A 72089-nucleotide genomic window follows, 5' to 3' on the forward strand; every position below is an offset into this window, starting at 1 on the left:
CCACCCTCAGACCTGGATCCCCTGTACCTTGGTAATACAGTCCTCAAGCGCGAACAAAATACTAAATTCCTTGGAATTGTTGTTGATGAGAAACTTAACTGGAAAAACCACATACAAGCCATTCACAGTAAAGTCAATAAACAGTGCGGTATCACACTCGACAGTCACTCACTCTCACAGCAATGAAAGAAATCTATCATGATCTTGTTTACCAACACCTGATACACTGTCACACACCATTGGGGGCCTCTGGCTCTTCAAAAACACAATCCCTAGTTACTGCACAAAAGAGAGTTGTACGGGCAATGACCTACACCGTGCCCTCTTTGTTTACAAATCTATCAATCACTTGCTTAACAATAATTATTTCCAGTTCCAGAATAATCAGAGATACAACTTAGGCACCCAGAGCTACTAAGACCACCCCCTATGCGTTCCTCTCAGTCCCAGACCTCCATAAAATATCACGGTGTGAAGGTGTGGAACAACTTACCCCCACACATCCAAGCAAAGACTACGCTCCCTTCCTTTAAATCATCTCTTAAAAAATATCTATTGTCTAAGTATTAATATATCTTGTAATACCTACTATATTTACAGTACCTGCTTTTACTGTACCATCAAAACCGTTTTATCGGAAATTATCATGTAGGTAGATAAGAAATTACCATTGCAATAAACATATTTGCCAACTAGACATAATCCTGACCGTTCTGTCCTCTTGTTCAACTTTAATACTGTACAGCCCAGGTTGTACTGCTCCCCCATTATACTTATGTTTTTCAATTCTACTGTAATTTATGTATATACTTTTAATAAAAATAAATAAAAATAAATAAATAATAAACAAAATACTGAAGTGATAACCGTGGTAACATTATAACATGTTCTTATTACCACCATGCTATTGTACTATTCTAGATGTTACTAAATGTTACATAATACTTCCTTGAGATAAATGTATAGTATATATCAGGTGCCTAAAAGAGAGCTCAGGTTCTCAACTGGCTCAGCCATGTTAATATTGTTATTATTATCCACTCTGTATCTGTGGTTTTTTTCTCTAAATAATCTGCTTCAATTCAATTCTTAAGTTACGACACAAAGATAAAATTTCAAAACATTCTTACGGTAAATTTCACTCTTAGCGGATTTACTTAAGTTACGACACAAAAAATGGATTCTTAGAGATTCTCATGTCAAATTTTATTATCATAGCCGATTCATTTTGAAGTTGCGACACAAAAATGGATTCACAAATATTCGTAAGTTAAATTTCACTCTTAACGGATTTTTTTTAAGTTACGACACACAAAAATATTCTTAGAGATTCTTAAATTAAATTTCACTCTTAACTGGAAAATATAAGACTGTATCTAACTGGCTCACTTAAGTTACAACACAGTCTAAACCCTTAACTAAACAATCTAACTGGACCAATTAACCCACACAGGGTGATTTATTCTCAGAGGTTCTTACGTTAAAAATGGTAAAAGACTAAATCGAAAAAAAATAAACACCGGATGAATGAAGTAAAATTGACTGAGGTTCAGAATTAGTCGGTTAGGTTAGGTTAGGATTAGGTTAGGTTAGGTTAGGTTAGGTTAGGTTAGGTTAGGTTAGGATTCATTAATCAGTGTCGTGTGTGGGACTTTCTGGACGACGAATATATGACTATGCATTATTTTTAACGTGTAATATATTTAAGGTGTAAGGGGGGATGGGGAGAGGGAGGGGGTAGGAGGAGAAGGAAGAGAAATAAAAAGGAGGAAGAAGAAAAATAAGGAAGAGGAAAAAGAGGAGGAGTAGGAGAAGATGAAGGAGGAGGAGGAGGAGATGAAGGAGGAGGAGATGAAGGAGGAGGAGGAGAAAATGACTGAAAAAAAAATAACAAGGGCAAAACAAAAACGAAAAGAAGAAGTAAAAGGAAGAAGAAAATAAAAGAAGCAAAATGAAAAGATGAAGAAAGGAGAAGAAAGAAGGAAGACCCCGAAAACTACAAACAGAGTAATTAACATATCACAACACTAGAGCCCTCCACATAACCAGCAGAAGACCCAACACCCTACGACCATGTTCTACTGCACACACACACACACACACACACCTCGCTGAGTACTCCGTCGGTGTTAATATTTCTCAGGTGATACGGATGATTAACTGGTCAAGGAGGACGCTGTCAGTTTCAAGTAATAGCGCTACAACGCCTGCCAAGATCCGCTCGTGATACTCCCAAGAACCAGGAAAGTCAGAGTGTGGGTCTGGCGTGGGCTGTGGGTCTGGCGTGGGCTGTGGATCTGGTGTGGGCTGTGGGTCTGGCGTGGGCTGTGGGTCTGGCGTGGGCTGTGGGTCTGGCCCTGGGCTGTGGGTCTGGCGTGGGCTGTGGGTCTGGTGTGGGCTGTGGGTGTGCCCCTGGGCTGTGGGTCTGGCGTGGGCTGTGTGGGTCTGGTGTGTGCTGTGGGTGTGGCCCTGGGCTGTGGGGTCCTGGTGTGGGCTGTGGGTCTGGTGTGGGCTGTGGGTCTGGTGTGGGCTGTGGGTGTGGCGTGGGCTGTGGGTCTGGCGTGGGTTGTGGGCACCAGAACTGAACAGCATAGTCGAGGTGCGTCCTGACTAGCGCAAGATATAATTGCAATGTGACCTCCACACTCTTATTACTGGGGTGGAACAGGACATCGAGGACACCCTGTATAAGACATGTGGTGGAACAGGACATTGTGGACACCCTGCATAAGACATGTGGTGGAACAGGACATCGTGGACACCCTGTATAAGACATGGGGTGGAACAGGACATCGAGGACACCCTGTATAAGACATGGGGTGGAACAGGACATCGGGACACCCTGTATAAGACATGTGGTGGACAGGACATCGAGACACCTGTATAAGACATGTGGAACAGGACATCGAGACACCCTGTATAAGACATGGGGTGGAACAGGACATCGAGGACACCCTGTATAAGACATGGGGTGGAACAGGACATCGAGGACACCCTGTATAAGACATGTGGTGGGACAGGACATCGAGGACACCCTGTATAAGACATGGGGTGGAACAGGACATCGAGGACACCCTGTATAAGACATGGGGTGGAACAGGACATCGAGGACACCCTGTATAAGACATGGGGTGGAACAGGACATTGTGGACACCCTGTATAAGACATGTGGTGGAACAGGACATTGGGGACACCTTGTATATTGAAAAACCTGTCCATACCCACTGACGGTTCAAGCTGTTTTAAACAGTGACATTTCTTCAGGTATATTTAAGAGCACCTGAGACATACCAATCAAAACCCGGCCTGTTACCTGCGTGGTTACATCGGCTAAGAAGTCTTAAATCGGTTGTGAGGTCAATAACGAGAAGACTAATATGGGTTCTTGGGTATGGAATGTCAGGATCAATTCTAAAAAATACAAGAAAATATTTCAAACAAATGCAAATATTAGTCAACGATTTACTTCACTCAGCCAGTATTAAGAAATTCTGAACAACAAATTAGATTATTCCTGTATTCCTGTCGTCATATTTCATCAAACTCGCTGGACCTCAAACGTTTATTTTCCTTTACTTTTCACTCATAAAAAATTAAAAAATAAACTTGATCACAAAGACAAGTTATATTAAATTTCTGACAAATCATTGACCGCCAGACCTTGACCACTGCTGCCGTGGGTATCTCCTTACCAGCGCCCGGAGGTCAGAGAATGCATCTGGCTAATGGTAGAGTATCGGTGTAATTTCGACTCACTTTAGGCCAGCATTTTTAGTTTAAACAACCCATTAGAACCGGGGCCCATTAGATTTGTGGTCCATTAGTATCAATACCCATTAGAACTAGGGGCCCATTAGTATCGGGGTCCATTAGAATTGGGACCCATTAGAACTGGGACCCATTAGTACCAGGATCCATTAGAACTGGGATTCATTAGAACTGGTGCCCATTAATACTCGTGCCCTTTAGTACCGGGGTCCATTACAACTAGAACTCACTAGTACCAGGGCCCATTATATCTCTAACCCACTAGAACGTAGACCTATTACCACCAGGGCCAATCAGAACCATTACCACCAGGGCCAATCAGAACCTATTGCCACCAGGGCCAATCAGAACCATTACCACCAGGGCGTACTAACACTTTGACCTATGACCACAATGAACCTATTTACGATGAAACCCACCTGGCCCACCCATACCTTACCGTGTACCCCAAAAGGCGTTCCCCCTACTCAGGAATTATGGGTTCTTTAATCTTGATCTAAATGAACCATCAAACACCTTACCGACTCCCCCGAAACCAGACTCGGGTTCGGCTGACTCGGGTTCGGGAAAAAATCAATTAAAAAAACAATTCGTAGATTCTGTCATGTAAAGTTTAATTTTCCACCTAAATGAAGATAATATGAACGCATCTAAAAACTGAACTCCCTTGAACATAAGATATATACTGTACACACTTGGCGTTCAATATGGCCTCAGAGTTATAGAGTGACTCGAGTGTAAGTGTATGGTGGTATGCCCTATATTGAAAACAAACTTGAACGTTAAGATCTGTCAAGAATTCGGATTTTGGGGACGTCCTTTATGATCAAGGTGGACAGGTAGACGGGAAGAGAGGTGTACAGGTTGAAAGGTTGGACAGGTGAGAGCTGACTGTCAACCGTTTTAAGATAAGGTGTGAAAATTGGCCTTCCCAAGACTGTTTTAAGACTTTTTACGTCTTTTAAGACTTAAAAAAAATCCAAGACTTTTACAAATTTTCTAAGACTTTTCAAGATTTTCCAAGTATTCAAAAAAAAAATCCAAGACACTGAAAGATTGTCATGTAAAAAAATCAATCTCACAATATTTTGCTCTATGTGTGTGTGTGTGTGTGTGTGTGTGTGTGTGTGTGTGTGTCGTAACGTGAGACAAAACGGACACACGAACAAACTAACAACACAGACAGACAGAGAAAGTGGACGATCACAATAGACCTTCACATCTTTAACTTAACAAATATTTAAGAACAAAGGTTCACATCTCAGAAGCACTGACCACAACACAAGCAACGAAGATACTATCACTTATCAACAATTTACATTAAATATGTTTCTTGACACGAGATGATATGGAATTTATGTTAATTTAAAGTGAATAAGCACGCGAGGCTGGCAAAGAATGTGTGTGTGTGTGTGTGAAATTTCAGGTTCTCAGTTCAAATAGGACCGTTTACACTTCAACAAATCGTAATTCTAGTTAAACTCGTTCAGAAAATCCTACTGTAATTTACCATTATTGTTCCTTAAAGGTAAAAATGTACATAACCGGTCATATTATCATATTTTGGTCATTTGGTTACACAAAAAAAACAGTAGAGTTAAATTATGATTGAATATGTACACTTTATTATTTTTCGTTCACGATTATAAATCATTTTAATTTCCTCATCCCAGAAGCTTAATTAATATTCCTTTTGAATTTTGTTCCTCAGGAGAAATATTAACAAATACTTAATAAATCAAACAGCAAAGCGAATACGAAATTACAATATATATAAATAAAAAAATATAGAATTTCTCGCTAATTGTACTTCAAATACATCATGTTTACACAACTAGACTACTGATAAGATACGACTCAAGAGGAAAATCAAGCGGACTTTGATAATGACGAACGCAACTTATGGGTGAAAATTGGACAGCGAAGATCCGTGTGAATAATTGTTAGTGACCTCCCTAATTCCCGGTCACGTGGGAACTCAGGACGTGCCCTCCTGAGGTCACAGAGGTTGGGACCCGACTGCACAACTTGGAATGGGGAGAATTGGGTCCTAAGCGGGGTAGAGTGACGTCGCGCGTCTTTCCGTCCCCTGATTGGTTGATTAGGACAACTGCCAGATGTCGTCAACTAGCGTCGATATTTCACACGATTCTACTCTTTCTTTAATTTCTAATATAATTTTCGTTCTCTGTGGTTAATTTCGAGCTTAAGATGGATGAAATAATGGGGAAATCCTAACGAAATTGTGGAAATATGAGTGAAAATTGTGTAGATGCCCATGGTTGGGGGGGCGGCAGCACTACCCAGGGAGCCTCGCTAGTATCGCGCGGGAGACAGCAGCAACCCAGCCGTATTTCCTCAGATAAACTCAAAGTGAAGAGACGTGTGTGGACTGTCCAAAGTGCTCGACACCCGCCAGTGGATACCCACAGGAATAACTACCGTGTGTACCCGGCTAAAATAATCCCCGAAAATTAATAACACAATCTCGCCAGCTGCAGAAGAGTTTGTTTTAACACCTGTTAACGTGTTAATGAGTGGTGCTACCTGAGAATTTTAACCGATTGAGTCTTAGGAAACCTAGTAATGCCTATCACCCTACCTCACACAACAGTAATAACACGAGAAAAACAAAGAATGTGTGAAAGCTAGTAATATGCTATTAAACATCAATTAAAACAGTAAAATAAAAGAAAAAAAAAAGAAAAAAAAGGGGGTTTTGTTTTTGTGAAAATTAAATTCAAAATCAGGAGATCAGATGCGAGGTCTCCAAGTGGTGGTCAACTCGGGGCTTCGTGGCGCCGCGATTGAGCGCCTCTAAAACCAGACGACGTGGAAAGAATGAAGTTACTGGAAGTGCCAAGCGATTCTTGCTTTAGTGCACTCCGGCTAAGTGTTGGTGGTCAAGTGCCCTTCAGAACAGCGAGTGTCTATCTTGGTTCATCGCGTGTGTCAGGGAGAAAGACACACTTGCGAACTAAATGTGGGAGCCCGTGAGTTAAATGATCTTTATTAGGTAAGTCAAAAACACAAGCATGTAATTTTTTTTTGGGGGGTGGGGGTGTTGTGAAGCCAAGATAGTGTGATTTTCTTTACTATCTTTTAAGTCTTGCTGCCTTATGTACACTATACCACTAGATCCCCCTCACTGAGTTCCTGGCTCTGATTTCCACCTTATTTCATAGTCGTATCTCTGATGTCGCCGTAATTTTTAGTTGATTTATCTGATTTCCCTCCCATTTAAATTCCTGCGTTAAGATACGCTGAAAGAACGGCGGTGTGTAGTGTCTATCGTGAGAGACTGGTTAAGTAAACCAGTGAAGTGGTTGTATTTAAAGCCAGTCAGGTGATTGCGGTTTGGTTTAAGCCAGTCCGATGGTTCTGGTTTAAGGCAGCCAGGTGCTTGTAGTTAAACCCAGCCATATGGTTGTGGCTTATGCCAGTCAGATGGTTGACTTAAACCAGCTAGTCATCCGCGGCGCAGGAAAGGCATGTCAGTCATGTTATAAGCCAGCCAGATGGTGGTGGTGTACGTCAATCAGTTAAGTCATGTCTTAAGCTGGCCAGGTGGTGATGGCCGGGAAGGACCACTCACAAGACAGCGGCTTACCTAGCTACTGTGTGTGTGTGTGTCGGGCCAGGCTGACGCGAGACATATTGACACACTTCTTGCTTCCCTTTTCCTGGGTTAAATATATAATCAAGAAAATTCATCTCCCAAAACAAGACGATTGGAAGCTTCAAAAGAGTCAGGTGTTAAGCAGCCGCCATAACTCTGAAGCTTTCACTGACTCGGGAACGCTAACACTTACTCGAGACCCGTGGAGTAAAGTTGTTTGCACTCATATGTTATGTCTGCAACCCTCCTCCTCCGCCTCGTCATTAAAAATCTGCGAGCTTTATAACACGGTGTTTGATAGAGTCGGACGCTGTGAACATAACTTAGTGTGTAAGTCGCCTTGGAACAGAGCGGAGTGATGGTTGGCATTGTTGTGAAGGTTGGCCGGCTGTCTGTACGGGGATTGGGTGAAGGTTATAGCCGTGTGTTTGCTTCTGCCTGTAGAGGATAAAGTGGATGAAAAGTCCTTGGTATTCCCGCGTTAATGAGAATGTTAAATAAATTTCACACAAACATTTATTTACGTGGTGGAACATCATAAGGGTGAGAGTTGAACCCTGAGGCACTCCAGCATGTAACGGGGATGTAGGCAGATAAATTTCATGGGATCGTTTATGTAAGATGTGAAAACTTGACCTCAATACGACTGGGGTTATAGAGCTTTGATGTTCCCTAACCTTTGTGAGATTAAATAAACTTAGCATTTAGTAAACTCTGAAGGATCAAGGTAAGTGATTATAGTATACAGCAACAGTAAGAATATAAACGAACACGAGTAACATTGTACAACACATGAGAAATTAGTTACGGTAAATCTGAATGAAGTTAATTACACTACAGTATTTAAGCGCTAAGAATACAATGGGAGCCCTGTTGCCTCCCTGAGAAAGAAGAAAAATCATATACAACCAAGTTTACTTAGTGCTCAGAATACAGTAAGGTTAAGAACATACCCTTGGGGAACTCCTAACCTCAATGGGCTTGTAGTTAAGACACACTTCAAGTTGGTGAAATGTGTGGGCCAGCCATGGGTCATCAGGGGAGGGGAGAGCTGCCGTGTGAGTTAACTTATCCACCCCAGGTGTTGGCGCGACGGAGATAGAATCGAAACTTGTTTCAGAGTCTCGTGTGGGGAATCAATTAAACGTCTGTCTTTTATTTTGTTTTTTTACCGCAGCGGCAGACGTCGACTAACTAATGAATTACTTTATCCCACCTCAACCCCTTACCCCTCTCTGCCGAACCTCACCTCAACCCCTTACCCCTCTCTGCCGAACCTCACCTCAACCCCTTACCCCTCTCTGCCGAACCTCACCTCAACCCCTTACCCCTCTCTGCCGAACCTCACCTCCACCCCCTCTCTTTCTCTCTCCACCCTTCCCCACCTCGTGATAGAGATTAATTATCTTCTACATCAACCGTTGATAGATGATGCTATCGGCAGGCTGGTCAGAGAGAGAGAGAAAGAGAGAGAGGAGGGGGAGGGAGAGAGGGAGAGAGAGGAGAGGGAGGGAGGGAGGGAGAGAGAGGGGGGAAGGGGAGAGGAGAGGAGAGGAGAGGGAGGGAGGGAGAGAGAGAGGGAAGTATATCGCCACTATGTCTATTACAGTATATATCCCACACTCTGCGGTAATTTATCGTAACAGCTGAACGGAAGCATAAAGTATGGCTGTTTCCCTTGACCCGAGCCACGAATTATTCTCTACGATAATTGGTGACACAAGGAATGTTTTTGAGAGAGGGTAAAGGAGGGGCAGATGCAGGCCGGATCCTTGGCCAGGTCGTCCTCCTGACAGACTCGTGGTGGCCGTCACTGACACCACCACTACAGTACCATCCACCACCTATCCCCCCTCCTCCTCGTCCTCCACCACTGTCGGTTTAGTAATCAAAAGGTGGATCACTCGTCTGTAATAATACTATCAATTCAATTTACACCATTAGTGATACACTGTGCATTTTACAGCACCAACCAGACGTTGTACAGCTTGCAAGGCACTGTACAGTTTACAGCAGTAATCAGACGCTGTACGGTTTTGTAACAGCATCAGCCAGAGGCTGTTCAACTTGTCAGCAGCACTAACCAGACGATGAAGTCCGAACCAGCTACTCAACCAGACAGTCGACCTTCACAACGTACTCTCGCCCTGCTGATGTGGCTGACTCGCTCTCTTGACACAGCAGGAGGGAGAAAGCAGGCAGAGAAGCACGGGGTGTTTCTAAAGCGGTTCTGCTAGTGGGTGATGGAGGCGGGAAGCAGTGAGACGACCAGCTGCGTTTAAGACTTAAGGCCACACTTGGAGGACACAAAGTTGACAAAACGTCGATATGAGATAAACCACTCGAGGGTAACAAATGTCTCAGGTTTAGAGTGGCACTTGAGATCGTGCTTGAGGGTGAGGTTAAGAGTGGCACTTGAGAACGTGCTTGAGGGTGAGGTTAAGAGTGGCACTTGAGATCGTGTTTGAGGGTGAGGTTAAGAGTGGCACTTGAGAACGTGCTTGAGGGTGAGGTTAAGAGTGGCACTTCAGAACGTGTTTGAGGGTGAGGTTAAGAGTGGCACTTGAGAACGTGCTTGAGGGTGAGGTTAAGAGTGGCACGAGAACGTGTTTGAGGGTGAGATTAAGAGTGGCACGAGAACGTGCTTGAGGGTGAGGTTAAGAGTGGCACTTGAGAACGTGTTTGAGGTGAGGTTAAGAGTGGCACTGAGAACGTGCTTGAGGGTGAGGTTAAGAGTGGCACTTGAGAACGTGTTTGAGGGTGAGGTTAAGAGTGGCACTTGAGAACGTGTTTGAGGGTGAGGTTAAGAGTGGCACTTGAGAACGTGCTTGAGGGTGAGGTTACGAGTGTGGGTTAGTCATGGCTAAATATGGACGTACCATAACTATACGCCCGCCACCCATGTCTAAAACACGTACCATAACTAACGCCCGCCACCCATGTAAAACACGTACCATAACTATACGCCGCCACCCATGTCTAAAACACGTACCATAACTATACGCCCGCCACCCATGTCTAAACACGTACCATTACTATACGCCCGGCACCCATGTCTAAAACACGTACCATTACTATACGCCTGGCACCCATGTCTAAAACACGCACCATTACCATACGCCCTGCACCCATGTCTAAAACACGTACCATAACTATACGCCCGCCACCCATGTCTAAAACATTACCATAACTATACGCCTGGCACCCATGTCTAAAACACGTACCATAACTATACGCCGCCACCCATGTCTAAAACACGTACCATTACTATACGCCTGGCACCCATGTCTAAAACACGCACCATTACCATACGCCCTGCACCCATGTCTAAAACACGTACCATAACTATACGCCCGCCACCCATGTCTAAAACACGTACCATAACTAAGCCCGCCACCCATGTCTAAAACACGTACCTTAACTATACGCCGCCACCATGTCTAAAACACGTACCATAACTATACGCCCGCCACCCATGTCTAAAACACGTACCATAACTAACGCCACCACCGTTCAAAACACGTACCATAACTATACGCCCGCCACCCATGTCTAAAACACGTACCATAACTATACGCCCGCCACCCATGTCTAAAACACGTACCATAACTATACGCCCGCCACCCATGTCTAAAACACGTACCATAACTATACGCCTGCCACCCATGTCTAAAACACGTACCATAACTATACGCCTGCCACCCATGTCTAAAACACGTACCATAACTATACATGCCCGCCACCCACCCATGTCTAAAAACACGTACCATAACTATACGCCCGCCACCCATGTCTAAAACACGTACCATTACTATACGCCCGCCACCCATGTCTAAAACACGTACCATAACTATACGCCTGCCACCCATGTCTAAAACACGTACGATAACTATACGCCCGCCACCCATGTCTAAAACACGTACCATAACTATACGCCCGCCACCCATGTCTAAAACACGTACCATAACTATACGGCCGGCACCCATGTCTAAAACACGTACGATAACTATACGCCTGCCACCCATGTCTAAAACACGTACCATAACTATACGGCCGGCACTTAATGCGTAGTCATAAGAGTTACCTGAAAACAAACTTATCTCTTGATAGTTACGTGGATGGTGATAACCTAGTCAGCCAAGACACATTCAGTCAGTCAGTCAGTCAGTCCTCCAGTTAACCAGCAAGCCAACCAATCAGTCCCCGGCCTCACAATTACCAGACCCGTGTGGTTCTACACTGCTAAAAGATACACAGTGTTACCAGACCCGCGTGGCTGTACACTCTTTCATGGTATACAGGTACAATTTTATTTAAACCCCTTCAATTTTTCACTGTTACCAGATCTACAGTGTTACTTGACCCACTAATATTCACATTGTTACCAGATCTACACTATACAACTAAGATCCTTTAAACTGTTACCAAAATATACAGTTACTTGACCCATTAGGTTTTACACTATCGCCAGACGAGTTACACTGTTACCAAATGAGGCGTAGCACTTAAAATGTTACTAGCTGTATAGGCTATTTATCAGTTCAACACGATTACCATACCATGTATTAAACTGTACATTATTGATATTATTATTATTATTACCGTTATTATTATTATTATTATTATTATTATTATTATTATTATTATAGTGTGAACAGAATCTTGGAAACACGTCCCTGTGCAGTGTATCCAGAGAGTGTTATGTTGTTTATCACAGTCTTTCTCTCCGGGTTATACTGTATATTATATTTTATCTCCGGATTATGAAGACCTTATCTCCGGGTCACAGTTCATCGTAACTATATCCCCAGGCAGTCTATCTCTAGGTTACTTAATAGAGCCACGTCGCCTATTTCCGGGTTGAATAGACGTGCCTCGCTGTTTATATCCGAGTTGAATAGACGTGTAGTACTACCTATGTACTACCTATGACAATCTCTCGAGCAGGTGAATTGAATGATGTCACAAAAAAAAAACATTTGTATTTAATAGTTAAGAAAATATGATTGATAAAGAGCCTTAGAAGACTCGGCTGCAGACTTAACAATAGACGCGAGAGCTTAATCAATATGTAGTTTATTTTACATATAGACTCTACCTAAACGTCTACCACTATCTGAGAATAAAATTACCGATGGGGAGAAATATACACTGAGACTCGACCCGTATTCGGACCTATTGTGTGTGAGAGAGAGAGAGAGAGAGAGAGAGAGAGAGAGAGAGAAGGATTAAGGTTGAAGGAAGGGGAGAGGGAAGGACGCTGGAGGGAGAGAGGGGGGAAAGGGAGAGAGGGGGAATGAAGGGAGAGGGAGGGGCAAGTGAGAGCCATAGATCAGTTTATAACTTTGACTTATCTAATCATATCACAACCTTATCTATCTTGTTTTTCTGTTATTAGCCGCTGTGTCCAGTACAAGCACAAGGTGGATTGGTGGTGGAACACGAGGTGGATTGATGGTGGAACACGAGGTGGATTGATGGTGGAACACGAAGTGGATTGATGGTGGAACACGAGGAGGATTGGTGGTGGGGAAGAAGGTGGTTGATGGTGGAACACGAGGTGGATTGACGAAACAAGAGTGTTGGATTGATGGATGGTTGATGATGCACAAGGCGGATGGATGAATAGAAGGATTGATGGATGGTTGATGATGTACAAGGCGGATGGATGAATAGAAGGATTGATGGATAACATGACTGTGGATGGATTAATGGTAAACCACAAGGTGAATAGATGGAGTGGTAGCGTTTGCTTGAATTAGATTGAATGATGTTGACTTGATAGAATGTGGTTGACGTCTGATTGAGATTGATTCATTGTGTTTCACTTTTATCTCGCTGGTGTATTGTTGAGGGCAATTGATGGGTTGATGGGGTCTAGAGAGAGAGAGAGAGAGAGAGAGAGAGAGAGAGAGATACACAAGTACAACATCCTCATAACACAATGACTGACAGAAAACATAAAAAAACAACAATTATGTCACCCTCTTCCTTTTAAATATTTCAAATAGTTTTCCTTTATATCATTCTGTCGTATCATTCACAGGACTATAAAAATACTTAAAAGACCTTCATTTTATAAAATCATCTCCACAATACGTAAATAGTATATGTATCTATAACCCCTCCCCCCCCCCTCACACACACACACACACACACTCTTCATCTGTCCTTGACGCAACTCTCGACAGTGACCAAACAGTTATGACACTTTGGGATGAAAACTCAGCTACTTCCCAAGCGGTAAAGAACAGACGAAACAAGTCGAGGCAATAGCAGTAAGAGTGTGTGTGAGTGAGTGTGTGTGAGTGTGTGAGTGAGTGAATTACACAACACTCCCAGCAGCCACAGCCATGACTTGTACTCACACTCACTCACACTACGAGCGACGCCTTGGTGGAAAAACACAACACAAACGTGAAAGTCCTTGTTGTTAAGATAACGAAGGTAACGCAAGTGACGATAAGAAGCAGGGAGCCTTGTGATAATGTACTGAAGACAGCCAAGTAACAAGGAGCAGCAGGGAACCCTATGACAATGTAGTGAAGACAGTGAAGCAACACAAGGATGAAGAGGAACATTGTAACAACGTAAGGAAGACAATGTGTGTTCTCCAACCTCTCTTGTGGGGCGATGTTTGAGCACTGCACAATAGCACGGCGCATACCAAGAGACGCCTCGCTATGACGTACCAAACAAGAGGTTCCGTGCACCTTAGGGGGGGGGGGGCACGGACGTTAGGGGAAGAGGCACGGACCGTAAGGGGAGTTAACGATCTTAGGGGGAGGAAGAGGGTAAGGTGAGGTAATAAATGTTGTATTCTTAATATTCTTGAAACAATCTAAAAAAAAATACGATTGTATGAAAAAAGATAACACTGTGCATACCTTTAGTTCGTTCACATAACAGGAAGACGCACTATATAATAACGTAACGAAATTCTGTGTTTTGAGTTCTCGTCTCAGGGCCAAACAGAAGCTGATGTAAACAATGGAATCGGCCACAAGCAAAATGACTTCGTAATTCTGTATATAATTACTTCTAAAATATATAATCTTTACTAATAACAAAACGAATTGACACTGTAATTACTAAAAATAAAATGTTTATCAATAACAAAATACAAGAATAACATAACAGACCACTGTATTCTTGAGGCATTGTTGTATCATAGTGTTATGTGGATTACAAAACACCCGCTGTAAACACCAAACCGAATCCATTACAGTATGACGCCTTGTAATGATAAAAGAAATGCACTGTAATCTCGAGCCTGTATTTTGTGATAGTGTTTTAAGGATTACAGAATCAACGTTCACATACCAGGAGTTTAATATGACCTGGAAATAATGTTAACAAAATGCAGTTGTCATCTCAAGCCTGTGACTGAAATTACAATTAAACACTGTATTCCCAAGACTGTATTTTACGATATTATTTAAGAATTACAGAACAGCCGCTTATACACCAGAAAAACTCAATAACAACAACAAAATACATGGATTCTCTATTTACGTAGAAACACACTGTACTAAATAAAAAAACAACAGGGATTTAATAATTATAATACAAAATAAAATATAAATTACAAAAATTAATCAACTTTTCATTAAAAAAAAAATACAAACTACATTAAAATATAAATTACAAAAATTAATCAACTTCTCATTACAAAAAAAAAAAATACAAACTACATTAAAATATAAATTACAAAAATTAATCAACTTCTCATTACAAAAAAAAAATACAAACTACATTAAAAAAAGTGCCTGTACGTAAGACCATAACAAAACGGAAAGACCTTGTCATTCCATTAAGCACAAAAAAAAAAAATAGATTGTTTTCAAGAGTCTTATTTTACGGCAGTGTTTAAGATCCACAAAACAAAAGCCCATGCAAACAAGAGACTTAACCTAATAACAACAGACCTCGGGTGGGGGTGGGGGGTGGGGTGGGGGGGAATTTGTAATAACAGCAACAAGAACACTGTCGTCTCCTGGTTGGATTTTGTACAGACGGTCAGGCGGACAATGACGGCCGGCGCCAAAAAGCAAACTCAACAACCCGATCGTCTCAAAGAGTGCAAAATGAACTCTGTCAACAAGGTAGTGGTGGGGGGGGTGGGCGTGGGGTGGGGGGGTGGGCGTGGGGTGGGGGTGGGCGTGGGGTGGTGGTGGTGGTGAGAGGGGGGGGGTTACTCAGTCCGTTAGGGGTTGAGGAGGGGGTGAGGAGGGAGAGAGAAGAGACGGGGAAAGGAGGGGAGGATGAGGGAGAGAAAGGAAAGGTAAGGTTTTAGGATGGATGGAGTGGGAGAGACAGAAGGAGAATATATGGGGGCGAGGAAACAGAATAGGATAGATAACGGAGAGAGAGAGAGAGAGAGAGAGAGAGAGAGAGAGAGAGAGAGAGATTCCCACTTCTCATATCAGTAGGACTTCACACATGTCACACACCTTTGGCAACTCATTACAACGTTATGAACAGGTTAATTCATCTTCAGGTGAAATAAACTGGACTGTGATTCTTCAGGTGATCCAAACTAACACACTCCCGTAAATTAATAAAAAACAAATCAATATATGAGAAAATATATACACTTGAATCCTATCTCTTGGAGTTCAGGAATGCATCTGACCACAATATACAGGATCGGGTTTCAAAATACAGCATCAGGTTACAGAAAAAAAAAGGTCATCCATGTTTCAGGCGTTTCGGTTTCTGTCCCTGCCAAGAGGTAATTGTCAGAAAGGTGTGAAATTACTCCTTAAACAGACCACAGGTATAAGGCAGGAGACGAGAACACGTGTGTGTGTACGTGCGTGCGTTTGGTGTGTGTGTGTGCGTGCGTTTGGTGTGTGTGTGTGTGTGTGTGTGTGTGCGTGCGTGCGTGCGTTTGGTGTTTGGTGTGTGTGTGTGTGACGTCGAGAGACTGACTCATCCATCAATACCCTTATCTCCACTTGGCACTTAGACCAATAAGTGAACCAAGTCCATTAATTATCAATCATCTCATTTAATAACAACCACTTAACCACACCTTCATCCATCACTCTCACCTGACTACAATAACAAAGAAAATTATCACATTATTAGTATACGAATAAATGTTCTCTAGGCGTACGAGTTCTTCTCTATTTTCCCCCCGAAGGAGAAACATCACTTGTTCATCTTCTTCAGGATGACCCCGAGGGGATAGGAGAGGCGGGGGAGGAGAGGGTGTGGAGGTGGGAGGGAGGAAGACAGAATGGGGTGACAGGTGTGGAGGGGAAGAAGAGGGAAGAAGGAAATAGATTAACAATGTGTGTGAGCGCGCGCGTGCAAAATGTTTGGAGAGAGAGAGAGAGAAAGAGAGAGGGGAGTCACTAATAACTCATAAATAAATGAATTTAATTTTGACCTTTCACCAGACCCTGAGCCTTCCCTAGGAACAGAGTGGGAGAGTTAACACCCGTGGAGGCATTATTTGTTGTGGAGGGAGGGAGGGATAGGTTGTACAGGAAGGGCTATGGTATGGAAGGAAGGATAGAGGATATATTTTGGAGGGAATGAAGGAAAAACAAGTAGCTCTATTGAATTTCCTTAATTTTTGTTATGAGGGAGAGAGAGGCAGAGGCAACATACCTCCCTTTTCCTATTAAGCTCACACCACACACCTGTAAGATAGCCTCATAGGAGCTACCATGGATCTCTGTGAACATCTAGACAAGAGACTCCCAGCCAGCACCTCTAGAGCTAGGACAACAAGAGTAAATTAGGTAGGCGAGTGATACAGTGTCCTGGCAACTCGAGTCATAAGTGTCCCATTACCGCTTGGCTCTGTTTAGCTTCACTCACGTGCCAGACAGCCGGAACTTGTGAGTCCTGAATAAATAGTATTTTTTAACATACTTCTGCATTTTCTCTGCAAACATTGGGGCAACAGAAACTCAAAGGCATAGGCGAGGTCATGTTGCATTCCTCAACTCTTGTCATTCTCTCGTTGCAAGTTTCTATTTGCAACATCTGTGCAACATAGAACCGCAATTCACAATTTACAATTCAACTTCTGATGATGATATGACAACAGCTATTATGTTTATAGCAACATTTGTTTTTGCAACATCGGCATATTGCGCACCTTCAGAATCTCCCATTATTGACGTCTCTTGTTTGACTCGCTTTTCCTTGGCGGTAGACTAAATGACACGGACTCTTTGTTGTGTTATCTGATACTGTTTTCATTAAGGAACATGTAAACAGAATCTATTGTTTGGCTGACGCAAAAAAATAAGACAAAGAACATGATAAAATATAATGTCGGGAGATGTCTGGATGTAAGTCTAGTTAGCTGCAGATAAACTGGTTACAGCACACTGTGACTAGCTGGTTGAGTTCAAGGTTTGTTATGACGGGATACGACGTTCGAGTTGAGGATTACAGACCTTATTGAGACTTAATGTGTAGTAATAATGTGGGTGCAAAGAATTGATACCAGAATGTGCTGGGGGGTGGAGGGAGTGTGGGGGAAGGTGGTGGTGTGGGAGGAGTGTGGGGAAGGTGTTGGTGTGGAGGGAGTTTGGGGAAGAGGTTTGGGTTGAAGAACAGTACCTGGGTTGGGGATAGGAAAGGAATAGGGGAGTGGGGGGGGGAGAGAAAGCGGTGGGAGGGTGACGAAAGGTATAGCTAATGAAGGGGCAAATAGGAAGGGGAATATAGGGGTGAGGGTGAAAAAGGAGGGAGAGGAGGAGGTGGGAGGAAGTAGAGGTGATGAAGAGCAAAGGGTTGGACCTCTCTCTGGGGGTCAACGAGAGGGAGAGATTGAAGGAAGGGAAGGTCGTGGAAGAGGAGGAAGTAGTGTGGTGACGGTAAGGAGGGAGAAGGAAAGAAAGGTATAGGTCCAAGGACTCCAGATGTGGTGACGTGACCCCACCCACCCACCCAGCCACCCAGCCACCCACCCAGACACGCAGTAAGCTTATAATGCACTAGTGACAGCTTAAAGTGATGATGGTCAGATTAAGAGATAGGGATAATATTGGTGGGATTTTTTCCTCGTGTTATCATCAGCTTTGTTTTGTTTGTCGCTGTGACGTTATGGCACACACTTCCTCCTTCACCTCCTTCCCCCAGCACACTAAACCTACTCTCTCTCTCTCTCTCTCACCTGACCACCTCCTCCCCTTCCTTCCTCTAGCACCTCTCTCTCTCACCTGACCACCTCCTCCCCTTCCTTCCTACAGCACCTCTCTCTCACCTGTGACCCTCTCCTTCCTTCCTCAAGCACCTCTCTCTCTCACCTGACCACCTCCTCCCCTTCCTTCCTCTAGCACCTCTCTCTCTCACCTGACCACCTCCTCCCCTTCCTTCCTACAGCACCACGAACACTTAGCATGTAAACTTTGTGATAAACCATTAAAGCATACAATTGAACACTATATTATTGAATGTGACACTGTCAAAGACCTCAGGCCACCTGGCTTATTGTATCATGAACTTTGTAGTTATTACAATGAATCAGGGGTGCTTGGGGACATTCTTGCTATCCCAAATTTGCCAATCCACACCGATTAGTCCTCAAATAGAATATGACTTTTAATGTATTCGTATATGAACCACTGTCCTGCGTGGCAATGAACAGTGACATCACCCACATGAATCTGACCTATATATACTGTTAATGAATATGATGTATTTCTTTGTGTATGAACCTCTGTCCTGCGTGGCAGTGAACAGTGAGCCCACCCTGACTGAAATACTCAGAATAGACAAACTGTACTCTTAGCTTTGCCAATAAATTTGTTGACCTTAAATAACCAACCTTCTTCTCTCGCTTACTCTTTCTCCTCTTTCTTTTCTGTGTTCTTTCTACTTTCTCCTTTATTGGTGTTTCTTCTTTCTCTCTTTACTCCAGCCATCCATCTGTTTTATTGTTTTCTTTCTCCCTCCTCCTAATTATCACTTTCACTTCCTCCTCATTAGTTCTCAACCCTCCTCCGCCCCCCTCACTTCCTCCGCCATCAACTCTACTCTGTACTACCACCACCACTACCACCATCATCACCACTACCACCATCATCACCACTACCACCATCACTACTACAAATATTACCACTACTGCCACCACTATTACCACATCGGTTAACATCAAAGCTCGTCAAAGAATGGGATCGTCAGTGGTAGTTGAGGCGTTAACGACCAAGGACCTGGAAACAGTGTCAATGACCTGAGTTTGATGGCCGCTTTGACACCTGTGACGAGAAGAGGATGGAAGAAATAGTGATGGTGGTGATGATGATGATAGTGGTGGTGATAATGAAGAAGGTGATGATGATGATGATGATAGTGGTGGTGATAATGAAGATGATGATGATGATAGTGGTGGTGATGAAAATGATGATGATGATGATGATGATAGTGGCGGTGGTGATAATGATGATGATAGTGGTGGTGAATGATGATGATAGTGGTGGTGATGATGATGATAGTGGTGGTGATATTGATGATGATGATGATAGTGGTGGTGATAATGATGATGATAGTGGTGGTGGTGATGATGATGGTGGTGGTGATAATGAAGAAGATGATGATGATAGTGGTGGTGATAATGAAGAAGAAGAAGATGATGATGATAGTGGTGGTGATGAAGATGATGATGATAGTGGTGGTGGTGATGATGATGATGATGATGACAGTGGTGGTGATAATGAAGAAGAAGATGATGATGATGATGATGATGGTGGTGGTGATGAAGATGATAGTGGTGATGAAAGTAGTGGTGATGATGATGATAGTGGTGGTGATGAAGATGATGATGGTGATGAAAGTAGTGGTGATGATGATGATAGTGGTGGAGATAATAAAGAAGATGATGATAGTGGTGGCGATAATGAAGAAGATGATGATAATGATGATAGTGGTGGTGATGAAGATGATGATGATGATGACCAACACCACCCAGCTGTGACACCACCCAGCTGTGACACTACCAAGCTGTGACACCACCTAGCTGTGACACCACCTAGCTGTAACACCACCCAGCTGTGACACCACCCAGCTGTGACACCACCTAGCTGTGACACCACCCAGCTGTGACACCACCCAGCTGTGACACCACCTAGCTGTGACACCACCCAGCTGTGACACCACCTAGCTGTGACACCACCTAGACAATGTACGACAAAAAGGTTTTTCAAGGGGGTTTCGTCAACTCATCCACCCAGGGAGTTGTTTGAGGGAGTCATTAGATCACCCTGACACAATTTTCTAGACCACTTCCTGTCTCTTGACATTCTTTATCACCCTTCCAAAGAACCACCCTAGGAAGAGGACACAAAAGCCACCCTCGGGAACTCACTGTCAGCCATCTCAACTGTCGAGTCCACATCACAGAACCTGAGACCTTCGATGACCACTGGGTAAAGTTACACACACACACACACACACACACACACACACACACACACACAGTACAACATCATGATACAGTAACCGGATATGACAAACCGCCATTATAAAAGGGTATCAACCTCTAATTTGGTCTTGAGATATTGTGTATACGAGAGAGTCCACTTTGGATATAATGAACCTCTGGGAGTATAATTGGAACAACTGATACACCTGGCTGCACTACATATTGCTTAGGTGGAGTCTCATTCCCTCTCTCTATATCCATTTCGTGAAAATATATACCACCCCTGTGATATATCTACCCTCTCGTGAAATTTACACCTCAATGTAGTTAAAGCAAATCATTAAGAGACATAACAAGTGACAAAACCCAACGTATTGCCCTACCGGTGGTATCATAGTCTTATATTCCCTCTGAACTCTTTGGTAAACCAGTTATTGTCTGATCCTGTTCTCTGTTTTTTGTTTCGATTCACAATTATATTTCTCGCTAACTTTTTATTTATTTAATTTTTTGAAGGGAGGGGGGGGGAGACCGATTGAACAAGTGTTATGAACTTTCGACATTGTGTTGTGAACTATCGACGCTGTGTTGTGAACCTTCTCGACACTGTGTTGTAAACCTTCTCGACACTGTGTTGTGAACCTTGTCAACACTGTGTTGTGAACCTTCTCGACACTGTGTTGTGAACCTTGTCGACACTGTGTTGTGAACCTTCTCGACACTGTGTTGTGAACCTTGTCGACACTGTGTTGTGAACCTTGTCGACACTGTGTTGTGAACCTTCTCGACACTGTGTTGTGAACCTTCTCGACACTGTGTTGTGAACCTTGTCGACACTGTGTTGTGAACCTTCTCGACACTGTGTTGTGAACCTTGTCGACACTGTGTTGTGAACCTTGTCGACACTGTGTTGTGAACCTTGTCGACACTGTGTTGTGAACCTTCTCGACACTGTGTTGTGAACCTTGTCGACACTGTGTTGTGAACCTTCTCGACACACAGATACTTACTACCAAACACACAACCATCTATTACCAAATCAGATTCTGAACCTGAATCCTAACCAGAATCCACATCCGGATCCGAATTTGAGTACGAATCTGAAGGTCACTAAAGTTATGCTGAGAGATAAAGTAAGGCTGAGAGAGAGGGGCTTGGCTGAGAGAAGGGCTTGGCTGAGAGAAGGCAACAGTAGGATGTAATTACCAACAGCTGTCTCCTGCCACCACAGTTAAGAGACCCCCCCCCCCACACACCCAACCTCATTACTCCGGCGACCAAGCTAAGTCCCTAATTAGTTCGGTCAAGTCCAGGTGAGCCAGGTGATACAAAGAAGAAGAAGAAGAGGGAAGGAAACAATAAAAGAAAGACAAAAAGACACAAGTGGAATGGTTACGAAAACCTCATGAGAAAATGCTCAAGAAAATGAGAGAGAGAGAGAGAGAGAGAGAGATAAATTATATATATGGGTTAATTACATATGAATTATACACTGATTCATCCCCTGTAACTTTCCACTGTCTATGAGTGTCAGTTGTTGTTCACGTGATTGGTAGCCTCTCTTAGGGCCCACCCAGAAACTGATTGGGTCAGCATGATAGCCGGCGCCCAGGAGGTCAGTCCCACTCAAAGTCTCACATCGAAAGGACGTGATTAAACGGTCTATTTACATAGCAGCCGTCCTTTCTCTTCACACTCATAAATAGTGGAAGTTACGGTTGACATACACTCGGGAATTGTACAAACAACAGTTCCTCATTAAAGAGAGAAACAGACAATTGGGTTTCGTTACTAAATCCCAATATAATAAATATAATTAGTCCCATATACATTACGACTAGTTCAGAGAGAGAGAGAGAGAGAGTGAGTCAAGTTCTTCCCATGGTACACTTCCTGTGCACTTCTTCCCAAAAGGATATCAGCAGAGGAACCCAGACAACCACCTTAGGTACCCCCGTCGTGTCTCAGACCAGCGGCGCTAATGGTGATGGGGCGTCGCGTTCTTTCCCTGGAGGTGGTTCTCTAAGGCGTACATGTCGAGTCGTTCACCAAGGTAACTGACTAGGTGTGGTGTGAAGAGGGTCAAGTTGACGAAAGATCGACACCTTTGGAGGGTATTCGACACCTTTGGAGGCTTGACACACTGGTCGGGTCAATACACAAGGCGACTTAGACACACTTGGGTGGTCTTGAGATTTTTGGAGGCTCCATATACATTTGGAGATTTGATATCTTTGAAAACCTTAATACCTATGGAGCTACGATGCAAAATTGACTCTCGACACCTTTGGAGGCTCAGCACAGAATATTGAGCCTCACGACACCCCATGAGTTAAAGATTCAGAAAAAAAATAACCAAATGAGTAAAAGTTTAGGGATTTTTTTTTTTAATTTCTTTCCGCATTTATAAATATTTGAGGAACAGGTAGGCCTACATTATCTTGGGGGAAAAGTCTACCAATAGCTTAATATTTCCCTTAGGAGATAAAAACACAGTCATGACTCAAAAATTCCCGAGAACTCAAGAATGTAGAATATCAGTTTTTCATTTTTTTTTCTTTTTTTTTCCTTCTCTTTTTTTCTCTCTCTCTAAGGATTAAGACAACAGCTCATAACGTTCTCAAGAGTCTGTGAACAAGGGGTGAAAAAATAAACCATGTGAAACTAGTCCCTATAACTTCACTCGGTAAGATTTAAAGTCCCCTCATAAAATAAGTCGATTCTTACCAAAAAAGCTAAAGAAAAGAAGACCTTATAACCCCAATATATATGACCCAAAGTCTAAATAAGTATATGGTTTCTTACCAAAAACAAAGGCATAGAAAATGAGACCTTACGACCTTAAGACATACGCGCCAAATTGCCATAACTAAGACGTAGGTTCAGCTTCGTTGGACATGGGTCGGGCACGGTGGTATTGGGTGAATCTAGTTTAGGACCCCCTGACCGCGTGTCCACTCGCAGGTAAACTCTGGGTAATTTCATCGTCACCGCGGACAATACAGGTGAGAGACGCTGCCTGAACCTACCTGGCGATGTCTGGGTTCATTATACCAAGACGGAATAAGAAATAACTAAATTCTATTGTATATAAAAGTAAAAATGACGATAATAACGAAGATAATACTAATACGTCAATAATAACAATAATAATAATTCTCAATGATCTTAAAATAATAGGTCAGTAAGAAGGTACTATTTATAGGAAGCATCAACTTTCAGGTCATGTAAAAAGTAGTTTGAGACGGCCTAAACGCATGTCGGGAAGGCGGTGAGGTAAGCGAGTACAGGAGAGAGAGAGAGAGAAAGACGCTTAATTTCCCCCAGCACACACAACTTGGGCACTCATCTTTGCAGGCCTATCGTCAGTTTGCTTTTATTTTCTGATATTTTTTCTCCCTCAAAGATCTTACTTGGCTAATTTTTATTCTCACCTCAACTTCCCACTCTCAACACACACTTACCACCCAAGCCATCCTACCTAAACGCACACTCAGAATACCTGTAATCAACCTCTCTAATTACTTTTGTTAATCCTCAAAAAAATATGATACAAGGTTCTCAAATAAAGTAAAGAGCTTATACAGCAACACCTGGCAACACCTGGGATGTATGAAGACAAGTGGTGTTGAGCTGTGTGTTTTAATGACTAATTCAGACGAGAGAGAGAGAGTTATAATGTACAGTAAATTTTTTGATGCGTATACGAGTGTATCTCTCTCTCTCTCTCTCTCTCTCTCTCTTGCTCTTTCGGTGGAAGAAGGTGCTGCCCACTGGTCATGGCAGGTCTGTTGTGGGTAACCTCAGCCCACCAGACACGACTCCTCTGCGTTACGAGACACTAGGTCGAGTCTTGGACGTGATTTATAACTTGTTCCACTCAACCTGCTGCAGGTAATGACGGCTAATGAGTTATCTCGGGGGTACCTCAGGGGAACGTCTTGGGTGCACTCTTGTTTTTCCTCTATAGTAACTTCCAAAATTTCAATAGTCAATGATGGATTAGTCCCAGGTAACTTCACATGATTACATATCCTATATCCTGTTATGTTAGATTAGATTAAGGTGAGCATTAGGTTGGTTAATCGAAAAGTGTAACAAGCTGGAGGAGTTAGTCTTTAGGTGACTTAAATCAAACACTCAAACGTGTATTCCAGTGAGGTGTGGGTTTTATCTTGTAACTCAGAGATGTTTAAATTACCCGAGGTGAGTTCTCCAGTTGCTTGTATCCTTCAATCATTAGATCATATTCACACTGCCGGCAACCTGACCCGTGACCCCGACAAGAGGTTATCATCACGGTCTTGTTGAGGAATGAAACTGAATCTTAATACAACTTACTCAGTGGTTTAGTTAAACACGTATATCTGATCCTCCATCACTTGCACTTGAGTTTAATAAAGTCTCCCACATTTGGTCATATTCTCGTAAAATACCTGACGTTGCTTTCCATAATAAGAAAACATTTGAATATCGGATATTTTCCTCATTTCTATATAAAAAAAATCAATCTAGATATTGTTCGTCTTGGCCAAATTATTATCTCATAAGGGAAAATGTTTTGACTGCGTATTGTTGTTATGTCTGGTTCTTGAAAAACATTCTCTTTGTCTTAGGTTTTTCCACCAGCAGACACACGAAACACTAGGCTGGTGCTGAGGCTGAAGCTTAACAATATTAAATACTACTATTACTACTACTACTACTACTACTACTAATAATAATAATAATAATAACTAAGGACAGATCGATTCCTGAACACGAGAGGACACACCAGGTCGAGGCGGTATAATATGACGTTCAGAAAACTTATACAGGTTAGATTAGTCAAGACAACAGCGCCATTTAACCACATTCATTATTATAGTCTTGTATCTATATCTCCATCACGCCAACAGTGTAACGAGATCCCTGATGTGTGACTAAGAGAGAGAGAGAGAGAGTCAGGTGGGGGCTATAGGGTAGGTTAGGTTAGGTTAGGTTAGGTTAGGTTAGGTTAGGAAGGGTTGAGTTAGGTTAGGAAGGATTAGGTAAGGGGGTCGATTCGATTAGGCTATAATCACGTTGCATTAGCTTACGTTTGATTATATTATGGGAAGATTAACTTTAGGAAGGATGTTAGGTTATACAGTATATATTTTGTTAAGATAAATAATATTTATGAAATCAAAGTTAGGTTAAATTAGATACCAGAGCCTAAGTTAATAGTGACGACAACAAGAGTGACAGCAAAACATCATTCTTCACTCGACCAGCTCATAACACCAGCCGACGCTATCAACAAGTCCAACAGGTAGAGGCGAACACAATGAGAATATAGGCCAACGCTGTAAACCGGTCAGCCAACCACAGCCACTAGCATATATCACATCAAGACGTAAGGAGTGGAGTATTCACCTGACAAGACAGAAACAGACACACAGACACACGATCCCACATAATAAAAACATCGCCTCCTTCAGAATACACGTCGGAAGCGGTCGTAAATTATGGCGCAGGCAGACCCACCACATTCCTGTCTGTGACTGTGGACTGTGTGTGTCAATTGTAAACTGACAGGTTCTCACGGCACACACACAGAGAGAGAGACAGAGAGAGAGAGAGAGAGAGAGAGAGAGATAGAGAAAAAAAATAATAAGAAAATACCAATGCATAAAAGCCAACTTCTATTCATCCTAATGGCCTCAAATGATTAGAACACGATATCAGATGTACGTAATTGCCCAAGTACGCTAACAAAAAATTCAACCGTAAAATTGATTAGTAGAGAAATTATTTTGTGAAGTTGGGTTGATATCAATGTGTGAGGAAGACCTGACATTTTTCTGTGGTCGAGTTTTTAATTATTTGGCCTTATTTTTCTCTCTCTCATCTTTATATCTTCTGGGGGGTTTTTTTGTCACATTCTTCATTTTGTTTTTCTCTTTCGATTCGTTTCTGTTCTTCGCTCTGCCTCTTTTACTTTTTTGTTTCTTCCTTTTTCTCTCTTTCTCGCCTTCTTCATTTCTCTTTCTGTCTCTGTCTCTTTTGCTTTCTCCTTTCTCTCATTCTTCCTTTCTTCTTTCTTCCTCTTATCTCCCTTTTTATTCACTCTATCTCCCTATATCCCAGAGTGAGCTATCAAGGCATTCCCACGTATCTTATTTTGCTGCCGTTTCTAATTTATGCTTTAAAACGTGTACACATATTGCACACTAGAAGTACACATAATGCACACTAGAAGTACACATAATGCACACTAGAAGTACACATAATGCACACTAGAAGTACACATATTGCACACTAGAAGTACACATATTCCACACTATTATCTAGATCAACCTAAATATAAGACAAATCCTTCCTTAAGGCTCATAAAATTATAAATAATAAATTATACACACATTCAGCTGCCAATTTAATCTTCTTAGTTTCCCCTAAAAAATAATTTAAAGAGGGTAAAATCCAGTTTTCTTTCAACATGAACGATTTGTTCATATGTTCCTATTCATCCTTTTATCTTCCCTGGTTGTCATTATGTAGGTCTTATAATCTCCTCAAAAGTCTAATAATAATGTGTTAGTCAAGGATATTTTCCGGAGTATAATATCGTGTGGGTTTAACAGAGGCACAAAGAGCAGGTAGTTGTATATGATATGTTAAGAGTCTCGCTGAAGGATAATGTGCAGGTAGAAAACTGGTCGAGTGATTGGAAAATGTTTACTGTCTCTTGTGATCAGCTGATGCACTTTTGTTTATGCGCGCGCTTTTCTATTGATTATTTTTCTCGCGGGCTTTTTTCTATTTTTTCGGTTCGCGAGCTTTTAATCAAACACTATTTTTTTTTCTCCATAGAACGTCATTCAATTATGCTCTTGGAGTTTTATTAAAACTATCGTTCTTGTGTGGGGATTTACAGGTATGTACACACCTTTAGTTTGGCATTTACACTACCTGGAGGTATATTATTGTGGTAACAGTTCGTAATTATATAAATTGTACAGGTGGCGACTTCACTGCACATTTATTCGGGTTTCTTATATATTATATATAATTTGAGTATCATGGTTATTATAGAGTTGAATACCTACCACTCACTCACACACAACCACGCACGCACACTAATCACACACGGCGATACAGTGAGTGTAACGCAATATTGTTACTGGGAACATAAGTGGTTAACGAGAACGTCTTATCACCTGTTGTGTTCACCTGCCATCACCTCCGTGACCCAGCCGCCGCTGACACCTGTAAAATCACGGCATCACACACACACCACCTTCCTTACACAACACGAGCCATTATAATTGTATTAAGCTGAATCAGTGAGCTTCGTTTTGGCACCACTAACAACGGCTCATAAAAAAGTAAGAATTGCTTGCTGAATCAACTAAATTCCTCTCAAATACCACTGAATTCTATAATAAAAAAAATCTGAAAACTACAATTGAATGAACCTTTATGGAAATTACTCGTCTCTCTGGTATACATTCCGGTCAAGGTTGTTGAGATGAAATTATATGAAATCGAGCGATGAATTTTGAGTCAGCTGATTGAGTCGAGGGGGTGGAAATTTCTTTACCATTATTTATAGTGGGAGTCGCCAGGCCAGACGCAACCCAAGTCATTAGCGGCCATCGTAAACACGTGTCTATGGCCGGGTGACGGACGGGCGAGAGTCACGTGATGCCTTCAAGAGGTCTTTGCCTTTGGAGAGCCCCTGAACAAGCATTATCAAGCATAGAGTACACTGTAGTGGCGGGAATGGGGGCCCCTGAACAAGCCTTATCAAGCAAAGCAAGACTAAAGAATACATATGGAGGAATTACTCACACAAGCTATTTCTTAAAGTGGGAATACTGCAGTAGGTGAATTCAGGTATATACAGTAACTATAATCAAGGGGGTGGAGCAGGAGGAGGGGGTGGAAGAGGAAGTGTGGGGTGGTGGAGCAGGAGGAGGGGGTGGAAGAGGAAGTGTGGGGTGGTGGAGCAGGAGAAGGGGTGGAAGAGGAAGTGTGGGGTGGTGGAGCAGGAGGAGGGGGGAAGAGGAAGTGTGGGGGTGGTGGAGCAGGAGGAGGGGGTGGAAGAGGAAGTGTGGGGGTGGTGGAGCAGGAGGAAGGGTGGAAGAGGAAGTGTGGGGGTGGTGGAGCAGGAGAAGGGGGTGAAGAGGAAGTGTGGGGGGAAGAGAAGTGGGGGTGGAGAGAAGTGTGGGGTGGTGGAGCAGGAGGAGGGGGGTGGAAGAGGATAACAAGGAAGTTGTGGAGGGAGAGAAGGACACAGTACTTGACGAGACGAGTGGACAAGCATTGGGCACACTGGCTGAGACAACTTGTTTGGGTGATGCTGAGAGACGTACACACACACACACCTCCTCTCACTCAGCTCGCAGGTGAGGTAAAGTGTATCGTCTTGAGGATGCAGTCTCAAGGTAGAGGCAAGAAATTTATAATGAATTGATGATGATGATGGTGATGATATGATGATATGATGATGATGATATAATGATGATGATGATATGATGATGATAATATGATGGTGATGATGATAATGATATGATGATGATGATATGATGATGATAATGATATGATGATGATGATATGATGATGATGATATGATGATGATGATTATGATAATATGATGATGATGATGATAATAATATGATGATGATGATGAGATGGTGTTGTTTGGTCTAGTGTTACCGGATGTTTAGTGTGTGTGTGTGTGTGTGTGTGTGTGTGTGTGTGTGTCTCTCTCTCTCTCTCTCTCTCTCTCTCTCTCTCTCTTTTATTCACCCTCTTTTTCATCCTCAATCTATCTCCCTCTCTTCTTCATCCCTCTCTCTGTCCCCCCCTTTCTCCTTCATTATCTCCCTTTCCACTTCCCTCTCTTCTTCATCCCTCTCCCCCACACAACAGGCGGGTTGGCCACTTAGTGCTACCGACCCACCATAGTATAGTAACACAACTAGACTGTCTATACTAATGGTAAATATATTCATAGCTCGTGCGGCAACGATCTAACTAATTGCTATCACCACAGATTCTCAAGAGGCTCGTAGAGAAATAGTAGGTTTTTGTTTTTTTTTGTTTTTGTAGCTTGGGAAAAGGAATATACTTCGTTATTTTATATTGGTTTAATTTTTAGAGTACTGGTTTAATTTTTAGAGTACTGGTTTATTTTTTAGAGTACTGGTTTATTTTTTAGAGTATTGGTTTATTTTTTAGAGTACTGGTTTAATATTTGAGTATTGGTTTACTTTTTAGAGTATTGGTTTATTTTTTAGAGTACTGGTTTAACTTTTGAAGTATTGGTTTAATTTTACCTTCATCTATCTTTAAAGTGTGTCTACCTTCACTGATGTTGGTCTGTTGAATATATTACAAGTATATCGTTTAGGTTAAGTTAGATCAGCTAGGTTTACATCACAAGTTAGGTGAAAAAATTATCATACAGGGCTTTAGGAATCGATTTTTTGGCGGATTTGGCATCCTGTGTACCGCCGGCAAGACCGTGGGCTCGTAACACTCTTACATTGTGATGCGTCCAGACATATCAGTTAATTGAGAAGAATGTTGAACAAACTAATCTTTTTCAGAAATTAATTAATGTTCACTGCTTTACATGTTAGATACGTCCTTACTACCTCTGTTAAGTGGGGTAGATGGAACGAATACCCTTGAGGTACTTAAGACAATATAACTAGTTAAGACGAGAGCTTTTGAGAAGCCATTTTACATTACCTTACGATATTAACTTACGATATTAACTTACGATACTTTCTCATATCAATAGTTAAGTACATAATACCGAAGGACCTTTGAGAATCTGCCTATGTGCCTAAACTTAAGAGAACTTCTCACAACACCAGTTTAAGAGAGAGAGAGAGAGAGAGAGAGAGAGAGAGAGAGAGAGAGAGAGAGAGAGAGAGAGATATAGAAATATCGAGAAAAAATAGAAAGAACGAGAGAAAAAAGTAGAAAGAGAGAGAGAGAGAGAGAGAGAGAGAGAGAGAGAGAGAGAGAGAGAGAGAGAGAGTACACAGACAGACACACATTAACCCCGCCTCATAATCAGTGGCATACCCTCAGACTGTCAACACTCACTCATGACAATTTATTCTGTATATCGACATTACTTTTTTTTTAAACCAGATCAACTAGTTCTTATAATTATTTGTCTTCAGGGGTAATTAATGTTTTTTTTTTTTTGGTTTTGTTCGTAAAAGTAATTTTTTTTAGGTAAACATCAGTAGCAGTTAGTGGGTATTTTTTTTTCATAATTTTTCGCCCTTTTTGTCAATCCAAATTATTTTTATTTTTTTTATCAATTGGTGTTATTTTTTATCTACTAGTTTAAAGTAGTAGGAATTACCATTATCCAATTCCTGTTATCCCCAAAGTAATAATTTCTATGAGGTGGTTTAGAATCATTCAATCTTAAAGTACTAATTTATATAATTTGGTTTAGTTCCTGTAAAAATCCAAAGTAGTAATTTCTAGAAAGTGGTCAATAATTTTCTATCCTCATTGTAGTAATTTTCTATGAGCTGGCGAAGAATAAATTCAGTCCCAAAGTGGTCATTCGAGATCATAAGTGACTAAAATTCACAACCGGACTGACCTTGTAGTATAATAAATAAAGTCAGCCAACTAACCTGTTCTGTAAGTGTGGACGCCTCACCTGACAGTGTAACATGGGAAAACTGGTCTGTTGTTGTGTGTTAATGAAGAGAGAGAGAGAGAGAGAGAGAGAGAGAGAGAGAGAGAGAGAGAGAACTAAGAAGAAGGAGGAGGAGGAAGATATCAAAGAAGAAGAAGAAGAATGCACACGGACAGAAAACATCACCAACGCACACCTGAAATCACCTGAGATTACCACCTAATTACACCTCACCTGCCGCGCCTATCTCACCTGTCTCTTGCAAATCACCTCCTCTCCTACCACCACCCCACCTCATCTTATCGTCACCCAAAGACTCCTCAACAGGCCTGTGGGAGTGCGATGGATACCACAGGAAGCCGCTAAACCTGGAGATCATTTGAGGTGATAAGGAGACATCTAATGGCGAATGCGTGCTGGTGGAGAGATGAACATCACTGAACACGTGTTTTTGTTTTTTTGTAAAAGACGAGACTAGAGGATGGAGGGGGAGGGGGAGGGGTTAAAATGTCTTAGTGTCTGGGTGTTGGTATAGGTGATTTGTGTTGGATGTGTTTTGTGTTATGATAAGAAAAACTGTTTGGGTGTTTGGTTTGTGTAAGTTATGTGTTGATAAAAAAAAGTGGTTTGTGTAGGTGCGTGGTTTGTGTAGGGGCGTGGTTGATATAGGGGGCGTGGTTTGTGTAGGGGCGTGGTTGTTATAGGGGCGTGGTTGATGTAGGGGGCGTGGTTTGTGTAGGTGCGTGGTTTGTGTAGAGGGCGTGGTTTGTGTAGGGGCGTGGTTGATGTGGGGGGGCGTGGTTTGTGTAGGGCGTGTGGTTTGTGTAGAGCGTGTGTGGTTTGTGTAGGGCGTGTGGTTGATGTAGGGGCGTGGTTTGTGTAGGGGGCGTGGTTGGTGTAGGGCATGCGTAGGGGGCGTGGTTTGTGTAGGGCGTGGTTGGTGTAGGGAGCGTGGTTGGTGTAGGGAGCGTGGTTGGTATAGGGAGCGTGGTTGGTATAGGGGCGTGGTTGGTGTAGGGGGCGTGGTTAATGTAGGGAGCGTGGTTGGTATAGGGAGCGTGGTTGGTATAGGGAGCGTGGTTGGTATAGGGAGCGTGGTTGGTATAGGGAGCGTGGTTGGTATAGGGAGCGTGGTTGGTATAGGGAGCGTGGTTAGTGTAAGGCGAGTTGGAAATGACTTGGGGAGATATGGGAGGAAAACACTGTCTCAATCTCTCATGTCAAGGCGATAAACTTCTTCACAACAACGACAGGTCTTCTTGTTTGCCCCTCAAATGTTGGTATGAGTTCGATGATAAACAACAACAACAACAACAACAACATCATCAACAACAACAACAATATAAACAACAACAACAACAATCAATAACTGTAACATCAACAACTACAATAGAAACAGCAACAAGAACATCTACAACATCAACATCTAATGAACGAATGTTTTTGTCATTCATGGTGTTTTGTGTGTGTGTGTGTATGTGTGTGTGTGTTTGTGTGTGTATGTTTGTGTGTGTATATGTGTATGTGTGTATGTGTGTGTGTATGTTTGTGTGTGTATATATGTGTGTGTATATGTGTGTGTGTGTATGTTTGTGTGTGTGTATGTTTGTGTATATGTGTGTGTGTATGTGTGTGTGTATGTGTGTGTGTATGTGTATTTATACGGGTCGTCTTCCTTCACATACACTGATATACAGATATGTTAATCTTGACACTTAAAACAAACAAACAAACACACGCTTTCTACAATCTCTGAGATATCATAGTTTGTTCCATAACATCTACAACACACAGCAGGTTTTATCGATGGCACACACACACACACACACACACACACACACACACACACACGAGGTTCTATACCCTTTAAATCACAGCGCTAAGATAAATTGATTCCTGAGCTGAGACAAATTTATTCCTAAGCTGAGAGAAATTTATTACTGAGCTGAGAGAAATTTATTCCAGAGCTGAGACAAATTTATTCCTGAGCTGAGACAAATTTATTCCTGAGCTGAGACAAATTTATTCCTGAGCTGAGACAAATTTTCATCTACCTTCTCCTGTGCTGAGGGAACCTAAGGTGACGGGTGAGGGGCCCCGCGTCGCTAACATATCTTACCTGAGATACTGTTTTGATTATCAGCTGTTATCTAGTCATGTCAAGCGATAATGACAGGTGCGGTGAGCGTTTGTCTGTCGTGGAATGTGATGGGAGAGGGGAGGGGGGAATGGGGTGATGGGGAAGGGGAAGGTAGGTGGGTGGGGAAGGGAAGGTAGGGTGGGTGGGGAAGGGAAGGGGTGATAGGGAAGGGTAGGGAAGGGGGTGATTGGGTAGGGGAAGGGGTGATAGGGTAGGGGAAGGGGTGATTGGGAAGGGTAGGGGAAGGGGTGATATGGAAGAAGGGGAAGGTAGGGGGAAGGAGATGATGAAGAAAAGGATGATGGGGAGAGGTAGAGGGAAGGGTGGGTGATGGGGAAGGGGAGGGGTGATGGGGAAGGGGGTGATGGGGTGAGGAAGGGGGTGATGGGGTGGGGAAGGGAGGGGAATTGAGGTAAAAGGGGATTTCTTCTCCTATCTTTCCCTCCTTTCCTCTCCTTACCTTTCTATCTTCTCACCCTCTCCAGTAGGTAGTAGGCAGCTACCAAACAGGGAGGTACTACCGCCTGGGGAGATATTGGAAGCATAATGTGTTGTCTAATGGTAGACCCTGCTGCCATATGGCATCACGAAAATTGTGACCAAGTCCCAGGTTGCTGATCTGACTTTCTGCCTCATTTATACACAATTGCAGGGTCTCAATTGTTTCTCTTACTTTGACGACACAACATACATATATTGTTTCTCACTTTTGATTTTTTTTAATTTTGTATTTCTTTATGATTCTTTATTATTATTATTATTATTATTATTATTATTATTATTATTATTATTATTATTACATTTTCGCCCCCCAGGCCCCGATGTGGGTCAGTGACCTGTGTCCGGGTGGGCTAATCCCCGTAAAAAAAAATAAATAAAAACCCTCTCCTCCCTCTCTCCCACCCACCCTTTCTCTCCTTCCCTCCCCCATTCTCTCCTCTTCTATCCATCCATTCCTCCTACCATCCCACCCTTTCTCTCCCTTCATCTCTCCCCTCCCTTCCATACACTCACTTACGTGTACCCTTCCCTTCTCCCCCCTCCCACAATCACCACCCTTGTATCCAAACACCCCCCCTACCCCTCCCATATTTATGACGTCAAAGGGAGGAAGGGGGTCGACACACACAAGATAAGAACAAGGATGCGGCAATTCTCTCTTAATATCTCTATCTCTCTCCCCCTTTAATCTCATCTTCTCCCTGTGTCTCATGTTTCTTGGTATCGTTTTATTTCTCATTGTCTCTCTCTTTTAAGTTCTCCTTTCTATCATTATTATTCTCTCACTTTCTTCTCTATTGCTCTTCTATCTCTCATCAATATCTCTCTCTCTCTCTTAATATCTCTCCCATATCTCTTGACCTTCTTCCTATTTCTCACCACACGTAGGTATCTATCTCCCTTACCTCTCATCCTCCCTCGTTATTTTGTATCTCAATCTATAATCTCTTATGTCTCCCTTATGTCATTCTCATTTCCCAGTCTCTCCTCTGTGTCCCACCATCATTCTCTTAATATGTCTCTTCTCCCTCATTCTCATATCCCCTATTATCTCTTATTGTCCGTATGTCTCTTTGTTTTCCTATCTCTTTCCCCACATTTTTATAGTTTTTTATTTTGGTTCCCGTTTTCTGTGAGAGCTTCCACCATTTACGTCACGCGGCGAGCTAAAGAATTACTACAGTGATATCAACTCTCTTGACGTCGCCAGCCAGTGAGTGGTGGTGTGATCGCCAATCAATCATCCTGTCGCTCGTGACCTCAGCCACCATCTGACAGGTAGATTGACTGTCGCTACCTGGATTTGATAGGTAGAATGACTGTCGTAAAGGCTCAGTCAGCTTCTTCTCTACACCATCCAGAGACAGACAGACAGACAGACAGAGACAGACAGACAGACAGACAGACACTTTCTCAACACATTTGTCCTGGATATAATAAAAGTTTTCCACAAAATTATAACATACATACAACATACACTCAACATACATACTTTTCCTTACACAACTAAGGAGAAGTGGTGCTCCATACACTATATATAGGATAGTATTAATATATGAGGCAATACGATACAGTGGTCAGTATTGTGTGACCCGTTATCTCGGTCAGCCCTCAGAGATATACTCTGATATAACGATATATTACCCGGGTAAAGACAGAAGATCAAGGTCGTTATAGAGGATTAAAATTAACTAACATCTCACTCTTAGGTTTAATTAGGAACATCTGGAGTTTATTTCACCTCAAGTCTAAACACCCTAATACTAACCTAACCTAACCTAAACACCCTAACACTAACACTAACCTTAAACACTAAACACTAACAACTGACCTAACACTAACCTAACTAACTAACCTAACCTAACACTACTAACCTAACACTAACCTAACACTAACCACCTCATGACTAAACAACCTAACACTAACCTAACACTAACTTAACCCTAACACTGACCTAACACTAACCTAACACTAACCTAACACTGACCTAACACTAACCTAACACTGACCTAACACTAACCTATTCTAATTCCCGTACGTTGCTTTTAATCGTCAGTTGAAATTACCTATGGGTTGTAGGAATGGCTAATCTTCACGTGTTCCTTAAATTCTAACGTATGTCTGTGGAAATTAAACCTCTATGTATATTACAGACTAACATTGAAACATGTAATTACAGATGACATTACTACTAACGCACATACACTTAAGTTAAACTGAAGAATGTTATCTCTCTCTCTCTCTCTCTCTCTCTCTCTCTCTCTCTCTCTCTCTCTTTTTCTCTACATATCGGCCAGGGTTGAAGGGGTATGGGAGAAGGGTGGGGTGGTTGGGGATGGGGTGGGGTTCGAACCGAGGTCCATTGGTGTGACGTGAGATGATAAGGACGAGGTATTCAAGGGAGGAGGAGACCCGCTGGAGTTGTAACAGATTGCGTCATGCTATTTAGAGTAACGCGACGTCAAGTTTTATCTGAAGGAGGTCGACGGAGGAGTACACACACACACATCCTGTTCTTCTTGAGATATGGTAATAAAGTATTTGGGACCGCCTGAGGATTCACTCCCACCCCCTCCCCCTAGTTTATATGACCTGACGATTCGTTCCTCCCATTGAAGATTCGCCTCTTAGCTTATTTAACCTGAAGATTCGCCTCCTAGTTTATTTCATCTGAATATTCACCTCAATTATGACGTATTTCACCCGAAGATTCGCCTCCCCTACCTTATTTCACCTGAAGATCAGTCATCCCAACGTTAAGACAAGTACAGTACCTACCTCTCGTCGCCCTGGTATATATGGCTACTTGGTAAGACTTATTTTGAATACAGGTTTAATCAATCGGCGGAATTTCTCCTTCATTGCCGATGAGTACGATAATGACGGTGATGATGATGGTGATGATAATGAAGACAATGATGATGGCGAGGACTCCAGAGACACAGTTCAATAGGGTGATGATTAAAGGGTATTACTTCATCATACATTGCCTCATCTGTAGTGAGTGGATGGGTCGGTGCACCAGTGGGGGTGATGTCAACACGGGTTTTCAAGGGAGATCACTACTTCCGTCTCTGGCGTGAGGAGGGGGGGGGTGAGGGGTGGGGAGACGGCGTAAGGGGGTTGGGGGGTGAGGGTGGTGGGGGTGAGGGGAGACGGCGTGAGGGGTGGGGGGAGGTGAGGGGAGACGAGGGGGCGGAGGTGGGGATGAGAGGAGGAGTTAACTAGACACCTCATATTCGTCACTTAACGTCTTAACTAAACACTGTACAAATTTTACACAACTCTCTAATCTGTCCATTCAAATTTGTTCCACTCTCTCTTTCTCCTTTTCTAATCATTCCTCACCTTCTCTGGAATGCCTCTAGATTTCCCCGTTACTGCCACTCACCTGTTCCCCGTTACTGCCACTTACCTGTTCCCCGTTCCTGCCACTCACCTGTTCCCCGTTACTGCCACTCACCTGTTCCCCGTTACTGCCACTCACCTGTTCCCCGTTACTGCCACTCACCTGTTCCCCGTTACTGCCACTCACCTGTTCCCCGTTACTGCCACTCACCTGTTCCCCGTTACTGTCACTCACCTGTTCCCCGCATACTTCCTCTTTATCGCCTTCTCTACCTTCCGATTAGCATTGCGTAGGTGTAATGATAACGTTCCGGGAAACACGATAACACATATAAACGTTGGTAACTCACATTCATCGTCAGTAGTTAGGAAGACCCCAAGGAGTAAACAAGGCAGACCCACCCATACGATTTGATTGTTTTTTTTTTTTTACCTTGTGTTTTCATTGGTCCATCGCGATCAAAGCAGGAGTTAAATAGTGTTTAGAACCCTACGCGACAGGTGCCAATTCAGGTGTATAGTGTTGTGTTAATTAAAGCGTTGCAACAGGTGATTGGTGTAGTGTTTCTCCGGTGAATAAGTGAAATGAGATGGAAGAGAAGAGAGGATTTAAGATTCAAAGGGTTTGTTAGGGTAAAGACCTTTTGAGTGGACTTGTAAAGGAGATCGAACGAGAGATACAGAGACAAGACGTGGTTGTGGCTCCGTCTGAACTCCCTACGACTACTACAACTACGACTGCTACCACTACTGCCACTTCGCCATGTAGTCGAGCCCCGAGCAAGGGGTAGAGTGGTTTACGGGTCTTCTGTGATGAATGACAAGTAGGTTAAGAATCATCCTCTACATGAGACCGTCCTCTTTCACCAATAACCTAAATATCGCCAAATGCTTCTAATATACTGTACATCGCGAATTCATACTTTTCTCATAACTATCGCGAAAACAACGAGTCTTTCCCAATTACACAGCAATCACAAAAATATTCTTTCCTCAATGAACAAATCTTGTATGTAATGTATTGAGCTTTGTCATATATTATCACACAGGTTTAATATGTCGTAGTTGAAACGTTGAAGATTTCTGGTCTTCTTCAATACGTTTAGATACGAAGAAAAAGTAACATTTATAAACAACTATATATTAACTTGTAAATATTAACACACATATATCAAGCAATAAATATCAACAAACATATACCGAGAAATCCTTATCAAATCATGAGATATCAAGAGAGACTTATCAACAAAGTCTCTCTCTAGATATCAACAAATTCCTTTCAACATCATCAATATCACTTAATCTATGTCGTAATAATCCCCAGTAAACAAACCCGCTACAGGTAATCGTCGTGCCCTCTGACCCTGTGTCATGTAATCCTCTTAAATAAATTCCTACCTTTTATCCCTTCAGATAAATCGTACTTAACTAACAATACCTATTACTATTATTTATCAATCCAAACAAAATCGTAACTCTTAATCCAAATTATATAAAACCAGTTAACAAATTACTCTCATTAAACCCATTATAAATACAAAGTCAACAAATAAACACCAGGTAATGAGGGTAATAAATGGAGTAAGTACATCTCTCACGTGTCTCACCTGTAATTAGCGGAGTCGTGGTTGTTTTTCAGGTATACGCCATTTTGGGTTTAGATCAGCTGATATATGTAAACAAAGAGAATGATAACAGAAATGTAATGAGAAGAAATATTACTTGCCCTCTTCTCCTCCCCCTCTTCTCTTCCTCCCCTTTTGTCTCTCCCTCCTGTCCTCCCCCTCCACCCCCCCTCTTCTCCTCCCCCTCTTCTCTTCCTCCCCCCTTTGTCTCTCCCTCCTGTCCTCCCCCTCTTCTCCTCCCCCTCTTCTCTTCCCCCCCCTTTGTCTCTCCCTCCTGTCCTTCCCCTCCACTCCTCCCCCTCTTCTCTCCCTCCCCTCTCCACTTACTCCACCTGCTAGCGTAGTAGCAATAGACTGGCTGCTAACTGGACTGGATTTATGTCTAGCTAATTGACCGTGCAATTAGATGGTTGACTGGTTGGCCGCATGAGTACTGACTGGTTAACTGTCTACCTTCGTGGGTGACAGGATGGGTGGCGATAGTAGCAAGGATAGTGGTGGCATGGGTGGTAGTAGTAGTGGTGGTCGGAATGTAGTGGCGGCAAGGGCGGTAATAGTAGTAGTAGTAGTAGTGTTATAGTAGTAGTAGTAGTAGTAGTAGTAGTAGTAGTAGTAGTGGTGGTAATAGTAGTGAACGGGGGGGCCCACAAGTTTGCCATGTCAATATTGACGTAGGTCACTTGACGCGGGGATCGCTGAGTCACTGGTGGTGGGGCGGGCGGGTAGCTGGTCTGTTGATGTTTCTCTCGTTCACTGTTTTGGCCACACTACTGCTGCTTAATAGCCATATACATATCTTTAGTACTAAGGAAACCTGTTCTAGTTACCCTCCCTACTACCCTCACCATCTTACGATCCTTTGAGAGAGAGATACGATATTTCTTGGCCTGACACCGGTTAATGACTCCAAAGATTCCTAAGTTAATATCCAAAGTTACGATACAGTCTCGGTGTAACTTGGACGCCATTATCTTTGCGTCTAGTTAAGGGGAAAATAGGAACTAACTAGCCAATATGAACCCCAAATTCTCTCAACAGATGGGCTAGTCTCGGCTAGACACCACTTAATAGCATACCTGACTACAACATACACAATTTACATCAAAAAAGCTAAAAACCAACAAACAATAATTAAACCAAAACCAATAATTAAACCAACTTGGATATAAATTACTTCTTAACAACCCATTAACTGCCCTATAAAAGCTAATGGCCTTGTTTCTTTCTTTGCAGACTGAGACACCTTGCCGTTATCCTGCTGGTTCTGCTCTTTGTGGTGAGTCAATTATAGCTTTTGGTAATTATAGCTTTTTAGTAATTTTTGCTTTGATAATTATAGCTTTTTATTATTTTGATATTGTAGTTTTTTAAGTTACCTTAGCTTTTTATCATTATAGTTTTTAATATCCTTAGCTTTTGATATATTTGTATCTTTTCGGAATGTTAGCTTTTTGATAATTATAGCTTTTAGGAATATTAGCTTTTAATAGTCGAAGCTGCGGATAGTTTTAGGCTGGAATAGTTTTTAACATCGGAGAAATGTTAGCGTTCGATAGCTTTGTCTTGAATCAATAAAGATATTAAATAGCTTTAGCTTTGACATTATTCTCTATCATCATCATCATCATCATCATCATTATTTCCCTTCACACTACGTCTTTTCCCTCACACTGACCCCTCACCTCTCATCGCCTCCCCTCACCCCCCTTTACCCCTCACACTGACTCCTGACCCTTCCCCTCACCTTGACTCCTCACCCCTCATCGCCTACCCTCATCCCTCACACTGACCTCACCTCTCATCCCTCCTCTCCTTACTGACCTCACCCTCCCTCCTCACACTCACTCCTCACACACTGACTCCTCACCCCTCACCCCACCCCTCACACTGACCCCTCACCATCTCTCCCCTCCCCTCACAGGTCTCAGCAATGGGTGGAAGCAATGATCGGTATAGATACTTCGCCTCAGCGTCTAACTCTGGCGTCTGCCTCTCGTTCAAGCACGGCGGCAACCTCACCGACTGTTGCAACAAAGACGACCACCTGCGTAAGTCTGCAACATTTTCCGTCATTTTTTTTTGCAACATCTTAAACAAGTCTTACGATAGGTATTTTTCTGCAATACTCTTTTATGATAATTTTAGTATTTATTTTATATATTTTTTTTTTTACATCTTTGCAATATCTATGTTGATTCATCTTTATTTTTTGCAATATTGTTATTTTTGTGCAATATACAGTACATTCATCAATAGCTTTTGTTGTTGCGATTTCTATCTCTTTTGCAATATTTATCGTTTTTTTTTCACCATTTGTGTTTTCCATTCTCCTTCTACCAAGCAAAACAAAGACACAAAAATACAATATCCTCCTCTTACCTTCCCTCCTATCCTCTCTCCCTTCCTCATTCCCTTCCTCCCATTCTCCCCTCCCTTCTTCACTCCCCCTCTTCCCCCCTTCCTTCCCCAGTGGTTATCGTAACGGACGGGCCGCGTACATATCGTAAAAGAGGAGTTACGAGACGAAGCCCACCTGCCACAGTATCGGATAAGGGGGAGGGGAAGGGGGAAGGGGGAAGATGGAGAGGAGGGGGGAAGGGGGAAGAGGAGGAGGAGGGGGGAAGGGGGAAGAGGAGGAGGAGGAAGGAAGGGGGGAGAAAGAGGAGGAAGGAAGGGGGGAGAAAGAGGAAGGAAGGGGAGAAAAAGGAAGGAAGGAAGAAAGGGAAGGAAGAGGGGGGATAGGAGGAAGGAAGGGGAGAAGGAGCAAGAGGGGGAAGAAGGAGCAAGAGGGGGAAGAAGGAAGGGAGAGGAGTAGCAAGGGGGGGGGGAGATGAGGAAGGGAAGAGGAGGAAGGGTAAGCAGGGTTTTCGGGTATTCGGTACCTTGTATGGCAACCCCTTTGATGCCATACAGGTAGTGGCAATTCACTCCTCTCTCAGCCCATATGAGAGAGAGAGAGAGAGAGAGAGAGAGAGAGAGAGTTAGCTTTTGTCTCATTGATTACAGGTGACCCAACGTTTTGCATACACATGTCGTCATTAGAGACAGGTAGGTCTGTTGACGCGGCGTAGAGACAGTGGCCGTCTGTTTACACGCGGCATTATCCTAGAAAGACAGATGCGTTACTGCCCTCCCGTCTCCTCCTCCTGTCAATGAGGATACTGGTTTAAATGTGTGTGTGTGTGTGTTTGTTTCTGTCTGTTTGCGTGTTTGTTTCTGTGGAATCGACTATGTTAATGCGAAATGATAAATCGTGTCATTATAATATTTTTTCCTTCTGTAGTTAAAACGAAAGAGCAATTACAAATATCACAATCTATAAAAAACAAACTTATTCTTGTGTGTGTGGTTTACCCCAGAGTAGATAAACCACCACAACAATACAAACACAAATAAAACCAAACCATCTCCTGTGTTTTTTTTTTTAAAGTTCGTCTGGAAGTAAAAAAAAAAATCGATGAAAAAAAATATTCAACAGGTATAATTTGCATATCGATACCTTAAATCAGTAAAGGTCTGAGTGATCGTTGGCTGAGACTACAAGAAGTTTTCTCCTCCTCCTCCTTAAATAACTCGTAAAACAAAGTGAATCGTTTCATTAGTTGATCAAGTGATTCGGATTAATAGTTGCTTTGAGTGATTCTTTTAAAACGGATTCGTTGAGTTGTTTTTAATTTATTCGATTTGTACCAAGCCCCCACACCCCCTCTACCCCCTCGGCTACCCCACCCCCCTCCCCAATTGTCTCTGGGTACAAAGAAGGGACTACTCAGTGGTGGCTTGTCTCTTTTGTTTGCTTTTGTTTGTTTATTTTCCTTCGTTTTTTTCCTTTCAGGGCGATATCGAGAGCAAGATGATGTTTGGACACAATTTTAGATTTTTTTTTTTTCTTTTTTTAGGAGAGTCGTGTCTTATGTTTTCAATGGCCTGGGTAGCGGTGTACATTGAACCTTCCAATCACTGCTCGTTCGGTTTGTCACCTCATCTCGTACAAGTAGCTCGTTTACTTGTCTAATGGTGTAATTCGTGAAACTTATTCGTTCTAGATGGTTGAAAAAAAATAAGTGGTTCGTTTTATTGTTGTGGTTCATGAAATTGAGTCGTCTGTTCAATTTCTTTCTTCAGGAAATTGGTTCAACTGATTCGTTCATAAGTCTCGTTCAAGATGCCTCGTTCACCACCTCCTCCCTCTCCCCTTAGTCACAACATCATTTTCCTCCCTCCCTCTTCCCCCTTTCTCCCCATAGGGCAATAGCTCCTTCCTCCCTCCCTCTTCCCCCTTTCTCCCCTTAGTTTAACATCTCCTACCTCCTCCTCTCTCCCTATTTTAAGTACTATCCCTCCCCCTCCCTCTCTCTACCCCCACTTCAACATCCCCTCCCTTCCCCCTCCCTCCCTACCCCTAGTTTAACACCTCTCTCCCCTCCCCATCTCTACCCTTACTTCAACACCTCCCACCCCCTCTCATTCCCTCTCCCACCTCAATATCGTAATTTTCATCCACTCTCCCGTTAACAGAATATATAATACCTCCGTTGAAAGAAAAAATATATAACGACACGCCCCGTTATATTATACGGGCCCATAATATATCCTAAACCCTGTTATATAACCCAAACTATATACGATAGAGTGATATATTTTATGATCCACAATAGGGGGGTTTTTCCTGTATCATATAAACTCCCGACAGTTCATTAATTCCTCCTACCCTGAGGAACTACCTGCCAGCCACCACCAAGCGTTTTCACCCTCTATCATCTAACCACCATTAGCTAAGATCATCTTGCTTCATATATCTTCAGTCTTTGGTAAGAGACAACGCCTTTGGTTAAGAGATTTGACAACAACACGTGGCGCCCCTCTCTCCCTTAAAACTATTTACTTATTAAAATATAATATAATAAAACAAATATAATGCAAGACTCTTATATAGCCGAGAATATATCCAGTACCTTGTTATATGAAGCGTAATATATATATAGCCAACGCCTTGTTAAAATGATATTAAACTCGTGAAACATACGATACCTTGTTAGTATAATAGATGAACGATAATTATAATCTATGAGAGAATATCAATTTGGCTTCACCTGAGGAATTTAATTAAGAGACTCGGTGATGAACGGATCCCAAATTGATTAGATTATTTTTATTAATTTGTGGTTGTTGAAGATAAGGAGTTGTAATTTGGTATAATTTATGATAAATTCTTTACTTGTGTTATAAGGAATATACGGGTTATTATTCTATACCTACATACATACATACATACATACATACATACATACATACATACATACATACATACATACATACATACATACATACATACATACATGTCTGTCTATCTTACACACACATACCAAATACAGACAGACAGACAGACAGACAGACCCCTGTAGACGCTGCGGCTGCCAAACGCACACTCGCATACACTTAATTATGTATGTATTCTCTCTTAGCATCCCCAGAGAAGCACCGCCCATGATAATGTATCCTTCGTGTGTTGGGGCGCCGACATAAGTGCCTTTAGGATACGTAGGAAACTGGACATAAACCCTACAAAATATCTGTCGTTAATCCTGCCTAAGGAGGGGGAGTATATACTACAATAATTCGGGTTTAAATCCTACAGAATGCTAGGAGTTAACGCTATAGGATGCCGTACGTAAATTCTTAAGGATATTGGACATAATTTGTGCTTGAGGGCGGGCGTGTATCTTGAAGGAAGATGGGTGTAAATGCTATAGGATGTTGGGTGTAAATGCTATAGGATGTTGGGTGTAAATGCTATAGGATGATGGGTGTAAATGCTATAGGATGATGGGTGTAAATGCTATAGGATGATGGGTGTAAATGCTATAGGATGATGGGTGTAAATGCTATAGGATGTTGGGTGTAAATGCTATAGGATGATGGGTGTAAATGCTATAGGATGATGGGTGTAAATGCTATAGGATGATGGGTGTAAATGCTATAGGAAGATGGGTGTAAATGCTATAGGAAGATGGGTGTAAATGCTATAGGAAGATGGGTGTAAATGCTATAGGATGATGGGTGTAAATGCTATAGGATACTGATGTAAATTCCTGCTTGAAGTTAGGCGTATATCACGAGAGAGAGAGAGAGAGAGAGCCAATATCTCCTTCTTATAATTTAGTTAATTTATTAAGACGTGAGAGACGAGAGAGTCGAGGAGTGGGGGAGGGAGGGCTTTTTGCTGTTTAGACGGGTCGATAGATAACGAGACAGGTGGACAGGTAGACAGTCGGGTCGATAGATAGCCAGCCAGCCAATCAGACAGATAGACAGACAGATCGATACATAAGACACTACTCAAATTTTACTTTCTCCTCTAAGAAATCAAACTTTCTACGAATTCACTCTCATAAGTCCCATGTTCTTCTCATAATTCTTATTAATTACTTATAAATTAACATATTCTACGCTTAAATCCCCATTATTTTCCCTCTTCTACTTTATAATACCGAATATTACCCAATTTTAGTAATAAAATCCAAATTTTACTCATAAATCCCCAATTTTACCCCTAGATCCCCATATTTTACTCATAAATCCCCAATTTTACCCATAGATCCCCATATTTTACTCATAAATCCCCAATTTTATCCCTAGATCCCCATATTTTACTCATAAATCCCCAATTTTATCCCTAAATCCCCATATTTTACTCATAAATTCCCAATTTTGCTCCGACAGAAAGATTCTACGTGACCAAAACAGGGCCGTCGACGGGAATCTTCCACACGGAGAACTTGACCAAGATCTTGTGTTACGACGACAGGAAGGGCAAGTTCAAGCTCATGAAGAGGGTGAGTACATGGCCTCAGTTCACTGCTGTTATCAGTCAAGAGAATACTAAGTTCACTGTTGACGATGTGGTTTCAATTTAAAATTTCAGTTCACTAATGGTCTCAATCAGCAAGTTTCTGTTTGTTGTTCTGGTGTGTGTGTGTGTGTGTGTGTGTGTGTGTGGGTGTGTGTGTGTGTGTGTGGGTGTGTGTGTGTGTGTATTAACGTGTACAGCCTCTGCCTTAGACTCATCCCAACCTGTTTACCAGACATTACGATCCGCTCAGCGCTAAACACCGCCACGCCATGTTGACTCACGCCCCTCGAGTATGGGCCGAGTTTACTTTGCGGTTCATTTAGTTTTCGTTGGAGTGGCCTAAAATCAAGATAGGGTGCGTGAGGGGTGAGGGTTGAGAGGTGAGGAGGTGTGGGTGTGGGCTGAGAGGGGGGGGTTGGGGATAAGAGAGTGGGGGTGTGAGAGAGGGAGTGAAGGGGGAAGAGGGCTTTTCTATAGACCTCCGACCATCACTCAAGGTAGGCAGACGTTCATTGTTTTGTAGTGCTCTGGTTCTTCACGACCATCACCCAGTGTTGATGGATGAAGATGGTGAACGTTTCTCCATCACAACTCCCTCACCAGTGCTCAAATCTATCCATCCTTCTCTCCCTCTTCTCTCCCATTACCTCACTAACCTTTAAACTCTCATCCAATATTTCTTTCTTTCCCTCCCACTTCCTCTATACTTGCTCCTAATGGCCCTACCATACTCGTCTAAATGGCCCTCCTTACTTGTTCTAAACGGCCCTCCTTACTTGTTCTGAACGGCCCTCCCTTACTTTTTTTTAAATGGCCCTCCTCACCTTTTCTAAATAGCTCTTTGGCCTCCACTAAAAGGCTCCTTCACCCCTAATTGGCTCCGCTCCTCTCCTACACAGTACCTCTACATAGGGACGTGATCAGGACCCCAAGGACCCCAGGGAACGAGGGGGGGGTGGAGAAGGGGGAAGAAGGGGAGGGGGCATTGTTTGGGCTGGTGGTCACATACGAGTCGTTTAGAAGCCATTAATGGCCCTCTGTGTTGATTCTGGGTGATAACCATCCAGCTCCTGGTCATTAGGTCCTCTCACGGTTGTTAACAGGTAGTACAGCGTCGTTTTGGGTCGTTACACACTGGAATTCTTTTGTCTTCCAGGATGGTTAACATTGGGATATAATCTATTTATAAATCTATCTATCTATCTATCTATCTATCTATCTATCAACACGTATCAGTTCCCAGTAGCTGTGTTGGCCTTAGATTCTCCTCATGGGACTCAAGTTATTCTGGACATAAGACTCGTAACCTAACCTAACTTATCCTAACCTACCCCATTTGTCGCTAACCTAACCTAACCTAACCTAAATACTGTTCCGGGTCTGGTCGGGTCCGGTGACTCTCCTTGCCCCTATTTCCGTCTCTCCAGGAACTATAAATAACACAAACATATAATTTGAAAGCTTGGCTATTTGTTGTCCAATTTCGGGAGGGCCATTTTAGACCCCGGGCCATAAGTGGGTAATTTGGTGTAGATCGTATGCGAAAAGTGCGAATGTTTGACTTAAGATGTGGCCATTACTGTGTGCAAGTACGACCACTACCATCACTAATACCCACCACTATACTACTACTACTACTACTACTACTACTACTACTACTACTACAAATAATAATAATGATAAAGGTACGAACAACTATCCTTAAACCGCCTAAAACCCATCCCTCACCCCCCATCACCCACCCCCTATCACCCACCCCCTACCCCCTATCACCCACCCCCTACCCCCCAAAAAAATCGAAAACACGACATACGGACGGACGGACGGACGACACACCGTTTAGTTCCACATCTTGACCTATTTTACATTGAGGGTTTCCGGATTGGATTGACCTTTGTCCTTGGGTCAAAAGAGGTCACACTACCGGAACACAGGACGGCCTCACCTCAGGTCTCTCTCGAGTGTTTGTTTGCACTTAGCCACCAGCAGCAGTTGTACAGGACAATAAGGACAATGTCGGCCTAGGCTTTGGTGTAGACAATAGGGAAAGGTGTGTGTGTGTCTGGGGAGGGGTGGTGGTGGAACCTAGTACAAATGTTGATCTTTTAGGTAAACACTAGTGGTTGAGAAGGAACTGTGGGTGGGTGGGTGGGGGGGGTAGTGGTAGGTGGTTATGGGTTTGGTAGTGGTTTCAGTTAAGTGTTTGAGAGGTGGCTGTGGTGTGGTAAGGGATCATTCATCCATTACATACTTACATACATACATATATACAAGCATACAATACATACGGCCTGAATAAGACGATTTAGAATCTCTCTCTCTCTCTCTCTCTCTCTCTCTCTCTCTCTCTCTCTCTCTCTCTCTCTCTTTCTCTCTCTCTCTCTCTCTCTCTCTCTCCCCATTAACAGTGTCTAATCTCTCTTCCCCATCTACTTCCCACGTTCTCTCATCCCTAGGTGTCGACAACTGACCATAAATCAACCATCACTTGACGAGGTGTGGAATACCAGAAAAATCCGCTTAGTCCTAAATCCCTCCCTATGGAAACTTAATCCGTAAATCCTAGTCACGTGTGGAATACCGCGACACACGTATACCGTCTTGTCCACTTGTGATACCAGGATCCTAAAAAATCCCGTAAATCCGCTTTTCCATCGTAAGTGGATTTTTTTTTAATTTATCTTACTGGCTCATTTAAACTACGACCCCCAAAAAGGTTCATTATCAAAGGTTCGTATCTTAAGACATTTCCCCCTTTACTGCCTCACTTAATTACGACCAAATATGGATTCTTAAACGTGCTTATCATAAGTTAGTTTCCCCCCTATAATTAGACATACGGGAACGCATCTAACTAATCCACTTTTAAGATATGACAGCAAATTGGATACTCAAGAGATTTGGATCATAAATTGGGTTTTTTCCCTTTCTATTCTAACAAGTTATAAGAATCAAAATTAAACAAGTCTCGATTATTATTAGACACGTTCACTTTATCTCCAATTAAGAGTCGGGAAAAGTTTTGTGCGAATCTTTGACAAATCCGCGACACCTTATGCCTAAATTAAGGTACCTGGCGACGACTTAAATCCAGGTAATCTTGAGGGATTTTAGTCTTGTCTGGTGATTGTGTTGTGAGGGAAGTGGGAAATTAAAATAGTTGTTCAGTTTCTAAAGAGTTTCGTGAGATTTTATTTTTGCGACTCGTTACGGTTTGGACTCAGACCAGAGAATTAACCTTACTTTAACTTGCGTATAATCTTAACCTAACCTAACCAAACCTAGCGTAACCTAACCTATTATGCTCATCAAGGACAGCCAGAAATGCCCATCAGACAGACATAGAAACAAACAGACGGAAGATACAGACAGAGAGAAGTACCCATCACACAGGCAGACACAGGCATTAAGAACTTTCCATCAGACATGCTGACATATTAAGACCTGCCCATCAGACAGACAGACAGACAGAGACGAGGAAGAAGAGAGGGGAGGGGACGGAAGGATGAGGGAAGGGGAGAGAAGGAATGAGGGGAGGGGAGGAAAGGAATGAGGGGAGGGGAGGAAAGGAATGAGGGGAGGGGGAGGGGAGGAATGAGGGAAGGGAGAGGAAAGGAATGAGGGAAGGGGAGGAATGGAATGAAGGAAGGGAGAAGGATACAGTGGGTGGTCTGGCATGTACAGTACAATATTTACGGTTATGGTCGAAAATACTAATGAAATTCACAACCAATGCGGTACTTTTGCCCTCCAGTCGCAGAGTAATTTAACCGCCATTGTTGGGAGAGACGTACGGAGCCTCCCTACTACGACCCACACGGGGAGTCTTAATTTTAGCCTCCCTGGTTTAATAATAATGATTAAAAATTATTGTGTGTTGGAGAAAATGTTGGGAATAGTTTTATTTTTTTTTCATGGATGAGAAGAGAAACTATTTGAAGAAAATTAAGTGAGGTGTTGGTGATGATGATGATGATGGTGATGATTATAAGATGATGATGATGATGATGGTGATGATTATAAATGATGATGAAAGTGATTATAAATGACAATGATAAAAATTATAAATATTACAGTAATTATGATGACTGAAAATTTATTACGAAAATAATAAAAGTGATTTCGATAATACTACTACTACTACTAATAATAATAATATCTCTACTATTACTACTATAACTACTACTACTACTACTACTACAACCTACCAAAGTATGCAGTTGTTTCGAACCTCAAAATAAACAATAACAAATAAAAATAAATAAAAATCCAATACTTTATAACAAAACCCAAACGACCTTAAAAAAATCTTGAAGGATCATGGGGAGTGATGTTCTCTTAACGACCCTTAAGGATGAATTGTTCCACTCGGCCAATGGGTTCCTTCTCTCCCCCCCCTCCCCCCTCTCCCGGTGTATAGGCCTATTATATGCCTATAACCAGGTATTGGGTAATGACAGGCTAGTTGGGCCATGGCGTCTCCTTTAACTGACAGCTAATAACCACATTCAACTCTTATCAAGTAGTGGAGGACATGATGGATGTACTGTATGTATGTCCCACCACCCCATCCCACCCCTGGGTTGTCTGTTCCCTCTTTCCTTCCTCTCTTCCTTTATCTTTCCTCTTTCCCTCTTCCTATTATCCTGGTATTCCCTCTCTGTTATTTCCTCCTCCTCCTCCTCTTCTTCCCTCAACCTGCCTCATCCTTATCCTCCATCTCTTCCCCTTTCCTTCTTCCTCCTTCTCTCTCCTTCCTCCCCATTCTCCCCTTCTTCCCTCCCATTACTCTCCTTCCTCCTTCATCACCCTCCCTCTCACCTTCCTTCTATTAGTGATTAATTAAGGCGTTTTTCTGTTCTTCCGGAAAGGCTAAATTTGGGAAGGAATGAAGAGAGGGATGAAAGGAGAGGAAATGAGGAAGAGGAAATGAGGAAGAGGAAGAGGAAAAAAAGAGAGGAAAAGAAAGGAGACGAAAACACAACACACAATAATGATGATGATGGTGATGATGATGATGGTGATGATGATGATGGTGATGATGATGATGGTGGTATAAAAATGTCAATGTTTATAATAACGATTGATGATGGTGACACGACATTGCGTGGCTAAAAAACTATACCTCAGTACAGCTCACCAGGTCTTGGGGGGTCAATAACTACCAGTACAGGTCATGAGGGTAGGGTTCACGGGGTCAGATAGATATGTACTTGTAGCTCTAGCCACAAAGAAACTGTGATATAGATAACTTTTGTATTGTATATTGTAATTATAAAGAAGTGAGAGAGAGAGAGAGAGAGAGAGAGAGAGAGAGAGAGAGAGAGAGAGATGTAGGCCTAGGGTCCTGAAATGGCACGTCCTGCCTGTCGCCCGGGCCTGTAATTACCTGAGCGGACTGTAATTAGCAAGGTCCCACCTCTCTCAGGTAAAGGGGAGGGAAGAGTGTGACCTACGGCCCAAAGCTCATTCTGGCACACAAAGTTTAATCTGGGAGGTCCGGTGGGTGAGTGTGTGTGTGTGTGTGTGTGTGTGTGTGTGTGTGTGTGTGTGTGTGTGTGTGCTTGCTTGCTTGCTTGAAACTAAAAATCCAGGTTTAAGACTTAATTATGACTGTTGTTTTAAGACCAAATTTCTATATTATTCCCTTAAGACGACAGTTTGTAATTGCAACACTACAAGTTGTTTTGAAAATTACATTCATTATCCTAAGACTTACTTAAGCTAGTACTGTACACATATATATATATATATATATATATATATATATATATATATATATATATATATATATATATATATATATGACGTCACGCGGTACGCCTCCCTACCTCTAAGACTCGATGACGTCACGTGGTATACCCCCTCCCCCACCCTTAACTCACTTTTTCATTGTTACTTTCCTCTCCTTACAGAGATCCTTCGCCAGGCTGGATGCCCTAACCTGCCGCGACAACCCTAACAGTGTCCGGCGTGTCAGACACCGCAGGAAGCATAAGAAGAGGTCGAATTCGAGGAGGTCGGCCTCATGCCCCTTCAGTGCAAGAGACAAGGAGATCCTAAAGAACCCCAGAGGGAGCATGACGTGTGTCCTACACGAGACGCTGCGGGGAGGATACACTTATATATCCGTGGAGGAGAAAAAAAAGTACCTAGCGGTGAGGGGCGGGAGAGTTCAGAAGCTCATGAACAAAAAGAGAAGGAGAAGAGAACCCAGGTCCAAGAACAGACAATTTATGGTCATGAGTGAGGAAAACGTGGCCAAGATCACCAACAGGGCCTGTGTGCACTGATGGACGGACCGCCGCTCTTTTGTTTTCTATACACGGAAAACACGAAAAGTGAAAGCCCTAAATGCCCTGAATCGGTTATGAAAATAATTCCGTATTAGGGTATAGGGACCGCAGGGTGTAATGACCGCAGGTTTAAGGACCGCAAGGTGTAGTAAACTACAAAGGCCTGCAGAACAGCAAGGTGTTGATAGTTGCAAGGTGTGTGTAAGAGCAGGTGTAGGAACAACCAGGTGTTAAGTACTAACGGAGAGGGTCTGTTGCTTCTTCGGTCGCCCCCTTCGGCAATTTTCTTCGGCCACCTTCCTCAATCCTCCTGGAGGTGAAGGAGAACCAAGGGCTGCAGCTCTTGTTGGTGTGCCACAAGGTGTATTTCTAGGTCCTTCAGTGCTTTCTCCGAACGGCAAAGGGACAGATAAGGCCTTAGGTGATGGATGATCTGCCGTGGATGAAGCACTTGTGGCCCGGGTGGAGTACGGATCATCGGCCACATTGCCAACCTCAGTAAAAAGAAAAGATCTGACGACGGTCTATATATATACTAGTCCTTAAAAAACACTTTTTTTTTAGATTTACAATAGACTAGTGAAGTGTATTGTAGATATTCGTTTACTATAAAATTTTACGTTTTGTAAAAAAGAGTCAGATTTTTGTTTTGGTCATTCTCAAACTTTGCTTTTCAATATCATTTAAAACTTGTTATTTTTGACTTGTGATTTTAATTTTTTTGTTATTTCTGATGTAAACATCTTGTATAGGACGATAATGAACAGAACCATGCCAAAGTTGTGTTTAGGAGTAGTTATTATGGTCTCGTGTTTTGAATAGAGGAAAGGAAGAGTGTATGCTAATGACCCTCTCTCCACCCTCCTACCACATCCGCCAGACGTACATGACTACTACTACACACACACACACACACACACACACACACACACACACAGGCCATCCTTTCACCTTCTTCACCTGGGCAGGATGTAATACTTCCAAATTGGAGAGGTGACCCCAGATAATTTACCTGTTCGGAAACTAATCAGGGAACCAGGTGGCGCTGCTCTACCTGAAGCAGATTTTTGGTCCGTTTTCTACCAATTTTGAGAAGGCTCTTCCTCTCTCCCTCTTTCCCTTCCACTTCCCCCTCTTTTTTTTACTCTTGTTGCTTCCCTCTCTTCTTCCTCTCCCTGCCATTTCCACCCGACTCCCTCTCTCTCCCTGACCCACCCATCTTTACAAGAGTGATGCAAATTTAGGCCCAATTTCTGCCGTTTTTGAGACGGACTCCCCCCTTCCCTCCCCCTGATAGCTCCCTCCCTTTTCCCTCCTCTCTCCCCATCACCACCCAGGCGAGACAATAGGTCCGGCTGTAATGGTTCCCTAACTGCCAATTAAACCTTTTAATTAGTAGTTGGGGGGGGGAGGCCATGTGGACTGAGTGGCGAGGTGTAAAGTAGTTTGGGAGGGAGGGAGTTCCTAGCCTTCCTTCCCTCACCCACTCCCTCTCTCCTTCTTTTGCGTACTCCTTCCATTCCCTCCCTCCCCCACCCCTTCTCTCCCTCCCCCACCCCTTCTCTCCCTCCCCCACCCCTTCTCTCCCTCGCCCCTTCTCTCCCTCCCTCCCACTTATCATATAGGAGTTGGATTAGATTATTTCCTAGCCTGTATTAACTAAAGTACGAATCCTCTCATCCAAGCCTTAATAACTCCCGTGATCTAAGATTGGAACTTCTAATCGTGCCTCTAAACCCTTAATCCATTCCCTAGCCCTTTAACACCTGGCCAATGTTAAGGGATCACCTACTGGTTATTGTCAGGAAATTATTGGCATTGACCCACAAATCCTACTGATGTGGTAAATGTTCGTCAGTGTCTCTGTACATGATGATGGAGGTTAATTACCACAAAACAAACAAATTGACGTAATTGTTAAGTCAGATTAAATGGAAATAATTAATTATACTCAATTAAAAACTTTGGATGAGAAAAAAATAAGAAGAATGTAATTAAGGTGACACAATTGACCTATTGATAATTAATTTCAAAGTTGATTAAGATAATAATTACGATAAATATTAAAATATAACATTCTTCTGCTGCATTTAATATACGAGTTTTTTACTTAGAGAAAAGAAAATGTATATTAGTATTTCATTTGGACTTTTTTTTTTTAGGGGCGTCGACCAAATACTGCAAACAAATTTATCTGCATTGTAATCTTAATTTTTTTTTATTGTGATTTACGTTGACTATTTACATTTCAAAGCCATTTTTGCCCAGATACTCTTCAGTGCATTTTATTTTACATTTTATCAACAGGAAAAGAATCTTAGCATTATTGATTTTCCTGTGATAATAAGATTTTTTCCTGTTGTCTTTAAAATAGGAAAATTGAATATAAATTTTTTACTAGAAGTGATTTATCAGTTATACACGACGCTTATCACACAACTCACTGGAAGAAAGTCATTTTATTTAGTTTTCTACGCTCTTCGGCATAGTGTCGACAAGTGTAGAAGTTTATATGAATCTCATTTGACTCTTTTTAGGGTGGAGTGTGAATGTAATTATAAATAAATATATATATATATCACTTGGTGTTCTGTGGGAGGTTGTGTCGAGACGAAACAATTTGATTTGATTGAAAAAAGAAAAACAGAAAAAATTAAGTTGATATTTATAACATCACAAAAGATGACTTGAATTGGATATATTAAAGTAATACAAGTGAATTATGATTTCTTTAAATTATTAATATTTTTTTTTAGGTGAGTTTGGTCTACTTACAGTCCACTACACGATACTGACTCTTATTATGGTGAAGGAAAAAACTTACGATTTTTTTCCAACTTAGTGAAGAAAATAACATGTACAGGAAGCAAGTTTATTTTTATACAGTGATTTTTTTGGGGGGTATTAATAAGAAAAAAATTGTAGATATGTATTGTAAAAAAATATCCCTTTAATTACAATAGAAAAGAATTATTCAATTTATATTCTTTTTTAAATTATTGATAACTCTTACATGTACGATAATTTTACTGTTTACTTGTGAAATTCCTATGTTTGTTTACCAGAGAGAGGCTCTTAATTGCTCTTAACTACAGGCCAGTTTCCAGATGTCTTATATAACCCCCCCCCCCCACCCACACACTTTATGACGTAGATATGACGTCACCAAACTTGTGAACTCCCCTTGCCTATTCGTCAGCTGTTTTTAAGAGAGATGATGACGTCAGTGGTGCTTAAGTGTATTTGTGAGTCGTATTTACAAATGAGTGATACAAATTGTTCTTTTTGCCACACTCTGACTTGTAAATTCCTTATATGCAGTTTTTTTTTTTACAAACATATATAATATAGTCACATGTTCTTCTATACTGTGTACACAAGGTATATTTTACATGCATTCTATAATCAACAAAAACACGGTAATGTTTTCACTTCTCACACAGGTAGTAGGTGGGGTGAGGGGAGGAGGGTGAGGAGGAGGAGGTAGGGAAGGAAGTGGGAGTAAGGGGGAGAGGGAGGAGGGCTGAGAGACAGGTAGAGGAAAGGGGATGGTGTTTATTAGGAGAATGGAGAAAGAGGGACCTAATATTGCCGTTTAAAAAGGAAGGAACAAGAAGAGAGGTGCTAGGGAGGAAGGGGGTGCTAGGGTGGAAGGGGAGTGTTAGAGAAAGGAGGCTTTTAGGGAAGGAGGAAAGGGACAGTGCTAGGGAAAAAAAAGAGTGTACTAGGGAAAGATTGAAAAAAGGAATTAGAAAAAATATATATCAAAGGGAAGAAAAGGATTCGGAGGCAAAGGGCAGCTAATGGGAAGGGCGTCGGGGCAGCAGTAGTCAGAGGCACCGAGTTAGACCGTCTGAGACCAGGTATCGGGGGGGCTATTCACACGACAAAGGAGATCAATTATCCAGGTGAGATTGACACCTTTTAGTGGGGAAATTATTGGCTGGCTGACGGCTGACTACACACGGCTGACTACACACGGCTGACGGAGAACTGAGATCGCTTTTATGGATACTAAGACGACGGTAGGTAAGGAGGGGTGGGAAGGAAGGGGGGTGGGAAGGAAAGGAGGGGTGAAGGAGAATGGGAGTGAGGGAGGAAGGGAGGGGTAAGAGGGATGGAGGGAGGGAAAGGTTCTATCCCACAGAAACAACTTTGTCCCACCAAGTCGTTAGTGAGAGATCGAGTTTCTTTAATACCTATTGGCCCCTAAATAGGTCTTTGTACCTTAAATATCTCCCTCTAACCTACCTCCCCTCCCTCCTACCCCCTCCTTCCCTCCCATCTTCCCTCCTACCACCCCTACCTCCGACCCCTTACTCTCCCTCCTACCTGGCGGAAAATTTCTTTGATATTTCTTAAAAGGGATATATTCCATCATGGGTGTTACCTGCTTTGTAAACAAGACTAATTCCAGGGATTTTTTTATCTATCGAGTTTTAAATGTCTCGTCTCGTTTGCTTTTTCTCCACTTCTCTTTTAATCGATTTTGCATTACATTTCTTTTCTTCGTTGTGATGGATATTCTTTGATAAAAGTGAAAGTTTCAGAGAGGGAGAAAGAGGGAGATTCTGTTTATACACACACACACACACACACACAAAAACACACACACACACAGTGACGTCATCTCTCGCCTCGCAAAACAAGAGGTCACAATAAATTATCCAACCTTCTAGATTATTAAAAGTTTTCCATCATCCTCCCAATAATTTTTCCCTTGACTTACTTTTTTTTTGTATATCCCAAGCAATAAAAATATCCCCTAAGGCTTATATTGTTTTTATTGATATATTGTTTGTTTATTTTGGTAATTTACCCAAGAGAAAAATATCATATCACTAGAGCAATTATTTTATGTTATTAATATTATAATTTGATATGCCGATTTTTTTTTTTTTGGTTTAATAAATATACTATTTTTTTCGGGGGGTCACCTTATGAAAAAATATATTCCAATAGCTACTTTTCTCCTATAATAAGATCACTATTTTGTAACCCCACTAGGTAAAAAAAATATATACCCCTATTATTATTATTTTTTTTTAAGACCAGAATATTTTAAAAACCCTCCCGTGAGAAACAATATGTCCCCATAGCTATTTTTTGTCACTAATATAAATTGTATATATTTTTGTACATTATTTTGATAACATAATAAAAGGTCCATCATCGTAAACCTTAACTACCACAAGCAATAATAGCCAATCCTTCTCTCTCGTTTATTTTTTCAAACTACCAAACTGCCAATTAAGCATTTAAACTACCAATCTGCACAACATTCCTCTTTTTTTAATCAAGTTTTTTGTATATTTTGTAAATACTGTATATCATATTTATTTAATTAAACACAAAATAAATAAATATATGGTGTTTTTATTGCCATTTATCCTAATTATTTTTTTTACCTGAAATTATTGTTGGATTAAAAGGAAAAAAATGGATTTATAATTGAAGAGACTTACTTTAAACATGATAGTGAAGAAAATAAATTAAGCAAGAAAGTAGTAAGCAAATAGACAAACTAAAGCCTAATAAGTCACCAGGTCCTGATGAGATATTTGCCAGAGTATTAAAGGAATGTAAGGAAGAACTTAGTGTGCCCTTAGCAACTTGTTTAACATGTCATTAAAACCGGGTTTAGTACTAGAATCCTGGAGGATAGCGAATGTGATACAGATTTTCAAGAAGATCACTATCCTCTAACTACCGTCCAATCAGTTTAACACCAATTTTAGGCAAATTGCTGGAAGCAGTAATTTCAAAATCTATTCGAAATCACCTGGAGAAGCGCAAGTTGATCAATGATTCCCAGCATGGCTTCACAAGCTGGCGTTCATGTCTGACTAATCAATTAAAAAAATTTTCAGCTGTTTTCGAATCAGACGACGGGCACTATTATGATGTGGTTTACCTCAACTTAAGCAAAGCCTTCGACAGAGTTCCCCACGAAAGACTAATACGAAAAGTGGAGGCTCATGGAATTAGAGGAGATATTCTAAAATGGATTAGGGTGTGATTACAGGACAGGAAACAGCGAGTAAGTATTAACAGCTCTAAATCCGATATGGGTAACGTCACTAATGGAGTACCCTAAGGCTCTGTACTTGGACCATTACTATTTATTATATACATAAACGACATAGATATAGGCGTAAACAACAACGCAAGTAAATTACTGATGAAACTAAAATAGGGCGTGTTATTAAATCTGACGAGGACTCCGCAAAACTACAGGAAGATCTAAAAAAAAATTTCGCATGGTCTGAAAAATGGCAGATGAAATTTAATGTGGACAAATGTAAAGTACTTAAGCCTAGAAGATGTAAACAGAGAAACCATATATCAGATGAACAACGTTGTAATAGAGAAATCTGACTGTGAGAAAGATTTAGGAGTAATGATAAGTAGGAATCTTAAACCAAGTAAACAATGTGTATTTGCTCGAAACAAGGCTAACAAAGTACTTTTGTTCACATAAAGGAGTGTTAGTTACAAGACTAAAGAGGTTATCCTAAAACTATATCTTGTGCTTGTGAGACCACACTTGGATTACGCAGTTCGATTCAGAGGAGAATGACAAGACTAATCCTGGGCATTAGGAACCTTGAGTACAGGTACAGGTTAAAGCATCTTAATTTGCACTCCCTCGAGAGACGTAGAGTGAGGGGCGATATGATCGAGGTGTATAAATGGAAGTCAGGGCTAAGCAAAGGTGATATAACAAAGGTACTCAAACTATCCAACCAGGAGCGAACTCGTAGCTATGGTTATAAATCAGACAAATTTAGATTTAGGTGCGAGGTAGGTAAACACTGGTTTGGATAGCTTCAAACATAGGTTGGATGCTTATATGAGCAATAGGGGTTGGGTGTAAACGGGACTGCCCAGTATGGGCCAATAGGCCCGCTGCAGTTTCCTCCATTCTTATGTTCTTAGGTAAGGTAAGGTAAGGTTGAAGACTGCGACTATTAGGGGTCATCAGAATAGTCACGGTATTGCCAACAACCTCCCCATCACCTGATGATTAGACACCCCAAGTCTACCTGCGTTAGGTTAGGTTAGGTTAGGTAGTGAATCATCAGGTGATATAAGCTGGGGTGCCTAATCTTCACGTTAACATATACCTTACCAAGTAATAAATGCCGATAACTTTCACACATATAGACACACAATAAGGATTTTCTAACCTAACCTAAGAATAACACAACACCGAGAGAGACGAGATATTCAGACAAAAACTGTATCCGTCAGGTGATGTTGTCAGATATATGTAAATATCAACTACGTATTTGTAAACATGAATATATCTAATTAATGAGGCATGACAAAATTTATGAAGGTGAGAAGACTTACAAATGAGAGTATCATACAGGATTGGGTTTAAGTTCTTTGTCTCAAGTAAGTAGAAGTACGAGGTGTAGAAAATTTGGTTAAGTAATTCCAAGTACTTAATTGTCGAGTACAAGTGCAAATACTTTTGTGAAAGACAAATATAACTCATCTTTATTTGATTGCAACTTTATGTTTTATCACAAGAATATAAATGATGATTTAGTCAAACTGGAAAGAATCTAAACTAAAGTGAATGGCCATGAAACAATTAACAGAAGCACAATGTTTTAATCACTTTTCAAAACCATGGCAGAATTTTATTTGTAAGTATGATCATTGCACTTCACAAACATGACTGTTTCGAAGTTTTCATCAGTCAAACGACAACGATCTGGTCGGAATACTTTTCCTCCAATGCTAAAATCTCTCTCTGCTGATGCTGAGGATGCTTGAATAGTGAGGCGAGTCCTGGCTAGCTTGGGAAGATGTCCTCGTGTCGCTTTCAGAAATCCAAGGTATTACTCTCCTCTGGCGCATAACACCATCTCACCTTCAAATGTTTGATCAAATTTGATGTAGCAGTTGTAGAAACAGATATCTGAGTATCACAAGACTTACACGTCGCCTTGAAATTACCATCTTTTTTGTCAGGAAGAACAAAATATTTCCAAATGGTGTAATTCATTTCCAATCACGAGGTAAAAGTAAATCATAATAACAGAAGAGGTTCAAAACACACACTAATTAGTCTGACTCACCGACATGTTCAACCAAAATATGGAGTTTGATGTATAATCTACCTCATCAGGGACACTTCAAGTAAATACAGAGGGTAAATAAAATAATTACCATAAGACGAAGTCGCAAATGTCAAGGGAGCAACGAACTGCTCCCTTGAGTGTGGGCAGCTAATTGAATCAGATATGCTTAAATGCGAGTGAGTTGCCACATCTTTCTTCAAGTTGTAACTTGTAAAATGTATCAAGTAGATGCTTGGAAGTACTTGAAAATTACCCGAATCTTTTCAAGAAATTTCATCAAGTACAAGTGCAAGTACTTGAAAATTGGTACTCAAGTGCCAAGTACAATTAAGTACTTAAACCCAACCCTGTCATAGGAACAGACAAACACATACACGCGCACACACACACACACACACAAACCTTGACCACCGAAGGGTCAAGACGTACCTGGCGCTCCTCTCGGAGCAGCCAGGTCAACTGTTAAGTTGGCCCATACCAACCCCCTCCCCTGAACCCTCCTCCCCACCGGAATATCAACAAGTTCTCGCCAGAAGTTACAATTTCATTTAGGAAAGGAACGGAACCAGTGTTAAACAGAGGTGAACAGTGCAGTTAAGTCAGTAGAACAACTTAACAGTAACAGTCATGCCCAAGTTACCTTCACACAGTGAGGTCCCGAGGTACCAGTGATAACGGCCCCGAGACCCAACAACAGCAGCGATGTATTTAATCCGTCTACGATAGGAGGCCTGGGACCAAACCTCACTCATATAACACCATCTGTGGGAATTACTACACCACGTGAGGTACTACACCACATGTCCCTCATAACACCATATGTGAGGGAATTACTACACCACGTCCTCATAACTTACACTACACCATACACCATCTGTGAGGAATTACTACACCACGTGAGGTCCCTCATAACACCATCTGTGAGGGAGTTACTACACACCATGTCACCTAACACCATCTGGGAGGGAGTTACTACACAGTGTTTGCTGTTCAACACCTACATTAATCTGTATGTTCACTGTATACCTTTCTCTAATGAAGGCTTTTGTAAACCACCAATGTATGTAATAAGTCATTTATGTCCATATATTTTCAGCCTTCGGGCTGCAGAATTTTCAATAAACCGTTAATTATTATTATTATTACACTATATATAAATATAGACAGACATCAACCCCCATGAACGATAAGAGATATTTTTGACACACGGAAATTATTATCGTTGGAAAATTTATCCCTAAAAATCGGATGAAAAAAAGTGAAAATAGGTCCAGTATACTTTGACCATATGGAAAGTGACACTGAGGCCCCCACATGCATAATTCTGCAGGACGCTAAGCTCTGGGAAACTCTATCCATACCCATCTACCTCCCTCCCCCAAACACACATATACTACATCACTACCCCTCTCCCCCCTACCCACCGCCTCACCACTCCTCCCTCTCCTCCCACGACACATCTAAGCCCCTTTCTTTCCCCTCTATACACACCTCATCCCACACCTTCCTCACCTGCTCATTGCTGACATAGTGTGATAATAACAGTATACACACACACAGGTATACCAACACTAATTAGATGGATACTGTGACAGCTCCTCCCCCCTCATCCCTACCGCCCCATTTCTCTCCGGTTGTGACCAATTGAGACCATTTATGCCATTAAAATCTTAGGATACTCGTTCAAAGGTCAATTTTCTCACCTGTAATTAAGGATCTTTCCGGGAGTCATTTTAATGGTTCAACCTTTTTTTTTTCACCAACACGGAATTAAGACTTTCAGAGGACGATGGTAAGGTTGTGCTAAAGTGGTAAGTGTTCTTTGATTGTTAATATTATGTACTGATAATATTATTACTTTATTAATCATTACTACAAACTATTACTACTGTTGTTACTTTTATTTGTATTAGTATTATTAGAAGTAGAAAAATAAGTAAAAATACGTAAGAAATCAGTAAATACAATATACGAGTATATTCAGTTAAAATTAAGTAAACAAATTCACAAAAAATTATAAAAATCAGCAAAAAAAAAAAATAAGGACAATATCAGTCAAATATTAGTCAACAAAAAATCAGTAAAAAAAAAATCAGTCAAACACCAACAAAAGTCTCAAATCTGCGGGTGAAAATCAGGGCGTTAAGACGTAGTGGATGAGACAACAACAGAACACAACCACAACTCAAGTCAAACACAACAGCATAAATTATCCAGGTCAACACAATCAGACGAGAATGTATATAAAAGTGCATTGATGTATATGATGTTTTGACTTTAGTTGTGACCTTGGATGGAGGTAAGGTGTTAGGTATTTGGTCTACAGGTGATATAATTATACTCAGGTGAGGTTGCATTTAATTATGTACATTGATATCGGAGCTGAAGAATAGCTCCCTCTGGCTTAACTTAACCTTCCCGAACCTAATCCTAACCTAAACTAAACTAACCTAACCTAACCTAACCCCCAGGTAGTATTAGTGTGATTCATCATCATCAGGTGGTGGTGAGGGAGGGGGGGGACTAAACTATCCAAGAGATCCATATTTTTCAACTTTATTTTCATTCTTTAGTACACGTCAAAATTACTTTGCCACCGTACACCTTCAATTACCAGAACTATTCATCACACGATAACTTCAAAGAATTCCAGACTCTTTGTATCACATTAGCATTATATCACAGCTTCTTGGTATGCAAATGAATCTTCTACCTGCATAAGTGATCAAACCTGATAAGCTCTCGATGCCAACCTCACCTATGCTACCCCCCCCCCCTCCTTCCTCCCTCAGGTGCCAATGTGGGGTGGTAATGAGTTACTCTCACCTTGATATGACTGACAGGGGTAGGTACCTCGTTCATCTCAGGTTTGCTGGATGAAGGAGGTGAGTCAATGTTTGTTTGGTTGATCAAGCTGGTCTTGGGAGGGACATGGTATAAGCTTGGAATACGACGATTAAGGGAAAGATAAAAGGTGATTATAGAGAAACAAGATGATAAAGTGAAAGCAAATATGTGAAGACCAAAATATTTAAGAGAACTGATAATTAAAGAGAGAAACCCACAGAAAGACGAAATAACTTAAAAAAATATTACAATAGTCTAATATTTTTCAAGGGATTTAGCGATTAATGAATACAAATGAAAATTGATGAAAGAAACGCAAAGATAAAAGAAATTAAAAATTATAAAAAAAAAAACAATAAAATATATAGTAGTTGTGAGGTTTGTAGTAACATCAGATACAGGCTAAGACTCGACAGGTATATACTAACAATTGTCAATAAAACATACCAAGGTCATCACCAATAAGGACTGGAATCCATCTGACCAAACACCAAATCTTCAAAAACCGTATAATCTAATAATAATCCACAAATATATTAATCTTCAATAAACCAACTCGGGCCCGCGCTAAGTCGTCAACCTGATCATCAAGAGAGAGAGAGAGACACGGGAGGGCGCTAAGTGCTATGGTGAGGCGGCGAGGAGGAGATCTGGTGTCAATGTTAACAGCCAGGTGGGGTCATGAGAGCACCCTTGGGGATACGGGAAGGGGGGGGGGAAGGGGGTAGGAAGGGAGGGGGTAGGGAGGGAGGGGGGAGGCAGGGAGGGAGGGAGGGAAAGAGGAGAGTACACCTTGAATCAACTTTAATTACCTGTCCCACCTGTACTGTGTAATTATAAAACCCACATTCTTCTTGTCGACAGGTGATGATGAGGTTTATGGAGACGGATGAAAATATATCTTATGGCATAAATTGCGACGATATCTACAATAATTAAGATAACATTCATTTTATATACGAGGATAGTAAAGTTGAGCCTTTGATACTTACGACAAAAACTTACGACAAAAACTACGACAAAAACTACGACAACAGAAATGACGGAAAAAAAAAGCCCAAGAGCAATGCATTATATATTACCTAATCACCTCGTTATCAATAAACATCCTATTCATCCAATTGTTTAATCTGAAAATCAATTACCATAAAAGAATAGCAATATAGACAAACATTCCCCACGAGAGAAGATGAAAACTATATATGGCAGCGTAAATATTAAGACAATAATAGCCATTTAAAATTTAAGACAAAATTATTACGATAAAGAACAACAAAACAACATTACAATTCACAGGTAGACATCACAAAAACACACACACACACACACACACACACACACACCGGCAGCAGATAAACCCTGATTCAATTTACGAGATAAATAAGACATTGCTTACCTACCCATTAGCGGCTCACGATAATTTCACCATCACGCAGGTCACTCACCTACCCACCCACCTAGTCCAAAGCTCAAATTGCCTGGTAATGAGCAACCTAGGAGGGGATGATTAAAGGAGGGGAGGGAACTGGGAAGGGGGAGGGGTGATGTCCCTCGCCAAATATTAGCACTACAGGGAATTGGGTCTATCGCTAATCATTAGTCTGTACACCTTCGCTAAATATATTGCCAATTTTTTTTTCTTTCTTAGATCTTCGTCAAATATTATCATGTTAGAGTATTTGTTCGATATATATTTGTTGATTTATTTTATGTTTTTAAAAATATCGTCTCATGTTAGTTTACAGAATAAGTATTGACCGAAATTTTAATACATTATGGAAAATAAGTCTTCGGCAAATATTAACATGGAAGTAATCGACAAATAATAACATGGAGAGTTGGACAAGCTTTCTACAACACTACATAACAAACAATATCCTCTCTTCAACACTGCATAACGAACGCCAAATTCTCAGCAACATTGCACCTTTAAATGGCCAACATCTGGTCACTGGATGTATTAAGCTAAACCTCCCTCAACCAGGATAAACACCTTTAGCGTATCAGTCAGGTCAGTAGATGCAGGGAATTGGTTAGTTACACAAGGCCCAAAACACCTTTTCAAAAGTAACAAATAAAAGATAACATTTTAGAGATAAATATACCCCAATGACGCAAGAAGCACGAGCAAAAAATAACAAAAATAACTAACAGATACAGACAGATACGCAGACATCCGGATATGACGTCAACAGTTTAAAGTGCCAAGACCAGATACTGTGTGAAGGTCGGCTGATAACGACGCAAATTGTAATTATTCTTAGAGACAAGACTATTTTCGTCTCGCGGGCTGACAGCAACGACAGAGTGAGCATAACTGTCAAAGTCTTCCGTGTGACCAGTAAGTTTAAGTACCGTTGAGTTTTATAAGAACATAAGAACATAAGAATGGAGGAAACTGCAGCGGGCCTATTGGCCCATACTGGGCAGTCCCGTTTACACCCAACCTCTATTGCTCATATAAGCATCCAACCTGTGTTTGAAGCTATTTGTGAGTCTGTCTTTATTCTTTATCTCACACTAATAAGTCACTCATACACTCAATATATTTACGATACACTTGTGAACAATCATACACACTCGCAGTACATGTCTTTCACGTGTGTGTGTGTGTGTGTGTGTGTGTAAGATCTTTAAATGGCAACACACTCTACAAAAGCAATCAAATCATTACAGTAAGATGGGCTGAGCACTTCAGCACACTTCTAAATCAAATTAATCCAATAACACCTACAGCACTGGATAACATCTATAAGAATAAAGGTGACAAAGCAATCTGTGGTAACAGCAGGGGCATCTCCCTCCTTGTAGTTACTGGCGAGATCCTGTAAAAAGTCATGTTATCAGGACTTATCCAACACCTAACGGAGAACACTCTTCCTGAATCCCAATGTGGATTCAGGAAGGATCGCAGTACAATAGACATGATCTTCGCAGCTTGGCAAATTCAAGAAAAGAGTCGAGCGCAAAATGTAGACCTTTACACCGCCTTCATTGACCTCTCCAAAGCTTTCGACACAGTAAACGGAGAACTTCTGTGGACTATGTTGGAGAGGGTCGGTGTACCACCAAGATTTTTAAACATCCTCCGCCAGATGCATGATGGAATGCAAGCCCGGGTACTTGCGGGTGGTGTGCAGTCAGAACCATTTAGTGTCCAAATGGGCGTAAAACAGGGCTGTGTGTTGGCACCTGTGTTGTTTAACATCTTTTTGCTGGCTGTAGCACAACTCACACACTGCCCTTGGGCCTGATGCAGGTGTGGGCATACGGTACCGTCTTGACGGTAGCCATTTTAATATTAGACGTCTGGAAGACTACAAAGACCTTAACAACTCAGGTCATAGAACTACAGTATGCAGATGACTGTGCAATAATGACACATAACAGATAATCTATGCAACGTGCACTGGACGTGATCTCGGGTATTTGCAGTTAGCTTGGTTTGCAAATTAACATCTAGAAGATTGAGATTTTTGTCCAGCCCATTGTTTCACCAATAGAAGTACCACAATTCTACATTATTGGACATCCTATCAAAGTAGTAAACCAGTTTAAGTACCTTGGTAGCACTCTCACACCCACCTGCTCACTGGATATGGAAATTCAAACCAGAATCACTTTAGCCTCAGCTGCATTTGGACGTTTGAGAACAAGAGTCTTTCTCAACAATCACCTCAAATATGGAACGAAGACTGCGGTTTATCTCGCGGTCTGTATATCTACATTATTATATGCCTCAGAAACCTGGACGCCCTACAGACGCCATATCCAAATGCTGGAAAACTTCCACACTAGCTGCCTTAAGCGTATCTTTGGAATATCCTGGGAAGACAGAGTGACTCGTGAAGAACTATATCGTCGCTCAAACACGACCAGCATTGAACCATGTTAGCCAAAAGACACTTGCGCTGGCTTGGACATGTTATCAGGATGCCAGACCACCGGCTTCCAAGGCAAATATTACATGGCAGAGCTCTCACATGGAAACCGCTCGGTGGGAGGACAGAAAAAGAGATAAAAGGATCACTCTAAAACTCTACTCAAGTGCTGTAATATACAACCAAATTCACCGGAGCAACTAGCCTCAGACCGTTCCTTATGGCGCTCAACATGCCATAGAGGAGCGGAAACACTTGAGACCTCACTGAACCAAAAGAGAGCTACTAAACGAGCCCAACGACATCAGAGGGCTCAAGGCATAATTCCTCTCAGTGAACAACATCTCTGTCACCTATGCAACAAGATCTACGCCTTCAGGATTGGACTCCATAGTCATCTACGGTGGCATCAGAGGAATAACACATAACTCATCAATCATCTGGAGTAACGTCGTCATCAACTTCGATGGACTGCCATAAGCAAGTAAGTAAGCAATACAGTATATGTAGTCACGTCTATGATGTATGTAATAATAATAACAATAATAAACGGCTTATTAATAGAGTTGCAGACGGTGGCTGCAAATATACACACTTACATGTGATTTAGACATAATAATATACGTTCAATACATTTACAGGACTGTACAGTACATAAATCAGGAGTTGTTTATTATTTTAACAATAGATGGGATGGTGCTGTTCTTATATCTATCAGTGCGGGCTCTTATGGGGTGAATTTTGTTGTAGTGGCGGACTGCGAGAGGTGGACGTGGGACTGCCGGTGGCAGGAGGTGGCGACGGCTAGGATGGTGCAGTAGTCCACTGCCAAACCTTGCTAGTGCCTGGTGGTGGAGGTCACTGAGGGATGGCATTTCCAGGGTGGAGAGAGTGTTGTTGTAGCCCGAGTAGTCTGCGCCGAGCATGATTCTGCAGGCCCTCTTCTGTACCTTCTCTAGCCGACGTTGTTGGGTATGTATGTATGTATGTATGTATGTATGTACACTCGTACTAAGTGACATCGATAACGTCGACCGTGATGACACCTACGACCACTACCTGCACCTTCACCTGAAGGAGGAACCTGACCCTCCCCCCCACACTCCCTCCACCCCCCACGCACCCTGCACCTCCTCCCCCACACACCCTCCTCCCCCACACACCCCTGCACCTCCTCCCCCCACACACCCTGCACCTCCTCCCTCACACACACCCTGCACCCCCCCTACAGAATTGCAACGATGCACATAAACGCAGGCCCCCAGATTACCGCCTCGCCTTGGCTGTCCGTCTAATCAACACACAGTACCGTGATTCATCGCTGGTCAGTGTCAGGTAAAAAAACACCTACAATAATTTCTAAGTACTTTTTACATACATTTACAAGTATCCATTTACAATAAGTAATTCCCGTAAACACATTTCAAAGTATTCATACACACATTAAGTAACTCTGTAAGTACGTTCTAAAATACCTTGGCTATTTTTTATTGACGGATACAACCGATACATAATTTTCCAGCACCCTTTTTTGTTTGGACCGATGTTGTAGATAGACACACGACTTTCTCTAAACCCGTCTTTAACACAGGAGGCAGGAGCAGGTATAGGGGTGCCTTATAACAAAGGGGGTTATTTGGCCGTATTCTCTGTTATTATTACTGGCTCAGTACCGGCTATTTGAGCTCTGTGGGCGTGACAGGGGCGTGTGGGTGCGACAAGGGTGTGTGGGTGTGGCAGAGGCGTGTGGGTGGGGCAGGTAACATAACGTAGAGATTAAGTACAGTGTATGGAGGAAGGTGCTTGTTTATATTGGGAGACTCTCTCTCTCTCTCTCTCTCTCTCTCTCTCTCTCTCTCCTTTACTACCCTAACACTACTTTTCGGTAAGTTTATAGTAGTTCACACAACTCTGTTAAAAAGTCAAACCTATGTTTTTCTAGAGTATTTTTGTGTGTTTTGATTGGTTCTGACATTGATTTCCGCCGGAAACTGCCTGTTTTTTAGTTATCGTTACCTTCTACCCGCAACAAGATAGAGGATCCTGTTGGGAACCGGGGTTTTGGGTGGGGCGTTTTCCGACAAAAATCATGGCTAAGTGAATACAAAATACACCAAAAAACACTAGAAAAACATATAAACCTAACCATTTTTTGGATGACCTAACCTAACATAACTTGACCTAAACTAACCTAACCTATCCTAACCTAACCAAACTTATCCTAACTTGCCCTAGCCTATCCTAACCTGACCTAACCTAACTCTCACGGTGTTTTTATGTAACCCAACTCTCACCATATGAGGGAATCACTGTTATTCCTTACTTCGAATTAGAATCTCTACTGAGGTCGGGAGAACACCATGAGATCTAAAAAATGCAATAGCTTGTTCGTTTTATTTTCCCAAACACTCAATCAACTTCATATAATTGAAGAGACACCCATCGCAGACTTCCAAGGTCGGAAATTAATCTGAATTTCGAAGCATGGCAGACCCAGAATCACAATCGAATCAATTGGGCCAAAATGACGGCGAACTCTAAAAGCAGAAACCACAATTAACTTTAATTGGTGGCAAAAAAAAAAAACTCTTTTGATTGGCTGCGTGAAGTGTACGGGAACGCATGCGCATGATGATATATGAAGGGAACACGCTGAGTAGGAGGTCGGGTAGGAGATAATGGCTGAAGATTAAAGGAATTAAATAGGGAAAGGTTTGGCTATCTCCGTTATTATACGTTTCCGACGGTAATGTAATAGAAGAAAATTATCTTAAAATTAAACGTCTTTTTCGTAGATGATAAAGGATTAGGGGTAGGAACGTTGTCTGAACTTCTATAAAAATACCACTTTTCTACCTTGAACACTACTTTTCCACCTTGAACACTACTTTTCTACCTTGAACACTACTTTTTCTACCTTGAACACTACCTTTTCTACCTTGAACACTACTTTCCACCTTGAACACTACATTCCTACCTAAAACTACTTTCCATCTTGAGCACTTCTTTTCTACTTTGATCACTATATTTTCTACCTTGAACACTACTTTTTCTACCTTGATAACTACTTTCTACCTTGACCACTACATTCCATCTTGAACACTTCTTTTCTACCTTGAACACTACTTTTCCACCTTGAACACTACTTTTCTACCTTGAACACTACTTTTTCTACCTTGAACACTACCTTTTCTACCTTGAACACTACTTTCCACCTTGAACACTACATTCCTACCTAAAACTACTTTCCATCTTGAGCACTTCTTTTCTACTTTGATCACTATATTTTCTACCTTGAACACTACTTTTTCTACCTTGATAACTACTTTCTACCTTGACCACTACATTCCATCTTGAACACTTCTTTTCTACTGATAATATGTTACATAAATTTATTTGTCAGTGGCCCAAGGTTAAAAATGCTTTGAAAACCTTTGATCTAGATGTATGATAGTTATTTTGTGGGTCCCTTATTTTTGACCTGACCTGACTAGTCACGTCACCCCCCTTCTCTTAAGCTCCTCCACGTGTGTGTTGGTGTGGGGATTAGTGGATGACATCATTATGACCTGACCTCATGTTTTTAAGGTCACCCTGTATATTTAAGCCTCTCTCTGTCCATGTAATCCAGTTGCCTCTGAAGATGTCTTGAATAAAGACGAAAGCTAAGGTGCTCCGTTGTTTCCCTTTCCCCCTTGTGATTTTATCAAGATTTATTCTGCTCGGATAATATAAGAACTAATATAACTAAATACGTGCTTAGCTAACTAATAAAAGGAAAAAGCATTTAATTATTATCCCCAGAGAATGTTTAGACCGTTATCTCTCAATACAGGAGAAAAAGAGTGTGTTGAAGGGTGGCGGAATGAAATTACACCCCAGTCATCACGTCCCAAGTTCAGATTTACCTGGAGGCCAATATTTCTTGACCTTATAATTATCAAACGCTGTTGGTCCGGTTTCTGTACAAGCTCACCAAAATAATCTCAAGAACTGAAAGCTTAATCTCATTGTAATATGCTAATCAACAACCAGTGATTCTTGTGGTTGGTTACGTTCACTAAGCTAATGTCAAGATCTAACACGTTATTTAAACCAAGATTAAAGTTTTTTTTTTTTTAATTCCACGAATGTTTGTGTTGGATAAAAATGAGTAACTGTCTTAGCGAATATGACTGAGTGTTGGTTATGCGTGGCTATAACTTAACCAAACGTGATATTTTAATGTAACTCAAGTGTAATTTTCTTTCATGTTATAAATTTATTGAGACATGTTTTCATTCAATTTCTTAATCTCATCGACACTTTTAGCTTCAGTTTAAGTACAGAGCCCAGCGGTCCAGAAAATACTGCTCTCTCTCTCTCTCTCTCTCTCTCTCTCTCTCTCTCTCTCTCTCTCTCTCTCATACACAAAACCACGGTAATACTTTGTAAATCATAATAGCTACTTGCAGTTTTGTAAATCGGTATATCTTTCAGGTTTGTAAATGAGATCTGCAAATAAAAATGAGTGAAGTTTTGTAAATACTCCATCTTACGGGTTTGTTAATATAATCTTGCAGGTGTGTTAATAGGGTCTTGCAGGTTTTGTAAATAAACTGCAAATAACACTGGCTAGTCTCTTGTAAATACTCCATTATTGCAGGTTTATAAGATTAAATTGGTGCTCATTAGTGCCAAAATATCCCGCCCGTAAATAATGTTAAAATCGGTGGAGACGGAACAGGCAAGAATACACACAACATCTCCTGGGGAAAAAACCCACAAATATTCATAACTGGCAGACACCACACCGAACCTGACACGTCTACTTATTGCCAGGTCAAGACGACACCTCTCTCACACTTTATGACACACCTTTATGACACACCTTTATGATACACCTTTATGACACACCTTTATGACACAGTTTTATGGAGGAGAGAAGTGAGATAGTGAGATAGTTCGTGAGTGAAACAGAGATATACGTGGCATCTTTCACAGCGGCAGACTTGATTTGAGAGATAATATTGATATTGTATTTATTACCGATAGAGGCGACGAGAACAACATACAAAAAATATAAGATGTTCTGTTTTAAAGT

The 72089-nt window shown here is 41.7% G+C and overlaps 2 protein-coding genes across 2 annotated transcripts; one reads left to right on the forward strand and one right to left on the reverse strand.

Moving 5' to 3' along the window:
* Positions 1-2139: 2139 nt before the first annotated feature.
* On the reverse strand, positions 2140-2592 carry LOC121868089 (uncharacterized histidine-rich protein DDB_G0274557-like). Its single transcript, XM_042368359.1, has one exon. The coding sequence runs from the start codon at positions 2590-2592 to the stop codon at positions 2140-2142; it is 453 nt and encodes a 150-aa protein (XP_042224293.1).
* Positions 2593-6135: 3543 nt separating this feature from the next.
* LOC121868091 lies at positions 6136-53724 on the forward strand. Its single transcript, XM_042368362.1, has 5 exons — positions 6136-6784; positions 40267-40309; positions 40955-41081; positions 45757-45869; positions 51802-53724. Exons 1-5 carry the CDS (start codon positions 6771-6773, stop codon positions 52177-52179), a joined length of 675 nt encoding a protein of 224 aa, XP_042224296.1. The 5' UTR covers positions 6136-6770; the 3' UTR covers positions 52180-53724.
* The last annotated feature ends 18365 nt before the right edge of the window (positions 53725-72089 follow it).

Source organism: Homarus americanus, unplaced genomic scaffold (assembly GCF_018991925.1).
Source record: "Homarus americanus isolate GMGI-L3 unplaced genomic scaffold, GMGI_Hamer_2.0 scaffold11062, whole genome shotgun sequence".
NCBI classification, from domain to species: domain Eukaryota; kingdom Metazoa; phylum Arthropoda; class Malacostraca; order Decapoda; family Nephropidae; genus Homarus; species Homarus americanus.

Coding starts and splice junctions, on each gene's coding strand:
- LOC121868089 (XM_042368359.1), bottom strand. CDS start 2,592: ATGCTGTTCAGTTCTGGTGCCCACAACCCACGCCAGACCCACAGCCCA.
- LOC121868091 (XM_042368362.1), top strand. Junction 40,310..40,954: donor TGCTGGTTCTGCTCTTTGTG/GTGAGTCAATTA, acceptor CTCCCCTCACAG/GTCTCAGCAATGGGTGGAAG. Junction 45,870..51,801: donor AGTTCAAGCTCATGAAGAGG/GTGAGTACATGG, acceptor CTCTCCTTACAG/AGATCCTTCGCCAGGCTGGA.